Genomic DNA, 72,089 nt, shown 5'->3' with positions numbered 1-72,089 from the left:
TATGAGTGGGAATTCGTCCACTATTTATAAGGATACTAAGTTGATTTGAAGGGTTGGAATGGCCGTTTTACCTCGAGATGATCAATCGACAATTATTCTGGCATTTATGACACAATCGGCGCATGTGTTTTCTAATTATTGCGCTTACGTCATCCTAGGTGGCTATTTAATACGCATGCTAGCATTAATTGTGCAAGTGGATTTACTCAGTATCTGGAGTTCTAAATGTTTGATATTCTGAGTAGCCAGTTTTATGTAGAAGAATTTCGTTATGCTTAGTAGCTCAGCTTATGTTAATCACTCAGTATGTTTGTCTACTCAGCATAGGGTGATATACTTCATATTTTAGCTCAACATGCAATGGTTACTAATTTAGCACAAATCACTCAACATGGTAATCACTCAACATTCAATTTAACCATAGAATTTTAGTAAAGAGGATTGGACATACCGATAGCTTCCCTTAGTATGTTAAATTGCTCACGAGCCAGATGCTTTGTGAAGATATCCGCAAGCTGTTCATCTATAGGAACGTAGGTCAGCTTGATCTCACCCTTGAGTACATGATCCCTTATGAAGTGATGCCTTATGCTGACATGCTTCATCCTGCTGTGTTGGATTGGATTTTTGGATAAGTCAATGGCACTCTTGTTGTCACATTTAACTTCAATTGTTTCTGTTTTTACGCCATAATCCTCAAGTTGTTGCTTTATCCATAGGACTTGAGCCACACAGCTTCCAGCAGCAATGTACTCAGCTTTAGTTGTTGACAGGGCCACTGATGATTGCTTCTTGCTGAACCAAGATACTAGACAACTTCCAAGGAAGTGACACCCTCCTGAAGTACTCTTACGCTCTAGCTTATCTCGTCCATAGTCAGCATCAGTGTATCCAATGAGTGTGAAGTCATTTGTATTTGGATACCATAAACCTGCATTAACTGAGCTCTGCAAATATCTGAAAATTCTTTTTACAGCTATAAGGTGAGATTCCCTGGGGTCACCTTGATATCTTGCGCAATAACATACTGAGTACTGAATGTCAGGTCTACTAGAAGTAAGATAAAGTAGAGAGCAAATCATACCTCGATATAATTTTCTATCTACTGACTTACCTTTCTCGTCAGCACAAAGGACAGTGTCAGTACCCATTGGGGTAGATATGGGTTTACATTCTTCCATATCAAATTTCTTTAGCATTTCTTTGGCATACTTAGACTGACTAATGAAGATGTCGTTCTTCCCTTGCTTGATTTGAAGTCCAAGGAAGAAGTTGAGTTCTCCCATCATTGACATCTCGAACTCAGTTTGCATCTGTTTACTAAATTCTTTGCACATAGATTCATCAGTAGCACCAAAGATTATATCATCTACGTAAATCTGTGCCAGCAGGGTATTTTTACCCTTTTTCTTAATGAATAAGGTTGTGTCAGCTTTGCCTCTGACATAGTTCCTGGTCAGTAGGAAACTGGTCAACCTCTTATACCAAGCACGTGGTGCTTGTTTCAGGCCATATAGGGCCTTCTTGAGTTTATAAACGTGGTTTGGAAATTTTGGATCTTCAAACCCTGGAGGTTGACTAACATATACCTCTTCGTTTATAAATCCATTAAGAAAAGAACTTTTGACATCCATTTGATATAGTTTGAAGTTCATGAAACTAGCATATGCACACAATATACGTATAGCCTCTAACCTAGCAACGGGAGCAAAGGTCTCACCATAGTCAATGCCCTCTTACTGACTATAGCCTTGGGCTACAAGTCGGGCTTTGTTTCTGACTACATTGCCTTGCTCATCTAATTTGTTTCTAAAGACCCACTTAGTTCCTATGGTCTTTTGATTCCTGGGTTTTAGTACTAAATCCCATACCTCATTTCTTTTGAACTGATCAAGCTCCTCTTGCATAGCATTGATCCAATGTTCGTCGTGCTCAGCATCCGAGAAGTTCTTTGGCTCATGAACTGAGACGAATGCAACATTGCTAAGATACTTTCTAAGTTGATCTCTCGTCATCAGCTTGTTTTCAGCCGCATCTAGAATGGACTTCTCCGAGTGTCCTTTTGGAATTTTGACTTTTTTAGGTAATGTTGAGTTGTCTAGAATAGGTGTTTCTACAATATCTGCAGGAGTAGATTGGTCAGCAAAAGGTAATTTCGGGTTCGTGTTTACCTTTGGTCAGCCCTTGTGGTGACGGCTCAGCGGCTCCATTTTGGTCAGCGGAAGCTGAGCTTGGGTCATCTTCGGCAAACTGAGTTATCTTTCCTGCAGGGTCAGTTTCGTTGAACTCAACATGTATAGACTCTTCTACAACCTAAATTCGTTTATTATACACTCTATATGCTTTATTGTTAGTTGAGTACCCAAGAAAGATCGCTTCGTCAGCTTTAGCATCAAATTTAGCAAGGTTTTCTTTTGTGTTGAGTATAAAACATTTACACCCAAAGGCACGAAAGTAGACAAAGTTGGGCTTTCATCCTTTCCAAAGTTCATAAGGGGTTTTCTTGAGTATAGGTCTAACTAAAGCCCTATTTAGTATATAGCATGCTGTGTGGACAGCTTCACCCCAGAAATACTTTGGAAGCATATTTTCGCTCAGCATTGTCCTAGCAATTTCAACTATTGTTTTGTTCTTCCTTTCAACAACCCCATTTTGTTGAGGAGTCCTAGGAGCAGAAAAATTATGGTCAATGCCACTGACTTCGCAGAATTCGTCAAACTGTTGGTTTTTGAATTCTCCACCATTATCACTTCTAATATGAGCTACTTTTAGGTCTTTGTCAGTTTCAAGTCTTTTGACTAATGTGGAAAACATCTCAAATGTTTCATCCTTGCTACTCAGCAAGATGATCCAAGTATACCTAGAGAAATCGTCTACAATGACTAAGGAAAATTTCTTACTGCCCAAGCTGAGTGGCTGGACAGGTCCGAAAAGGTCCAAATGTAGTAATTCCAATGGGCGCTTGGTTGAGACAATATTTTTATTTTGAAAAGACTTTTTCGTTTGTTTACCTTGCTGATAAGCATTACATAATTGATCTTTCTCAAATCTAAGTTTGGGCAATCCCTCAACTAATTGCTTTCTTGCTAGTTTGGCAAGGAGGTCCATGCTTACATGACCAAGTCTCTTATGCCATAGCCAGGAGTTGTCCTCCTTTGACACTAAGCATATATTTTTTGAAAAATTCTTTTCTAAACTCAACATGTACACATTGTCAACACGAGGGGCAGTTAAAATCAAATTGTTTGTTTTCCCCTCGAGTATATGACACTTAGTGGCATTAAATACAACCCTTCTTCCGCTGTCACACAGCTGAGCTATGCTCAATAGGTTATATTTGAGACCTTTGACTAAGGAGACTGACTCAATAGTAGGGTTACCTCCGATAGTACCTGAACCGACTATCTTACCCTTTTTATTGTCTCCGAAGCTTACACTTCCACCTCGTTTACGCTCAAGTGTGATGAATTGAGTTTCATCACCAGTCATGTGCCTCGAGCATGTGCTGTCAATATAACAAAGCTTTGACTTCTCCACGCACCTCAGGCTCACCTGTATTTTGAATCATTCATCTTTAGGTACCCAATTCTTTTTGGGTCCTTGTTGGTTAGCATAAACAGGTGCTACATCATGTTTTAATTTGTGACGACATATATTTATTGTGTGGCCAGCTTTACCACAGAAGTCACAATAAGTTACCCTTTGAGGGTGATGTTGAGTTTGGTCAGCACGATTGTGCTGAGCATGCCAGCATACCTTAGTGGTATGACCTTTCTTTCCGCAGAAGTCACATTGGACATTCCGCCGAGTATACCAACACACATCTATGGTGTGTCCTCTTTTCCCACAACAGCCACACTGACTGCCCTGCTGAGTGTACTATCTATGCTGACCAGTACCTTGAAACTCAGCATTGGGATAGAACCCTTTCTTTGCCAATTTACTCAGCTGGTTCTGTATAGTTGTGATGTCCTTCATAAGCTTCTTTGACTCAGTTTGGACTTCCGAGACAAAGCCATGCATGATTTTCAGATTTTCATCTTGCCTGGTGTTGTCTTGGAGAAGATGTCGGAGATCACTCAGTTTGATCTCCTCGATCTCATCACATCGCCTGCTGAGTGCCTTTATTTTCTTGTTACACTTTTTAGTCAGTGTATATAGATCACTCAAGGCGTTAACCATTTCATTTCTAAGCAAGAGCAGAGATGTTACCTCATTGGAGTGTTCCTCTTGGTCAGTATCATCTGAGAGGTCAGCTTGCTCAGATTGGCATTCGTCAACAGCGTCATCGGCCATGAAGCATATGTTTGTTGTCTCATTTGCATCAACATGTGACAGGTTTTGAGCTGTCCTTTTTGTATCTACTGTCATTGGACTCAGCTCTGTATTTGTCGCTTCTTCTGAATGGCCTCTTGCTGTTCTTGTCACTCTTTCTAAACAGCTTCTTCATCTTTCTCGTGAACATGGCCATTTCCTCATCATCTGATGAGTCAGCTTCGGTCGAGTCAGCTTTCATGACAAGAGATTTTTTCTTCTTGTCTTCTAACTTTTCTTTTGCTTCGAAGTTTTTCATAGAGATCTCATGAGTCAGCAGAGATCCGTTCAGCTCGTCGTATTTGTACGTGGTCAAGTCTTGAGCTTCTTCCACAGCTGTCTTCTTAGCTTGCCAGCTTTTGGGGAGACTCCTCAAAATTTTCTTCACCTGTTACTCCTCGGTGAAATTCTTTTCGAGTCTCTTGAGCTCATTTATGATATTTGTGAACCTTGAGTTCATCTCCGAGATGTCTTTATTTTCATTCATCTCGAACAGCTCGTATAGTCTCATATGCTGGTTTACTTTAGACTCCTTGACCTTGCTTGTGCCTTCATAGGTCACCTCCAGCTTTTTCCAAATCTCCTGTGCTGACTCGCAACCTGAAATTTTATTGTACTCTGCAGCATCTAGAGCACAGTGAAGCATATTGATAGCCGAAGCATTATTTTGTAATTTTTTAAGGTCATCTTCTGACCACTCAGTTTCACTCTTGACAACTTTTTCGTTGTCTACTGTTTTGTAAGGCACATATGGGCCTTGGACTATTGCAAGCCACGCACTCATGTTTGTAGCTTGAATAAAGTTTTTCATCCTGTTTTTCCAAAATGTATAATTTGAACCGAAAAACAAGGGAGGCCGACTAATTGACAATCCCTCAGGGAGTATCTATGTTGTTTGATTTCCTGGAAGGAAACGAGTGCTGTTCTCAGCCATTTATCAGGATCAGCTCAAGATAGTTATATCTTTGAGTAGTGAGCTACTGAGCTCTGATGCCACTTGTTGGTCCCGTGTGATTAGTTCCAGAAGGGGTTAGGAACTAATGTAACTTTTTCTCTTAATTATGCTGACTTAATCAATTCTTTAATTTACTTAGCTTAATTTTGGTCAGCACGGCCGAGAGGTGTAAGACAGCTTTAGTCAGATGCTGACTATAACTGTTTTACTTGTGAATTGGGAATTAACACTTGAGGTCAGCTTCCAACGCAGCACCAAAATTACTCAGTGTCAGCTTTTACAATTTATATCCTGAGCAATTTAATCAAGCAACACATAAATAGATATATTGAGAGAGAGTTAGAAATTACTCAGCACGACTTATCCTGGTTCGGCCTCTCCGCCTACGTCCAGTCCCTAGAGTCCCTCCGGGCTTTTTCAGTCCAATACTGAGCTCTTTAAAGGTAAAGCACAAACCGTTTACAAGTTGAATATGCAAGAGTACCTTCCTCTATTCGTCTACTCAACTCCTACTAAGTGCTATAACCGAACACCTAGATTTCTCTACCACTGAGTACTTAAAACTGAGTACTCAACACAACTCTCTCAATCTTACAATTGATACAAACTTGTTCTTTCTAGATGAAGAACACTTTAGATGATTACAAAATCAATCTAGCATTTACACAGAAATGGAAGTTTGGTGTAAGATCTTTTTCTTGTTTGAATGTGCTTTGTATGTATATGCTCTTTTTCTCTTTTGTATTTCAGCAATCGGCAAAGGATCCAAGAATGAACTTGTCCTTTTATAGTTGAGGTCTGAAGCTCTAATGATTTGAATCTGGAATTATCCGTTGGATTCAAACGGCTCTTTCTTGCATTATTGTTCTGGTCAGCTTCAGATTTGCAGGCCAATCCTATCATCTGAAATTAGTAGGCGTCAGGCTTGTCTTCTTCCTGCAGGTGCGTCTTCTAGTGCCAGTTCATCTTTTAGCTAACGGACAGTTGACTCATGCATCTCGAAATTGACTCTGTGCGTAATTCCAAGGTTTCTATTATTGGTGAAGACAGTTGTCGGATCTTGTCTTCTAGCAAACGGATCATTCGTGCTGTCCTGACGAACACTCAGCTTGACTGTATTGACGTTGCTTTTGTTCTTTATTTCTGAGTCATATTCTTACTCAGCTTCTGTGGTCAGCTTCGTCTGTAAGCATTAGTTTAGAGGACGACTTCTCTTCCTTGATACTGAGTTGCGTTCCACTCGGCTTCTTTGGTCAGCTTCATCTTTAAGTATTTGTTCTGAAGATGACTTTTCTTCTATCATGCTGAGTTCACTTCACTCAGCTTATGTTGTGTCCTCATGCTGACTTCGTCCTGTCTTACTTTTTGATTCTGTTTTCATTTATACTGATACTCAACATTGAACAAACGTATTAGTACAATTAAATCAAAGCACTTAAATTTAATTGCCTCTTAATCATGGATTAACTTAAATAATTTTTTCAAATCAAAATCATGTGGAAAGGTGTTTCAACATGCATGTTCATTGTTTGTGTATGAATGTTCATTGGGCATCTAGCTGATTTGGCATAGTTTACAGTATACCTTCCACTTGGCTTGTTATCTGATTGAAACCATTCAGAATGGTGATGAGTTTTCGATGTTATCAGTATAAGTTATGAACCTGTGGTTAGAGCATCGCAAACTTCATCATTGTGCTCATTTTTCAAAGAGTACAATCCAAGTTAGAGGAACATTGTAAAGCGTTATGTATGTTTGCATTGCTATTAACTGCTTGTCTGAATACCTTAACCATGCATGAAGTGATTGGTATGAATGTGAGTTATATTGCTATGAAATGATTGGTATGTGCATTGCTATACAACTGTTTAGGAAGCTAGAACTCATGGGAATACTCTTATACCTACGAGCTATACTGCTAGAACTGATTGAGTATGTGTATGAAGCACATGTTGGCTTGTTTTATGTTCTGTTTAGGAAGCTAGACTGATTGAGTATGTATATGAATGTTCATTGGGCATGTAGCTCATTAGGCATAGTCTAACAAAATGAATGTTCATTGTGATATGAGAATACTCTTATGATGTTCCTTTTCACTTGGCTTGTTATCGTAAACAAAAGCATTCAGCATGATGATAGGTTTATGATGCATTCAGCACAAAGAGAGTCCCTTGTGGTGACAACATCATAAACCTCATTACCAAGTTCATTGTTCAACGAGTACAATCCAAGTGGGAGGAACATTGTAAAAAGGTCAATATACATATACATACAAACTGATGTCTTTTGATATGACTTGAATATACATATACATACGAACTGAATAGTAAGCTCTATGTTATATTACAAAAGGGGGGATGTGTGTTGCCTTTCGGTTGTAATTGAAGGTCCAAAACTCCTTAACTATCTTGACTAGAGAAAGGAAATTTGGAATTTGAATGAGAACCACATTTGGAGCTCACATTGCCTTTCGATTCTCTTTTCACTTAGTCAAGATAGTTTAAAAGATTTGGACACTCTCATATCCACCTTGCATACTCCTCAGTCCATCTCCAAGCGATCACATCAAAGATTTCCCTGTTGTTGAGGTATTGCTCAGCAACTGCTTATTTCCCAGGAAATGGCGCCTCAATGTGGGGCTTGTTGAGCGATTTCCGCAAGTGCACGGTTTCGCTTGTAGTAATAAAAAGATATTGATCCCACGGAGAACGCTTTTTAACGAAAACTTATATTAATACAGTTTAAATACAACTTAAGGTTCTTTTCAAAAAAAAATACAACTTAATGTTTATTAAATAGATAATCGTTATTTGAAATTGGTTTTGAGATTGATTAAATAAGAATTAGATTAGAGCATATGGAAAAATGTTAGAAATCAATTCTGTTTGAATATGAATTACAAAACAGAAATATTTAGTGCTTAAAATAAGAGATTAATTGTATTCGTTTGCATTAAGCAAAGAAAACAACTTTAAACTTTGTAAAAATTATAAATATGTAATAACGTAAATTCCTTCAATTAAAAGGCCTTGAACCGCAGACAATCCTCCTACGGTCGGGCAAGATTGCTACCTGAACCAAATTGATACTTATTTCCGATAAGCCGACTTAACGATCATATCGTCCTTAAGAATAAATTTGCCTAAGTGTTCAACAAAGTTTCCTTGTAAAGATATTAAATTTAACTACGTTTTAATGAAAACACCAGAACTCACTTCGGATCTTTTACCAAAGTGCTACATAAAATTATATTGAATTGAATGAACTTTATTAGATGAAATGTGAATTTGATATAAGTTTACAGAGAATAAAAAACATGGAAGCATTTAAGAGGACTTAGTGAGTCCGGGTTGTCAATCCTTCCTCAAACCTCGTTAGAGTTTGTCAGGCTCCGGGGTCGAATCCGCTACTTAATCTTCTCGCTGAATCTTCGGAATAGAGATGGTTCTTCTACTACCAAAATGTAAACTAATCTTCGAATAGATCTTAATCTAAATCTAACTGCTACTGTGTTTGTAATTAATTAATAAACAATGTGTGTACATCATATCGTTTTTACAAAATAGAACTTATAACTCTGAATCGCTTTTGACTCGGAATTTTTGCATAAATTATGTACTAAATCTTAATAATCTAACTCTCTCACAACTCTAAAATCAACTCTTTATTTATAGATGTTGAAGAGCCGTGTTTAGGGGTCGTGTCCGCTGCAAAGAGACGTTTCTATCCACCCAAACGGATGTGTTTCTTTGAAATCGAACATGTGTATATTGTGCTGGAAGTCTTGCTGATCCTACCGAGAATGGTGAATCTCTACCGAGATTAGGGGGCAAGTTTTGGTCTTCAAAAACGGAAGAGAGAGGTGTCAGGACGATGCGTGTCGCGACCGAGATTAGGGAATCTCGGTCACGACACGGGTGATTATTCCCAGCGTCGACTTCGTTTCCCGTCTTTGTTTCAGTGCGTTTGATTTTCTTCTTCTTTGACTCTTTTCGTAGGGGGTTTTCCTCCGTTTCTGACATCTTTTCGTTCATATTTGGATTTTACCAAATATTTAGGTACCTTGTATGAAAGAAATATATTCGGACGTAAAAGTACTCTAAATAGATATAAACAGCATAAATTCGTAGTAAAATTGATGTAAATATTGATGATATTTTAGGTATATTTTGGGCTTAACAAATCTCCACACTTAATCTTTTGCTAGTCCCGAGCAAAATTTCACTGAATTTATCCTTTAACTAATCTCTTTATAAAAATAAAACATATATCTTTGTATTCCTTTTTGAATTAGTTAAACCGAAAAGATTAACTTTGCATGGCAAATTTATACGCAAAATATCAAACTAACTAGTATAAAGGCGATATATCATTCGTCTTATATTTTCAATTTTAAATTGAAGTATTCGGGACGATATAAGCACGCATGTTATTGAGTCTTTCGTCTCAAGGCATTTCACAACACTAAATTTCATTTCCCAAACCTAAATTATTATATGAAATATATTAAATGAATAAGTACTTAGGTTAATTTATTTGCTTAGTTATGCCCGAGATAAGGGTGGTCTTGATCGTAACTTCATATGCATTTTATTTGTGTTTGCTTAAGAGGTACCGACCATGCCATGGGTGGACGCAATCGTTACTTTAAACTTAAACACGCTTAATTTTTGCTTTTAACGTTCCTTTCATACCTCGATTGTGATAAGGGTGGTCGCAATCGTGGCCAAAAGTACCGTTTACCTAATTTTTCTTCCCGTTCATACCTCGGTTGTGATAAGGTTGGTCTCAATGCCAAAAGTTAAGAATACGACTAAATGATTTAATTAACACGAGTTATAAAATTAAAATTGTAACTTGGAAAAAAGAAAAATAGCACATTCATCCTATATTGACTTTAAAATTCAACATGTATTATGGCTAAAGTTTCCTTAAAAACTTCAATTGGTGTTAATGTAAGACAAAAATTAAATCGAGCTAAAAATTGTTAGTTCAATTTAATGCCTATAAACCTAATTGAAAATTTAAAATAAGATTTATTGTATCATGAATTGCATGATATAAAATAGAGATTGAAGATAGAATTTTTACTTAGAGCAACTCTAATGGTTGGAGGGTTGCATACCTTCCAACCATTCCACCTCACTCATTTCTAACAATTCTCTCCTCAAAACAACTCCTGTACAAAATCTTTTCTAGTGGTTAGTCACCATCAACACTATTTAATAGGTCCCACACATTATATAATATAATATTTTATTTATTTTAAATTAATAAAATAGTAATATAATTGATAATAAATTAATAAAATTAATAATTTGATTAATTTATTTAATTGAATTAAAAAAAATTAAAAGAGTAATATTTTTTTCCAAATTAAAATAGACGTGTATAAAAAAATAATATAGACGTGTATATATATAGAATTTATAAAAAATTGGATCATTTCTAAATTATATCAGTGTAATATAAATTATGTTAGGTTATGTTTTTATTTAACTTACCATATAAAAAACCCGTAAATCTTCATTTTTTGTGGTTAATTTTGAGGTTATTTAATTAAAATATTTAAAATATCAGTTGGCCACAACACAATCCAGGAATTTAAGATACAAAAAGTAGATGTGGTCCCACTTTGTTTTCCTTTTTCTTTATTTGTGGGAGACTTCACGCGCAGGCTCTCTAGTTTGTAGTGCAATCACTCATCTCCAACATCTAAAGATAGAGAGCGTCTTCTTTATTTTCCCTTGCTGCATGTTGTCTTCTTCCTGACTTGCTTTTTGGCTAGCGAGTCGCTGAATCCAACGACCTGCCTGATTCCAGCCACTTCTTTGTTTTATTTTCTAATGGTTGGTTACTCCCTCATAATTACAAATTGGTCCTTATTTTGTCCACTAGAGCTGCTCTTAAATACATTCACTCGAGACGTGTTTTTACTTAAAATCATATCGAAGATTTATGAAAAATTTGAAAAATATAGCCCGTGTAGAAATATTATTTCTAATGATAATAATAACCTAAAAATAGTCATAAGTTAAAAATATTTTTAAACATATGAAAAATAATGTAAGGATGCATAAAACAAATGTTTATATCAAAAATATCATTGTTTGAAAAATTGTTGCAAAATGTGTTGCATTTGCATAAAACGTGTTGCATTTGGTAAATGTTGCTTAAAAATTTATATTGCAAAAATGGATGTCATTTTATCTTTATTCGTTTCATTCATTCATACTAAAATAAAACGATATGTAATATCTCCTCCCACACTTAATTTGGACCATGTCCTCATTGGTGCAAAAATTGATAAAACACGAAAAATAGTTGACGAAAATAAAGCTTACGAATTAAAGATAGTAAAATTATGAAATAAATTCATCCATCATAAAACAAAAATAAAAACATCCAACATATAATAAAATTGATTGTACCAAACATAATAGGAATTATAAAATTGTACCAAAGTGAAATTGAAAAATAACAAGATAAATGAGGAAAAAAATAATAGATAAAACCTAAGAATGAGATGGTGAATCTGGTGGAGATGGTGAAGTTTCAACATTTTGACGGCGGAAAAAGGATAACATCCGACGCCTAGTGGACTTGTTCTCCCACCGTATAGTGTTGAGATTGGTGTTCATCACATTGTTGCTCTCAACCATTTCATCTAATCGCAAATTTAATTGTCGATTATGGGTATTCATTCGGTTCAAAACCATCCTCAAATCAATAGGATCATCATCATTGGGCACTTGTGCTTGTGGTGGTGCGTGTGGTACATCATGCGCCGCTTCCTCTTCCGCGTCCTCCTCATCGCCCTCTTCGGTACCTACATTTTATGAACTAGAGGCTCCTCCTCCCGTATGACCACTAATATGTGCAATACGTGACTCATATGAAACAAAAACAGGAGGACTAATACTAATAAATAAGTTGGCTCGGTTAAGGGCCGCAATGTCTAAAAGAGGTGTATAGCCATGGTAGGAGGTGATGTCATAATTCGCTAATTCCCCACGCGCACCCATCACTAAGCCGATAATAAAATTTCCTAAGGGCACTTGCTTAGTGTGAGACTTGGAAGCACGATATAAATTATCAAATAGCATCCCAATGCTATCTACCCAAAGACCTTTCAACAAGCAATCGAGAACAAATAAATCCCGAACTTGAACTTTGGAACTTTCAACTCTCCCAAACAACGAAAAACTCAAAAATTTATGAAAATAAAACACACAATTGTCTCTAATCATCTTGCTTGAAGTGTTTTTGGGAGAAAAATAGTCTTGGCCCGAAATTGCATGCCAAATAGTGTTAGAATCAACTTCCCTAGGTTTATTAACAAAACCACTCGTTGGAAACCCGAACATATTCCCCATTGCCTCATAATCAATAGTATAGGTGACACTATTGTTCCTAAAGGTGATGCATTTCCTCCTCTTATCATATGTTAATGTATCCAAAAATTCTATGATAAATTCATCATTGTGAGGAAATTTCATAAAAGCACATGTATTCCAACCTAGAGTATCAAGGAATGCATTAACCCGAGCAGAGAAAGATAACTCTCTTACCGAATCAAAATGTAGAAAAGGCATGTTACATACTCCATTTTGGAATTGGAAAAGTGAGTAAAGCGTTGGCCTTCTTCCTCAAATGCAATATCAAAATAGGAACCATAACGGATACGAAGACGACTGGCTTCGGTGACCTTTGGCTTGTGGCTGGAAACCTTGGTTCTAGGCATGATTTTGGTTAATGGTGGGAAATAAAAGATGAAGAGAAAAACAAAGGGAAAAACAAAAGCTTGAGAGGGTTTGAGTAATGGTAATGGTGAATGAGTGAAAGAGAAGGTAGAGTAGAGGGGTAAGGGATAGTGAATAGGGAAAGAATTAATGGGGAAGAACAAAATGTAGTGTATTGGGAAGAGTTTAGAGTGAGTGATTGGGTAAAATTGGAGGTGATTTGATGTTTGTGTAAGGGGTAGGTATATATAGGGTGAATATAAGTGATTGGAATTTGTGTAGGAATAGGAAAATACCAATTTTTTGTGCAAAAATCCGGAAATCCCCCTACCTACAAGTCGCGTGTCGTGACCGAGATTCCGGAATCTCGGTCGTGACACGATGTTTTCAGAGAGAAAATCTCTCTTGAAAACGCACGGCCTCGCTGAACTTACCGAGATTGTATAATCTCAGTTGAGATTCGGCACCTGGCTGCGAAAAATGCGCCAAAAAAACTCCGTTTGTGCAATTTTCTGGGTAAATATGTCCTGTAATTAAATAAATGTGTACCTGAACTTAAAAACATAAATTTAAAACATTAAATACAAATACAAGGACTTCAAAAAAAAACATTAAATACAAGGAAAACCAAGGGTTAGCCTTATTAAATTGGAAATAATGAAATGCCTTAATTAGAGTTTAATGAACAATTAATGTGTATTAATTCATATAAGTTAAATGAATCTTCTAAAAAGTAATTAATGTAAGTTCATATAAGTTCATGTAGGTATATATGCATGTATTAAACTTAAACATTATCCTCATTCAAATTAATTCAGTATTCAAATAATGAAACATTAATCTTATACATTAACCTTATTCTAATTGATACAGATTCATATGAAAAATTGTATGTTTTATTTTAATAAGTTCATACTGATATATGTAATAATTAACACGATATAAGTTCATAATTTTACAATAAAAAGTAAACTTAATGAGTTCATAAAATGAAAATTCATTATTATGTTCAATAGTTAATAAGGATTATAACTTATTAGCATTTAATTGAAATGTATACAGATTACTTCTATAAGTTTATAAAATGAATCAGATATAAACCATAATACAAAATGAAGGGATGGAATGAAATAAAATTGTATTGCATCAACATATATTTACAAATTTGATAAGAACATAGATACAAAGAAAATGTAAAAAAACAAAACCTAAACACAATCTATTTACAAACAATTCAAAAGTAAACAAAGACACACAAAAAAATCAAAGTAATTCCTCATCCCTTTGAATCAGAATTCTCATGGCCCTGTAACGATCAATCTTCGCCTGCACGAAGATCTGTCGTTCTTCCGCAGAAAGAAATCTTGGGCCAACCCTAAAAATACGCTTCACGAGGCCCTCACTTTCCAAAAATTCATAATCCATGATTGGAAAGGGTTCAACATCAGTCCAAGGAACAGAACTTGCTCCTTTGGCCCCGAGAATAATTCCACAGATGATATTGCTAAAACCAATCTTCTTGTCCTTGGAACGAGAAGCGGCAACAAGACATTCCATCAATATTTTTGAAGAATTGATGGTGTTGCTTTGGAAAATATCACCTAACACGTACAAGTCAGTGTCTTGGACCATACTGCTTCCAGTTCGTCCAAACAAACTGTGACACAGAAACTTGTGCAAGTACAACATAGAATTGGAGTTGATGCACTTGTTGAAGGCGAGACTGGGATTGAAATGCCAGAAACCGGTTAACATCCTCCAAATGTCTCTAGATGTCATATCTCTGTCAGGATGATAATTGGTTGTATCCCTTGGCGGGAAACCAAACCAGGCATGTAATTCAGGGTAACCAAATGTGAAGGTGTCGCCATCCTTACAAAAACTGAGACGAACACGACGCTTGTTCACGAAGCGTACTTGTAACACCCTGATCCAATACCATGTAGATATTGTCCGCTCTGGTCCAATTCCAACACATTGGGCCTCACGGCTTTAAAACGCGTCTGCATGTATTGGATTCCCATCTTACTAATAAGCCCCAATCACTCCCTCTCCATTTCCGATGTGGGATTCAGTTCATTCCTGCCCCCATCGCCATCCCTTAGGGCCGCTCCTTGCTCGGGCCTTCTTACCCCGGCGCCACCCACTCCGGACCGGATCGTTACAGGCCCACCAGCTTCCGCCTGGTTCGTCCCCGAACCACACATCGTACGTGGAGAGTCGGCTCTGATACCACTAAATGTGATGCCCATTTCAAATAAAAATAATAATAATAAAATAGAATAATAAAATAAAACCATAATTAGAAAGTATCATAAATAAATATGTTGTAATCATAATCAGCATATACATATATATATATAAGTAACAATCAAAGACTTATAGAAAAAAAATAGTTATTTAACACTAATATGTATATAAAGGGAAGAGACAAATTTTGTTTACTGATCAAGTATAAAATCGTCATTTTTATAGCATATATACCTGTACATCACCAACAGGAGACCAAAAATGGTCTTAACCAACAAACAAATAAAACTTCAAAATAAACTAGTTAAATTAAATAAATAAAAAGGTCGAAACATTTCGAATAGAGAAGAAATCAGTTAACTAAAACATTCAATCTTCAAAATACTATTTGATATGAGCTAAAAAAAAATATCGCCAAGTTATCATCGCACAAGAATATAGTTTCGATACCGATTGAACTAATAGTATATATACAAAGTCTCAATAATTAATCGAGGTAGCAAAATTAAAATCCTAATGACGACGACTTCACATACTGACCGATCGGAACCAGCGTCCCTAATCTTTTATTCCTGAAAAGTGGTGGTGGCAAGGGGTGAGCTGCCAACTCAATAAGATAGTTAATTAAATACACAGTTCAACCACATGCGCATACAATAGTTTCGTACATTTAGTTTATAGGTTATCAAGCAACATGTACAACGAATTGCAAATAGTAGTCGTGTCATTTAAGGGCCCTGCTTATCCTAGTATAGTAATACTCAATGGTTGCATGGCCATAATATCTATATCATGGGCGTACCCTATCGTAACAAATACCCGGTACCCCAATAATATACCCTTAGGTACCCTATCGTAACAAATACCCGGTACCTGACACCCTATCGTAACAAATACCCGGTGTCAATATTTCACAAGATCATACAATTCAATTTTCTCAATTCAGTCGCAACCATTGAATATACTATCCTAGATAAGCTTTTTCTCATAATTTTCCGGTCTTTCCTATTATGCAAAAATTAATCAATAATAATACACAAACATTGATTAGGTTCATGCATTTATATACTGAAATTTAAAATATATTGTATTGGCATAGTTTGTATAATTATAATCAGTTTTAATTTATTCTCTAGTAATAATTATAGTATTTATTAAATTAATATATTAGGAAGTAGTTATTTACGTGTAGAATACCACCTAAAAGAAAGGAAAAGAAAAAAAAGAAAAAGGAAAGAAAACCTAAATCCTTACGATAGAAACTGACTTGCTTAGAATTGGGTTTCTTCGGCGGAGAAAAGAAAAGAAGGAAAACGATCGGGTATTAATGTTCATAGGAGAGCTTTGATTTTTTTCAATTTCAGAGCTTCTTTATTTCAATCCAAAGCCTTTCTTTTCATGGCTACCAATAGGAATTGATTTTAGTATTTTATTATTAATCCTGATTGATTCCAACTACTTCTTTTTAATTTCTTATACTCCATCAACACTTTTGTCTATTTTCACAATTGAATATATATTTTTGCTAGATTCTTACAATGATGAAATCATATAGGACAAATTTTACCTCTTGAGACTTGAAGAGATTTTGATTTCTTTTTTTAAACTAATTGCTCCAAAAACTTTCTAAACAGTTCCAGGTTACTCTCACTTTACTTAATATAATTTATGTGCCATAGATCACAAGTTTCAAATTCCAGAATATACATAATATTAGTTTTTCCTTATTATTCAGGTATATGAATTAATATATATATATGTGTGTAATTAATTATATATATATATATATATAGGACACGAGGATCCAACGGAAGATAGACCAAAAGAAGTAGCTGATTAATAAGACTTGTTTTGGGTAACAGAGGTAAATGGTTAATTAAATATATAGTATGTGTACTTGTATGTTTGAGTGCTATACTTGACTCGGTGTATTAATTACTTACTGATTCGATTTATATGTTTGACATGTATACTTGATATTTATGGTGACTTCGGTGACGTGAATGAATTGAATTTGACATCGATGGTTGTGAGGATATGAATAGATCTTAGACCGAGACTAGTTAGTGATCGAATGGAAATTGATGATGGTACATTTGATAAATTTTTGCATAATAGGAAAGACCGGAAAATTATGAGAAAAAGCTTATCTAGGATAGTATATTCAATGGTTGCGACTGAATTGAGAAAATTGAATTGTATGATCTTGTGAAATATTGACACCGGGTATTTGTTATGATAGGGTGTCAGGTACCGGGTATTTGTTACGATAGGGTACCTAAAGGTATATTATTGGGGTACCGGGTATTTGTTACGATAGGGTACGCCCATGATATAGATATTATGGCCATGCAACCATTGAGTATTACTATACTAGGATAAGCAGGGCCCTTAAATTACACGACTACTATTTGCAATTCGTTGTACATGTTGCTTGATAACCTATAGACTAAATGTACGAAACTATTATATGCGCATGTGGTTGAACTGTGTATTTAATTAACTATCTTATTGAGTCGGCAGCTCACCTTTTGCCACCACCACTTTTCAGGAATAAAAGATTAGGGACGCTGGTTCCGATCGGTCAGTATGTGAAGTCGTCGTCATTAGGATTTTAATTTTGCTACCTCGATTAATTATTGAGACTTTGTATATATACTATTAGTTCAATCGGTATCGAAACTATATTCTTATGCGATGATAACTTGGCGATATTTTTTTTTAGCTCATATCAAATAGTATTTTGAAGATTGAATGTTTTAGTTAACTGATTTCTTCTCTATTCGAAATGTTTCGACCTTTTTATTTATTTAATTTAACTAGTTTATTTTGAAGTTTTATTTGTTTGTTGGTTAAGACCATTTTTGGTCTCCTGTTGGTGATGTACAGGTATATATGCTATAAAAATGACGATTTTATACTTGATCAGTAAACAAAATTTGTCCCTTCCCTTTATATACATATTAATGTTAAATAACTATTTTTTTTTTCTATAAGTCTTTGATTGTTACTTATATATATATGTATATGCTGATTATGATTACAACATATTTATTTATGATACTTTCTAATTATGGTTTTATTTTATTATTCTTTTTTTTATTATTATTTTTATTTGAAATGGGCGTCACAGTACTGTACATAGGAATTCCAGAATCCAGTCTCCAATTATTGGAAACTTCATATAGGCAAATTTAGACTAGCCTAAATTCCTTAAGTAGCGATCCATATCATCGCTTACTCCGAGTTCATCATTTAAGAACTCATCCATGTACAACATTCCTACAAAAATAGCGTCACGGAATTGATAATAACGTCTGCCTTCATTATGGTTGTAAATTGGAAATGGTGGACCGTAGCGTTCTGATAAGTCAGGACACTTATTGCGTGCAACATCGATCTTCTGGAAGATTTATGCTTGGAAGTCATAGTTTTTGAACTAGGGAAAAGCCTTTGTAACTCTAGAAATGGTTTGAATAATTTGAGACGAATATCAGATTTTGTCTGAAAGAGATGAAAAGAATAATAAGTAAAATAAATCTGGTCGTCTCTTATTATTTATAGTGAAATTAGGTGAATTAATGTGTCTTTTGGTTCCGAAAAGGTGTAAAATGATATCGTTTGGACTTAGAAAAACATAGTTTTTCGAGTTGGAGCAGCAAATGTTGCATGAAGAAGAAGAATCAAGGCTAACAAGTGCAGAAAGCACCCGTGTCGCGACCGAGATTGGGGAATCTCGGTCGCAACACGCCATTTCCCCCTTGGGAAATGTGCGTCGAAACCCAAATTTTGATGATCTCAGCCGAGAATTACCAATCTGGATAAGATCAGAGAATTTGCTTCTCTTCCTTGAATATTTGAAACCCTGAAATCTCAATTGAGATTCCTAAAATCTCAACCGAGATTTCTGAATTTCCTTCAATTCACATTAATTAGCTAAAAACTAATTAAAAACATGACTTAAATATATTTTTTTATGCATTTTAAACTTGATATACACTTATCTAAAAACTAAAAATCATAAAAATAAAATTTGTAAAAATAAATAAAGCAAAATAAAATTAAAAATAAAAGCAAAACTTAAAACTAAATAAAAGCTAAACAAAACAAAAAAACAAAAAAAAAATGTATGAAAATTAACGAATTTAATCTTCATAAAATTCTTCCACAAACTTAATGTCCTGAATTGGAGCGTTTTCATAATAAATTTTGCATCTATTACCATTAACTTTAAAACGAACTCCATTAGGTCCTTCAAGTTCTAAGGATCTATAGTCGAAAGTTTTAACGACTAAAAATGGTTCTGACCACCTAGACTTAAGTTTACCTGGAAATAATCTGAGTCGTGAATTAAATAGCAATACCTTATCTCCAACATTAAAGTTTTTGACTTTAATTTTCACATCATGCCATTTTTTCACTTTCTCTTTATATATCTTTGCATTCTCGTACGATAGATGACGTAATTCATCCAACTCGTTTAAGTCGAATAAACGTTCCTTTCATGCTTTCTGCAAATCATAATTAAGTGTTCTAATAGCCCAATAAGCTTTATGCTCTAATTCTACTAGTAAATGACAAGCTTTTTCGTACACAAGTCGGTATGGTGTCATTCCTATAGGTGTTTTAAATGCAGTACGGTATGCCCATAATGCATTGTTAAGTTTACAAGACCAGTCTCTTCTCGAAGACGAAACTATTTTCTTTAGTATCCACTTGAGTTCTCTATTTGATATCTCTGCTTGACCATTCGATTGGGGATGGTATGGCGTAGATACGCGGTGGTGTACTCCATACTTTTTCATAAGCGATTCAAAACTTCGTTTTATGAAATGGGTACCTCCATCACTTATCATAACTCTGGGGATTCTAAATCTACAAAATATGTCATCAAGAAACTTAACTACAACCTTAGCATCATTCGTCGGGGTCGCAATTGCTTCAACCCACTTTGAAACATAATCAACGGCTACTAATATATAAGTTTTACCAAAAGAAGGGGGAAAAGGAACCATGAAATCAATTCCCCACACGTCGAAGACTTCAACTTCCAACATGTTTGTGAGAGGCATCTCATATTTCCTTCCTAAATTCCCCGTTCTTTGACATTTGTCACACTGAATAACAAACGAACGTACGTCTTTAAATAACGTAGGCCAAAAGAATCTGCATTCTAATATCCTAGCTACTGTTTTACTAACGCCGTTAGACCCTCCATAAGAACTTGAATGACATTCTGACATTATAGACTTGTATTCATCTTCACTAACGCATCTCCTAATTATACCATCACCACATGTTTTGAACAAGAAAGGATCTTCCCAAAAATACATTTTAATATCGAAAAAGAATTTCTTCTTTTGTTGGGAGTTTAATCCTTCTGGGACAATACGAGCTGCGAGATAATTAGCTATATCTACATACCAGGGTGACATGACACTTTTTATTTGATAGAGATATTCATCGGGGAAATCATCTCGTATACCGATTGTTTCACCGAGAGGACCGTTTTCATCTTCAAGTCTTGATAGATGATCGATGTCAAGGTTTTCTACTCCCTTTTTGTCTTTAATTTCTATGTCAAATTCTTGTAATAACAAGACCCATCTAATAAGACGCAGTTTTGCATCTTTCTTAGCAAATAGATACCTTAAAGCTGCGTGGTCGGTATATATAATGACTTTAGATCCTAATAGATACGACCTAAACTTATCACATGCAAAAACTACCGCTAGCATTTCTTTTTCGGTTGTGGTGTAATTTAATTATGCACCAGACAGTGTGTGACTGGCATAATAAATAACATGAAGCTTCTTATCCTTCCTTTAACCTAATACACATCCTACGGCTAAATCACTTGCATCGCACATAATTTCAAAAGGTAGATCCCAATCGGGTTTAGCAATTATAGGTGCACTGACTAAGGTGGTTTTCAATGTTTCGAAAGCTTTAATGCAATCTTCATTAAAATCAAAGGTTGAATCTTTCATGAGCAAATTAGTAAGTGGTTTGGAAATCACAGAAAAGTTTTTAATAAATCTTCTGTAAAAACCGGCATGTCCTAAAATGAACGTACTCCCTTAACAGTAGTTAGAGGGGGTAATTTCTCTATCACTGAAGTTTTTGCTCTATCCACTTCTAATCCTTTTTCAGATATTTTATGACCTAAAACAATTCATTTGTCAACCATGAAATGATTTTTCTCCCAGTTTAAAACTAAATTCGTTTCTTCACATCTAGATAACACTTTATCTAAGTTTTCTAAACATGCATCAAAAGAATCTCCATAAACTGAAAAATCATCCATAAAAACTTCCATGATGTCTTTAATGAAATCATTAAAAATTTCAGTCATACAACGTTGAAATGTTGCTGGTGCATTACATAGACCAAAGGGCATTCTCCTATATGCAAAGGTTCCATAAGGACATGTGAATGTTGTTTTTTCTTGGTCATCCGGGTAAATATATATTTGAAAGAATCCGGAATATCCATCGAGAAAATAATAAAAAGCATGACCGACTATCCTTTCGATCATTTGATCGATGAAAGGTAGAGGAAAATGATCTTTCCTGGTTGCTTTGTTTAGGTTCCTATAATCTATACAAACCCTCCAATCGATGGTGGTTCGCGTAGGTATTAATTCACCTTCCTCATTCCTTACTACAGTTATGCCTCCCTCTTTAGGTACACAATGGATTGGACTAACCCATTCACTATCCGAGATAGGATAAATGATTCCATTGTCTAAAAGCTTAGTAATCTCATTTTTTACTACTTCTTTCATGTTCGGATTTAAGCGTCTTTGCCTATCCGCTATAGGTGGCTTATCTTCTTCTAAGTGAATTCTGTGCATTACAATACTAGGATTAATTCCTTTTAAGTCTGAAATTTGCCATCCCATACTTCCTATTCTATTCTTAACAACTTCTTTCAATTTTTCTTCTTGATCATTGGTTAGCTTGTTAGAGATAATTATAGGAAGAGTATCACTTTTGCCAAGGAAAGCATACCTCAAATCAAATGGCTTGGTAGCTCTTTAAGTTCTAACTTAGGGGGTACTATAATTGAAGGCGGAACTGGTCCATCTTCTCGAATCAAAGGCTCTGGGTCCTTATCTTCTTCTTCTTCTCCCACTATAGGTTCTATTACTTCTCGTTGAACCATGTCATTGACACATTCTTCGACTAAGTCAAGTTTCATACAAGCGAATTCTTCCATAGGATATTTCATCGCTTTGTTCATATTAAACTCGATCTTACCTTCACCTATTCTTAAAACTACTTTCCCTTCCGACACATCGACTAATGCACGTCCCGTGTTCATAAACGGTCTACCAAAAATTAGTGGACAATTAATGTTGAAACACCTTTCCACATGATTTTGATTTGAGAAAATTATTTATGTAATTGACAAAAAATATTCAAACACATTAAATTTAAATGCTTTGATTTATTTACACTAATGTGTTTGTTCAATGTTGAGTTAATTGGTATATAAGACATTAAGATATAAAGCCCATAAGTGGAAGTCAAGCCCAAGTCAACACATCAAGACATCACGGCCTAAGAAACAAAACGCGGTCGTTTTGTACAGAGCACAAGCTCAGCATGAAGAAGGATCGAGAAGCCTTCTCTCAATTGCTTCAAGATGAAACTGATGAGTGTGTCGACAAGAAGTACAAGAAGCGGCAGACAAGAACCAACTTCTAGACAAAGTATTTCTACTTTGGGTAAAGTTCAGAAGGCGCAGGAAGCTGTCTGGAAGACTTTGCCAAAAATGTCGAAACGTTCTATTTACCGGACGAAAAGCTGCCGAGCACTGCCATGGACAGAAGATGCAAGAATCTCATTGGCCAACGACACTGAGCACGTACTGAGTGACAATGACAGGAAGCCATTTCGCTCCAATGGTTATTTCGAAATTCGAAATTACCGGTGCCTCAAGTGTCACTATATAAAGGCCTCTCATTTGCTTCATTCAATGCAGATCTTCAATTAGCCGAAACGCTGACCAAATTCATACACGAAGTTCTGTGAGAAAAGCAAAGCAAAAACCTTACACCAATTTCCATATTATTGTGTAAAAGTCTAGAGTGATTTCAATCATCTAAAGTGTCTTAGCAATTGTTGTTTAGGACAAACACTTTATCATTTCTAGAAGAATAAAAAGGAGAGGCTGAGTACTCGGTTATAGTACTCAGCGGTAGTTATAGGAGTGAGTAGAGGTATAGAGGAAGGTACTCTTGTATACTCAGCTTCTATTGTAAAAGGTTTCGTGCTCTACCTTTAAAGAGCTCAGTAGAGAATTCAAAAAGCTCGGAATGAGTTCTGGGGACTGGACGTAGACGGAGAGGCCGAACCAGGATATGTCTGTTGAGTAACATATTTCTAACCCTTAAACTCCTTTATATATTGCTTGCTATAAAACTGACTAAGTAACAAACTCACGCTGAGTTGAGTGCACTAAGAAGCTGAGTTCAGGAATAGACTCTAAGTGCTATCTCTTGACTCAAGTAAAGAAGCAGACTTAGTCACAAGTTGACTAAGCTTGTGTCTTAGAATTACTTAGCGTCGCTGTGTAAACCTTTTCTTAAGAAAAGAAGTCAGCCTTAACGGACAAAATTTTAATTAGTTCCTATCCCCCCCCCTTGGAACTAACCTTGTCACGTTATAAGGGACCAACAATTAACGTCGTATGCAAAGTCTAATATAACGAAATCGGTAGGAAAAAATAAATTTGTCAACTTTAACTAGAACGTCCTCAATTATACCATATGGTTTCTTAGTGGTTTGATCCGCTAATTGCAAAACCATATTGGTACGATTGATATCTTCTTCTAAACCTAATTTATTAAAAATAGACAACGACATTAAGTTAGTACTTGCTCTTAAATCATAAAGACAACTTGAGAATTCAATATCTCCCAACTTACACAAGATGGTGAAACATCCGGGATCTTTGAGTTTAGTGGGCAAATTGCTTGACACTATTGAACTAGAGTCTTCTGTTAATGATATGGATGAAATTCCTTCCCAACTGATTTTATTTGAAATCAAATCTTTTAAAAACTTACCATAGTTAGGAATTTGCGTTATCGCATCCATAAACGTCAAATTAATATGCAAATTTTTAAGTTTATCCAAAAACGTTAAAAGTTGTTTGTCGTAGTCCTTATTTCGGACTTTGTGTGGAAAAGGTGGTTTAGGTACAAATGTTTTTGTACTTGAGTCAATAGGCGAACTTTTTACATTTAATGTATCTTCTTTGGATTTCGTTGGTAAATCAGTTCCTTGTAAAGTAGAATCTCCGAGCGTTTCCGGACCTAAGTAATTTTTCCCTGAACGAAGAGTGATAAGCTTTACATGCTCTTTCGGATTTTCTTCCGTATGGCTGGGAAGACTTCCCTCTTTACGGGATGGAATTGATTTAGCAATTTGCCCAATTTGAACCTCCAAATTATGGATGTTAGATGAGTGGTTTTTAATAAGCTGATCAAATTTATTTTCGATCCGTTTAAAACCATCGTCGTGATTACTTACTTTTCCACTGATAGCGTCTATAAATTTGTCGATTTTAGAAGATAAAGTGCTAATCGTATCTCTTGATTGATTTTGATAATTATTGGTACGATTTTGATTAGTATTTGCATTGTTATTATTATTATCTTTCCAGTTAAAGTTAGGATGATTCATTGATAGGGGTCAAAAAACCTCTATCTTTGGGTACGGTTTTAGGACGGTTTTTAGTGTTATTTCATGAATAAGCGAGCAATTCTCGCATTTATATGCCTTTGTGTGAGTTAGTTAGGAATTGGAAATGTTTTATTAACTTTTTGTTGTTTAGGCTCGTTTTCTGATCATTTTAGGCAAATAAGGCCAAAATGGCATGTATGTTATAATTCTGTTATCTTTTATAGCTAATTGATCCGCCAAAAGTCGCACCAAACGGAGTGTTTGCTCAAAACGAGCGATTTGCGGGTCAATTTAGCCTCGAGACTAATGTTATTTGGAGTTTTCGTGCATGCGCGGGGATAAATTCGGGCGAAAATTACATCGTGGAATCGAGCAACCGTGCGGAAGCGTGCAGGGCAAAACGGCTCATCGAACTGGCCTTTTTAGGCCAGCTCGCCGAGCTGGCCTCCAGGGGCTTACTCGGGCGATCTGGCCAGGCCAGCTCGCCGAGCAAGCCTCTAGGGGCCAGCTCACCGAGCAGCGCGCCCTGCTCGACGAGCTGACTTGTGGGAATTAGTCAAAATAAGCAGTTTTGACCCCACGACTCCACGACCGGTCCAATGACTTCCCACCTGCACAAGGACACGAAATAGGTCAAAAAGAGGGCCTGAGCTACAACTATAAATAGAACTTTTCCATTGTAAATTAGTCATCTTTCATTATTGTAATTTACTTTAGCTTTCCCCTTGAAGTTCCTCTCCATCTCCTCCATCTTCTTCAACCTCCATTGAAGCTCCTTCAAAGCTGTTCACTGAGGAATATTCAAGGTCCGTCCTTAAGAACTAGGAAGCCGACTGTAGAGTAGACAGGTTCCCTGAAATGGATTTTCGTATCACCTTTTATCTTTCCTTGTTTGTACTCTTTGATACAGTCTATGAATCCTAGGCTAATTGTATCATGTGACATTGTTCTTCGTCTTTAATAATATTTTAGCTCTTATTCTGTTCTATGATTAATTGTTTAATCTTTGTCTTACGCTTTATTCAATTGGTTTAACTCATTCAAAAGCCCCAAAATCTAGTAGGCACATATTGCGAGCTGAATCTAACCTAGTCAGAGCCTAGGAGATTGACGACCTCTTAGTTGATTAAGCCCAAATTGCTGAGCCTTAGACCTAGTTTCGGCCTTACAAGGGAATCACGCACTAGGAACTTCAGGAGGGTAAGTAGGGTTAATCGCCTTGAATACAAGTGACTTAGATTAGGTTTTTAATCAATAGACCTAATAACCTAACTTCATTATTATCGTTCATACCATGTTACTTCGAGTAATTGCATTAGTGAAAGATCACCTAGGAGTAGTATAACTTAATTAGGAGTAGTTTAACTTAATTAGGCGTAGAATAACTTAGCTAGAATTAGTATAACTTAGCTAGGAGTAGCGTAATTCAACCTAGGAGTAGATTAACTTAAACAAACAAACTCAAAACCCACAAAGCCTAGATAACACATGAGACCAAGTAACTCGATACTTGTGGTAAATAAGTCCTATGGATTCGATACCTGGACTTTCCAGATTTATTACTTGATAACGAGGGGGTACACTTATCCCTTAGTGAGTCTCCTTTACGGGAGGCGCATCAAGTTTTTGGCGCCGTTGTTGGGGATTTATTTCTTCTGCAATATCGAACCAAAGGTCGATTTGTTAGTTTAGGCATTCATTGTGAATACCCTTTGTCTATATCATCTATACTTGTTTATATCATACTTACACTTGTTTATATTCATACTTGCATATACAAATACTTGTTTATTCGTTTATACCTAAGTATATATGACCTTTCTATACTTGTTTATATCTACCGTGTTTACTCATAACATGTGCAGTTGTTCATACCTATACTTGTTTATACTTGTTTATACGAACATATATTTATACTTGTTGATATCATCTATACTTGTCTATTTGTGCTTGTTTATACCTTTTATACTTGTTCATTCTTATATTTATACTTGTTCATATCCTGATTCATACTTGTTTATCTCTACTAGTTTGTACCATGTACACCAATCTATATCTGTCAATATAAACTGACAAGAACACTTGTGTAATACTGTATGACCCTGTATGATATAACACTGTATATTGTTCTAAATGTTTATACATTTCTTCCATAGGAAAAATTTCTGCTTTCATTTATTTCGTTTATTTATTTCTTCTCAGCATATGCCTACACGATCAGCAAGAATACCGTGTGTCCCTCTTAACCTTGAACTTGAACGTACTCTTCGCAGGAGCAAACAGATTGGAACGCTGAAGCAAGACGAGATCATCAAGCCTATCAAAATGGCTGAGACTCCTAACAATGACCGGAACACTGAGAACACCGGACCAGAAATCGACACTCGTTTGATGAGTGAGATTCTGGCACCACACCGACACCAGCATCTGTCCGGCATTGTCGCTCCGAATATTCCGGCCAACACATACGAAATCAAGTCAGGTATAATTCACTTGATTCAACAGACTGGATTGTTTGGAGGGGAAGCACATGAGAGCCCGAATGATCATCTGGATCACTTCCTAATGTGCGCAGACACTACAAGAACAAATGGGGTTCCCCAAGATGCTGCTAGGCTGAAGTTGTTCCCATTCTCTCTAACTGGGCAAGCTTTGGAATGGCTAAGAACACTGGAGCCCGGATCAATCACGACTTGGGCAGGATTGGAGAAGGAATTGTTGTCCTACTACTTTCCTCCCTTGAAGACAGCAATGCTCAGGGGTGAGATCACATCATTCCACCAACCCGAGCACGAGGCGCTCCACACATCTTGGACCCGATTTAGAAAAATGCTGCGCATGTGCCCTCATCATGACATACCCAAGCATCAATTGGTGAGCGTCTTCTATCACGGATTGACACCCACTAACAGGGCTATTGTAGACTCCGCAGCGGGTGGAGATTTGTTCAGAAAGACAGCAACAGAGGCGTATGACATGATTAATGAGCTGGCTAGGAAGAGTGTGCAGTGGCAAGAGGAGAAACTCGCTGGCCCCACAAGGCAGCGGGTGTTTTCTATGGAAGAACAAGAACAAAATCCGGGTGTTGCGGATTTGAGTAGGAAGATGGACGTCCTGTTGGCTAAATTCAGCCAACCTCCCACCTGTGTGCACTGTGGCGGCGACCACCATGGAAAGGACTGTCAGGCGGGTAGCCCTTTCGCTGGAGATGGGGTGAAGATGGTCAATTATGTTAGGGGGCAATCGAGATACAACCAGAACTATAACAACTACAACCCCAACAACCACAACTCCTACAACAACAACAACAACTATAGGAGGCCTCAGCACCCGAACCTATCCTACGGAAATTCAAATCAGAATGTGCTTCGACCTCCCAGTGGTTTTGTTCAGGAACATAGAGAGCAGGGGCTTGGCATGCCCCCATATCAACAGCAGAACCAAGGGCCAATGCAACCTCCTAAGGAATCTGACGAGGTGGTTACTCTCTTGAAGGAGATTTCGGCTAGGCTCGCCAATAATGAAGCTTTCTGCAAAGATCTGAGCAATCAGGTAGCCCAGATCAATAGGGACAGGCAGGAAAGGCCACAGGGTTCTCTCCCAAGCACAACAGAGAAGAATCCAAAGATCCTGAGAAAGTATTGAGTAAGGGGGAGAAATCGAGTTCTCCTCGGTTTAAATCCAAAGCTTGAACAATTATTTCTGCAATTTTCTTTTCTTTTTGTTTTTGTTAAAGTTGGTTGTTATTTTCATAATTTTCGTTTTTGTTATTACATTGTCAAGTTTTGCACCCCATACTCCCTTAACCAAAAAAAAAAAAAAATTTGCGCCCAGCACCCCAGCTCGGGCGAGCTGGGCTCGGTCGACACGGGGCTGTTCGGGATTTTTAAATCCCGAACTAAAAAAAAAATATTTTAATAAAAGAAGATAAGGATAGGGGATGACTCATCATCCCCTTCCTTACCTCCTTCTCTCTCTTTCTTTCTTTCTTTCTTTCTTTCTTTCTTTTCTTCTTTCTTTCTTTCTCTCCTTTTCCTTTTCACAACCTAACCCCCCAAATCCACCATACTAACCCGAATTCAACAAACGAGGTATGGATTCTTACCTATTTTTTATTTCTAACATGTTTCTAGGCTTAGATTTTAGTTTAGGGTGTTAATTTTTGAGATTTGAGATAAACCTAGGTTTTGGGGATTTTATCTTTTTTCTCAAATAATCTCTTATTTGCTTTTAATTCTTGACATTCTTGCAATATATATTAACATTATGATCAATATGTGCTTTGGGTATGATTGTAGTTCTTAATTTGTGAATATTTGGAGAAATTGCTCAATTTGGGTAAAATCTCCATTTTAGCTCAAAGTTCAACTATTCAGTTTATAGTTGAAAACTTGCCAATGGAGTTCTATATCACATTCTTAACGCATTTTGGTCACTCGGCGAGCTGACCTGCGGGAATTAGTCAAAATAAGCAGTTTTGACCCCACGACTCCACGACCGGTCCCACGACTTCCCACCTGCACAAGGACACGAAATAGGTCAAAAAGAGGGCCCGAGCTACAACTATAAATAGAACTTTTCCATTGTAAATTAGTCATCTTTCATTATTGTAATTTACTTTAGCTTTCCCCTTGAAGTTCCTCTCCATCTCCTCCATCTTCTTCAACCTCCATTGAAGCTCCTTCAAAGCTGTTCACTGAGGAATATTCAAGGTCCGTCCTTAAGACCTAGGAAGCCGACTGCAGAGTAGACAAGTTCCCTGAAAGGGATTTTCGTATCACCTTTTATCTTTCCTTGTTTGTACTCTTTGATACAGTATATGAATCCTAGGCTAATTGTATCATGTGACATTGTTCTTCGTCTTTAATAATATTTTAGCTCTTATTCTGTTCTATGATTAATTGTTTAATCTTTGTCTTACGCTTTATTCAATTGGTTTAACTCATTCAAAAGCCCCAAAATCTAGTAGGCACATATTGCGAGCTGAATCTGACCTAGTCAGAGCCTAGGAGATTGACGACCTCTTAGTTGATTAAGCCCAAATTGCTGAGCCTTAGACCTAGTTTCGGCCTTACAAGGGAATCACGCACTAGGAACTTCAGGAGGGTAAGTAGGGTTAATCGCCTTGAATACAAGTGACTTAGATTAGGTTTTTAATCAATAGACCTAATAACCTAACTTCATTATTATCGTTCATACCATGTTCCTTCGAGTAATTGCATTAGTGAAAGATCACCTAGGAGTAGTATAACTTAATTAGGAGTAGTTTAACTTAATTAGGCGTAGAATAACTTAGCTAGAATTAGTATAACTTAGCTAGGAGTAGCGTAATTCAACCTAGGAGTAGATTAACTTAAACAAACAAACTCAAACCCCACAAAGCCTAGATAACACTTGAGACCAAGTAACTCGATACTTGTGGTAAATAAGTCCTGTGGATTCGATACCTGGACTTTCCAGATTTATTACTTGATAACGATGGGGTACACTTATCCCTTAGTGAGTCTCCTTTACGGGAGGCGCATCATTCCTCCATCCAGAATTATAAGTACTAGAGTAAGGATTATTAATTTGGTTTTGCCCTTGGACAAAATTTACCTGTTCGATCTCGCTCATACCTTCGTAATCCACATCCGTTGGGATTGGGTTACTATTGGTATCGCACGGTGCCATAAACCTATCAATTTTATGTGACAAGGCAGAAAATTAGGCTTGTAACGTCACGACTGGATCGAGATTCACTATACCTTTAACGGATGATGTGATTGAGGATGATGGTTTTGCCACTGGTATGTGTCCACGTTCAGCGGGCCACATACTTCTATTGATTTCCATTTCCTCCAAAAGTTCTCTTGCTTGGGCGGATGTCTTCTTCATAAATAACCCTCCCGACATAGCATCTAATGAACCTCTAGTTGTAGGATTAATCCCATTATAAAATGTTTGCATTAAAAGTGCATCGGGTAATTGGTGATGTGGGCATAAATGTTGAAGTTCCTTAAAACGTTCCCAAGCCTCATAAAGAGTTTCACTATCATTTTGAGAAAAAGATGTTAACTCTTTTATGACTCTTGCTGTTTTTGCTAACGGGAAATATTTTGATAAAAACGCTTGGGCTAGTTGGTCCCAAGTCGCAAATGTTGCGCCTGGCATAGAAGTTAATCAATCTTTGGCTCTATCCTTTAGAGTGAAAGGAAAGAGTCGAAGTTTGATTGCTTCGGCAGTCACATCAGTTATTTTGAAAGTGTCGCAAATTTCTAGGAAATTTGTCAAATGGGTGTTAGGGTTTTCGTTAGGTAGCCCATAAAATTTTACATTGTTTTGCAACATATTAAGCAAAACTGGCTTAATTTCAAATTGGTTTGCGTTTATTTGGGGTCTAACTATGCTATTTGTTACACCGGCCACTCCTGGCCTAGCGTAATCCATAAGTGTTGCCATATTTTCTGGCTCGGAATTTTGTTTATTTTTGTTTTTCTTGTCTTTCTTTTTCTTTTTAAGTGTCTTTTCAATTTCTCGATCAAGCGGTTTTGGTGGAATGCCCGAACTTCGAGAACTGTGCATGAACTTGAAATTGTGCACGAACCGAAACTACCTTCAAAACAGATTTGAAAAATAAGTAAATTGAAATAAATAAAATATAAAAGTTAAAATAAGTATGTATAAACCTAGATTCGAAATAAAACACGAAAAATCTAAATTTTTATTTAAAATTTTGGCGTTCCCCGGCAACGGCGCCAAAAACTTGTTGAGCGATTTCTGCAAGTGCACGGTTTCACTTGTAGTAATAAAAAGATATCGATCCCACAGAGAACACTTTTTAACGAAAACTTATATTAATACAGTTTAAATACGACTTAAGGTTTATTAAATAGATAATCGTTATCTGAAATTGGTTTTAAGATTGATTAAATAAGAATTAGATTAGAGCATATGGAAACATGTTAGAAATCAATTCTGTTTGAATATGAATTACAAAACAAAAACATTTAGTGCTTAAAATAAGAGATTAATTGTATTCGTTTGCATTAAGCAAAGAAAACAACTTTACACTTTGTAAAAATTATAAATATGTAATAACGTAAATTCCTTCAATTAAAAGGCTTTAAACCACAAACAATCCTCCTACGGTCGGGCAAGCTTTCTACCTTAACCAAATTGATACTTATTTTCGATAAGCCGACTTAACGATCATATCGTCCTTAAGAATAAATTTGCTTAAGTGTTCGACAAAGTTTCGTTGTAAAGATATTAAATTTAACTACGTTTTAATGAAAACACTAGAACTCACTTCGGATCTTTTACCAAAGTGCTATTCCAGAAGAGAGAGGTGTCAGGACGACGCGTGTCGCGACCGAGATTAGGGAATCTCAGTCGCGACACAAGTGATTATTCCCGACGTCGACTTCATTTCCCGTCTTCGTTTCGGTGCGTTTGATTTTCTTCTTCTTTGACTCTTTTTGTAGGGGTTTTCCTTCGTTTCTGGCCTCTTTTCGTTCCTATTTGGATTTTACCAAATATTTAGGTACCTTGTATGAAAGAAACATATTCGGACGTAAAAGTAATCTAAATAGATATAAACAACATAAATTCATAGTAAAATTGATGTAAATATTGATGATATTTTAGGTATATTTTGGGCTTAACAAAGTTGTAGTAGTAGATCATATATGTGCCACAACAGCTACAAAATGCATAGAATAATTAGATCATAAACATGATTAAGTGTTTATTAAATGAAATAGATAAATGGTGGCATATTTAAACCGTGGCAGTGGGAAAAGGAGGGCGAGTAAGGAGACGGGGAAGATGAATCATCCCTTGAAGAGCCACGTTAGGATGATAAATCTTATTCTGGAAGAGAAACTGAGAATAAGAAGAGACATTGATTAGTGTATGTGTATACAATGTCATGTAGGTTCATATATCTTAAGGAGATAAGTTAATATTACTATTGGATAAGTTAATATCCGACAACTGGGTGCCGAAAAGCAACGTTCGATCCCTGATCCAATGTTGAGTAATGGTGAACCTGATAATAATTGTAATGTTGTGATGAATAATATTAATTCAAATGGAGGAGATAAAAATAATGATGAGGATGAGTACATACCATGGATGATGGTCCCACGTAGGCACAAACAAACTAGGCTAAACCAGGGGATGTGAGGAAGTTGAATGTGACTAATGACGGACTGAATTCCAAGGGTAGATTTGTGGAAAAACAAGTTTTTGAAAAGGATAAAAGGAAAGAACCTATGCTGGTCGATCCTATAACTGCGGAAACCCCCCTTTTAGTACGGGTTCAGGATATTTGTCGAGTGCAATTGTCAGGAAAAAATAACTAGTTCGGCTGCATAACTCGTTTGGTGCTTTGAGTCAGGATCATCTTGATATTGGGATAGATTTAGAGGAAAAGGTCGGCCCTCTATTCCGCGTAAAGCACAGTAGAGCAGATATGACCCTCGGTCTCATTTGGAAAAATAATAAAAGCAGTTCGCCTCCTATAATTTTGGTTCGAGTTCAACTCGATCTCCAAGTAATGAAGCGAATTTAGCAGGTCAGAGTAGCCTTGTTGAAAATTTGATAGTTAAAGTCTCAACGAGTGTTTTGGAGCCTGAGCGAGGAGACGTTTTGTCTCATAGGTGTTAGTTTGTTTCTTTCCCTTGCTTTTATTATGCGTATTATATCCTGGAATTGCTTTGGTGTAGGCAACACTACGTTTTTCCGAGCTTGTCGTCGTCTTATCCAAAAAATGATCCAGATATCTTGGTCTTACTTGAAACCAGGCTTTCAGGTATTAGAGCGTCAGATCTTTGTAAAAAAGAAATGAAATTCTCACACGTGGAGGTGATTGAGCCGGAGGATTTCAGTGGGGGAATTTGGATTTTCTGGAAAAACTTGTGTCTCTTTCTAGATGTAATACAAGTGAACAAACAGTTTCTTCATGCTAAAATCACGATGTTAGGGGGAAAACTCAATGGTGTGAGCTACTTAGTGACCTTTTCTTATGTCCGCCCCAAATGCATTGTAAAAAACAATACATGGTTGATCTTCTGGCTCTAAAAGAGAGCATTAACCAACCTTAGTTAATTATAGGTGATTTTAACTACATCAAGGCCGCTGATGAGAAGAAGGGGGGATCGTGAAGAACGTTTAATCGGTGCTCTATTTTTTCAGACTGGATAAACAATATGGAGCTCTTAGATTTGGGGTTTCAGGGTACCCGTTTTATTTGGTTTTGGGGATCAATGCTGCATACTCGGGCGTGCCGTTTGAATAGGGGAATGTGCTCGAGTAGTTGGTGGCTCATTTTCCTTGATGCGATTATACGACATTTATCTAGGCACCAGTTGGACCATTTTCCTATTATGCTCTGTGCGTAGGCTTCTGAAGCTCCTACCGTTTCAAAACAATTCCGCTTTCAGGTCGCATGGCTTCTCCATGATAACTTCCGAGATTTCTTTGATTCAACATGGTCGTCTGAGGAAGAAAATCGAACTGCTCTTACTGATTTTACGCCAAAACTGATGACTGGAATAACTCGGCGTTCGGTCATCTTGGGTCACGGAAGAAGCGGGTTACGATGTTCGGTGATCGACTCCCACATTATGCGCCTCCACACTAGGAAACCCATCAAACAGTGCAACTTACACGTGCAAAATGTTATGGGACTAGATGTTTAGTTACACCAAATCTTTGTGAGGCGTCGATACTTCCCTAATCCTCAACCAGTTAATCAATACATAAATGGTCTAATTTCTAGGGTAAATTTCACCAACCTTTGCCATATTTCACACTTTGGTGTACAACCTTCAATTTGTCTCACTAATATGTAAGAACTTAGGGGTGACCTCCCACTGTGGTGTACAGCCAGTGAAATTGATCGGTCAACACGAAAGTCAACACGCCACGTCAGCGTTTGACCTGTCAAAAAGTCAATATTTGACCACTTTAACATAAAATTACATATATACCCTTCCTTCCTCTTTTCCATCTCCATTACTCGCTCTAACTCCCTTTCTTCCCTCTTTTCCATTTCCATTTACATTGCTCTCTCTCTAATCCAATCGATATGGCTAACCTGAACCCGTAACATCGCTACTTTCTTGTTGGCAATATTGGACGACGACTTTAGCGGCCAAACCCAAGTGCAGATCCATCAATGCATGCTTTTTCTTCTGTCTAATAATGAAAATCAATTCATGGCTTCATCGTTGCGTTTTTATGCAATCCCTTTCTCTCTCTAACTCCTCTCTCTCTCTCTCTCTCTCTTTAATCCTTTATGCAAATCCTTTTCTGCAAAATTCCTACAAGTCTAGGGGAAATTAGAGAAGAAACAAGCAATTTCTTTTCAATTGCTAATAATCGCCAGTGTCCTTTTATACATATATCAAATTAAAATGCGTGTGTTTAAGTCTATACAGTATGTAATCGTAATTTAATCCAGAGCAATCAACTTTTGCGTTCCATCGACTTTCGCTTGTACTGTGTATTTTCCATTTTCTTCAATTTTTAGTGTAAAACTATACATGTTGGTTGAGAGGAGGAAATTTTAGATGTAGCTTGGATTCTGTAGTAGATCATCATTATTTGGTTTCCTTAATAAAAAGTTATGCCGGTAATGGAGCTTCTGTTTCATAATATGGGAGGAGAGAGAAATCTAGTCTATTTTCATCTATATTTCTTTCGTTATTCATATCATGTGAGATTTATATGTATTTTGGATGACTTTTTCTATACGTGGATTTTGATATTTATCAAAACCAACCAACTAGCAATCTCTCTCGTCCTCGCTCTGTTTTTAGATTGAACAGTACATATTAAAAATCTGTGAAATTGGCTTTGGAACAGTACATATTGAAGAAAGTGAGATTTAAAGGTTTGTAAGTATTAATTAAATTTTTTTTTTATGAAAATAATGGTGAAAATGACGGCTAAATTAGAGAGAGAAAGAGTTAGCGAGAGAAAGGAGCCATGAGAAAGAGAGTTACAAAGGAGAGAGTATTTTTTTTGGATAAAGGGTATTTTGGTAATTGTATATAGAATGTGTTTAATTAAAGTTGAAAAATAGTCAGGTGGCGTGTTGACTGACGTTGACCGGTCATTTTCACCGGCTATACACTACAATGGAAGGTCACCCCTAAATTCGTACATATTAGTGAGATAAATTGAAGGTTGTATATCAAAGTGTGAAATAGAGCAAAGGTTGTACACATAGGTGAAATTTACCCCTAATTTCTATATGCAACGTGTCAATGTATCCGTTGGTATTATGTTACGGAAGGTCCTTTATATAGAAAACCATGACCTAAAAGGAAAATGCACTATCAGTTGTCTTGAAGCATAAATATTCATAAGGTTCAACCCTATGGAAACATTAGTTGATCGCTTAAGCTTAGCCAGTCTACGGACTCGAACTTAGTCCTCAAGATTCAAGATTGATATGTTGCATTGGACACTCGAACTTAGCCTCATCTTATCCTTGGCTTTGTCCAAACTCCGGGAATTTATATTAGGCACCCGGCTCTCCAAATCATATAAAGACCTTCCATTTATATTTCGACACCTGTCACTTAAATAAATAATTTTATTTTATTTTGAGCATTTTTCTGTAAAAAAAAACTACCCACAGAGCAGAAACCAAGAACACCATCTCCACCGATCTCCATCACCACCATGCTCCATCACCGTCGGCCTCCATTCATTGTCGTTCCGGTATCCACTGTCTCCGGTGATATCCACCAATAACGATTTGTGTTGCTTTTTTTTAGATTTTTTAATATAAATACATAGATATATTTCATGGGTTGATTGAAGTGTAAAAATTACTTTTTTAATCTACAGAGAAGAAGATGGATACTGTTTTTCTTTTTAATCTATTAATTTCAAAGTTGTCTTTTACCTTCCTTTAGAAATTGAAGATTGTATTTGAAAAAACCCAAAATTGTTATGAATGCGATTTCTGGTTTCCGATTCAACATATAGAAGAAGAAGAACAACAACAACAGAGGCGGCCGAATTTCTGGTTTCCGATTCTTTTTCTTTCACTTCAATTTTGGTGAAGAAAAAAGAGGCGGCCGGAGGTGATAAAGAACAGAAGCGGTGGATATTGGAGCGGAACGGATACCGGCGGTGAAGGAGAACTACTGTGTAGATGGTGTTTTTTATCTCTTTCTTTTCTAGTACTTTGTCGTTTATTTGATGTCAAAATAAAATAAAATTATTTATTTAAGTGACAGGTGTCGAAATATAAATGGAAGGTCTTTATATGATTTGGAGAGCCGGGTGCCTAATATAAATTCCCCCAAACTCCCTCCTTGTTACACGAAGCAGTGCATCTAATAGAGAGCAACGTCTCAACATCGCACATGAGGACAACTCAATCTCTCTCTCTCGTCTTCAGCTTCCAGGCGCTTTAATCCCTCCTCAACTTCCCTCAAAATCATGTGATTCCGAAGATTAGACCAATCTTCTGCTTTTACTCTTTCAATAATCGGGTAAATTTCAACCACAGGCTTCGCTTTTGTAACTATAGATCGTATGTTTCATTGAACCATTTATATATATATACACATAAATTTGGACGGGTGGTTTTGGCTCAGATTATCGAATACGGTAAAATAGTCAGTGTTGGCTGTTGTCGCAAGAGTACAAGAAAACCCTAGCCGGAATCTCGTAGTCATTTATAAATTAGTAAATCACCTTCACGTGCTTTTGTTTTCATTCACCTTGAAAGCCTCTTAAATTCCATCTCCTGCCAGATGCAATGGCAATTATCGGAGACGCGCTGCGTCAAGCTTTCATGCCGAAGCACGAGTACGAGAATCTGCGTGAAGAAGACAGAGCATGGATCAAGATTCAAAGGCCAATATTAATGTCTTCTTTGACCGTCATTAGCCTTGTGATTCTTGTGTGCACAGTTGTGAGCTTGAAGATTGTGTTTCCTGGTGACAGCGTTAGGAGGCCATTTTGCAGTCATCGGAGACTCCAGCCTCTCCCACTAAATGTTAAGGGAAGTGATTCCGATCTGCTTCCCCATGCTTTTTATCTAACGGATCAGGAGACCGTGGATTACTACTGGATGGTTGTGTTTATACCTTCAGCTATCATTTTCTTGGCATCAATTCTCTATCTTGGGGCAGGCAAGTGTTCTTTTCCGTTTTCTTAGCATTTAGTGTGTTTGATATCGTTCTGTTTCGTTGATAGGTTCTATTTTTACTTGAAAGACCATCCAAAGTTGGTATGTCTTTGGAGGTTTTTGACTCCAGTCATAAATAAGTAATATTTTTCTCTTTGATGCATTTTGCAACGTTTCACAAAATTTGTTTATTGAATATGAAAATGTCTTGCCGTGATTCTCACATAAATCATGTATAAGAAAGTGAGTCAAGAAAATTATTGCATCGCACTTAATAATGCCTTGAAAAATTATGGAACATGAATAAGTGTTATTGTTGCGCAAGCAAAAGCTGCGAGGGGCCTTTGCTATCTTGGTTGCTTAGGTTAGTTTTCGGTCTTATTTATGCTAGGCATATCCATGGATGATGTACTAAATCATGGTTGATCTTGTTGGAGCATTAACCAGTTTGAAATAACTAACTAATAATCATATATATAGCATTTTTTTAATAGATAGAAAGAGGGTAAGGTTGTGGGTGGTATGGATATAAAATTACATAGGAATTCCTATATTCAATCAGGTGGGGCTGATGTAATGATGCATGGGTGGATCTCGCTATGCCCTTTTTTTTGGCATATGGGGTGAAGTAATTGACATTCTAGATCGGCTTGTGCTTTCTTGTTTTCCATTATTGGGTATCTGATAAATTTGTTCATGATGCAGGTATAGCTGTTGCTTATTCTGGTCCAACAAGACATGGATGCTTAAAGGTGGTTGAGAATAATTACTGTGCTTCGAGAAGGGGTATGTATTAATTGCTTAACATCTGCACTATTTAACAAAATGTTTCCATTAAATAAACTGCCGAAAAGGTGCTTTTTGTGGAATCAAGTTTGGAAATGAGGTCCTGCCCTAGCTTTAGCAGTTACTAAAACAGAAAATAATTCCAGACGCATTGCTGGTTTTGTTATTTTATGTTACTGCTAGGTATGTATGTGTGAGACATTTGAGTTACACTGGATGGAGATAATTACCTATTCTAATATACCAGCAATACAGGGCTGCTGTCCCTTAAAAATAATTATAGCAGTGTGAGAGAAACTATAAGAAATGTAAGATTTAGAAATGAGGCCCTAACTTTAGTAGTACTGAGCAAGAAAATAATTCCAGGTGTTTTGGTGGTTTTGCTATTTTATATTGTTGCTAGGCATGTTAAAAGTACGAGACATGTGAGTTACACTGGATGTTGATAATAACTTATTGTAATATATCCAGCACTGTATAACAATACAAGGCCGCTGCCCCTAAAAAAAGTTTTTCCAATAGTGAGAGAGAAACTGTTAGAAATATAAGACTTAGCAACTTTTCCTGGATATCACCCACTGGAAATTACAAATTCAGTATTTGCATCTTTTGCATAGCTAGACATGTTTGTTTAAAATGACCTAGACACCGGCTTAATATTTGTCTATGGCTAGACTATGCCTTTCAATGTATGATCTGTGCACAACAACTGCTATCTTATTTCTTTCAAATACCACTTCCCAGCAATTGATGGTTACTGTTAATGCCACTGTTTACAGAGCTGTTTGTTTTAGATTATATAAAAAATGCATGAACACCTGTTAGGAATCGGGATTAAGGAGTTCTTGCAACATTCTTTCAAATGCTTATGGCTGTTGTTTTATTGAGGAGTCCTTGCAACATTCTTTGAAATGCTTATGGCTGTTATTTTTCTATTTAGGTGTCTCTCGGGGCTCTCTAGTTCTTGATATGCTATCTATCATTTCTCCAGTTCATTGCATCTTCTTTACCAAATAATTTGAAAAGAAAGTTCATGCTTGAGGCAAATGAAAATTCCTGGTGTCTGAACAATAGTTTTTTTTTTTTTTTCCTTTTTTAGAGAAAAGGTAATAATTGTTCTTCCTATTTCTTCTTGATTGTTGTGATGATTTGCCTTCAATTCTTCCCACTTCATTTGTGTGGAGATAGGTTAATTAATTTTCAAAACCCATCCCTGTTACAATTTAAACATTAATATATAAGTGTAAGAAACTAGGTAATACGAAGTGATGCGAACAGGAAATCCTTACGAGTTTAGAGAAGGGGGGAGCCCAAAATCTTCATACAATCTTTTGTGCATTTGGGAGTGATTAGATAGCGCTTTCTATAACAAACTCTCTTCAACTTGGCTTTGGCTTCTTGATAAGAAAACAAGTGAATTGCTTTTTCCTCAAAAACAAAAGAATGTCAGAACTCAGAATGGAGTTTAAACATTTTGGCATTCAACCTTTTTTCAACATTGGAAGATTAGCTCTACAACGTTCTTTTGCTGGAAGGTAATCCATGTTTTGCCCATCTCTTTTGCGAGGCAGGAATGAAAAGAAGTTTGATAATTTTGTACATTACTTTACGTATGATTATGGTGTGAATTGCTCTAACTATTGCATGTTACACGGTAGTTGAATTGATTTGAGTACCTTGTCGATTTTGTTTATATTGATTGAAGGTGGAGTACGCTGTCTATCCATCCTGAATGTGGTTTTTGCTGTCATATTTGGTATTCTTGCACTGTTTCTTGGTTCAAGTCTCTTGACACTAGGAAGTAGTTGCTCCTTACCTTTGTTTTGGTGCTATGAGATAGCCACATGGGGGCTAGTCATTTTATATGGGGGAACAGCCTTTTTCTTGAGAAGGAAGGCAGCTATGATTCTTGACGAGAGTGATTTTAGCAGCAGAAACCGTGGCCTGGAAATGTTAGAAGCAAACCCTTTGGAAGTGACGCCAGAGGTGGAAAGGCGTGTTAATGAAGGTTTTAAGGCATGGATGGGTTCATCTCTCCTATCTTCTGATGATGAAGATGAACCCGATAATAGTAACTTGGAAGTATCCGGGCTTTTCCGAACTACTTCTAACAGGCAGATGGTTTGATCACGATCCAAGTAACTCTGGTAGGTAGGCAACATTTTGAAGAGGTAATATCTACAAGGATTTCAATTTTTGGGTTAGCAGAAGCTAAATTTGGGGCACTGCATTTGTTGATGCTATATGAGATGAATAACTGATATAGGGCTGGGATTTGACTGGAAAGCATGTGGTTCCCCATTTGTAGTAATCATCATAGGTATTAGGTTGTTTGTATGTATATATTGACATCAATTTTTTTTTTTTTTTTTTTTTTTTTAATGTTGTAACTCAAAATCACAGGAAAGAAAGCATATGTTACTTACGACTTATTTACAAGCCCTTTAAACCAACACCTAAATTTTTTAAACATATCAATTTCAATTAAAAGTTAAAAACACTTTCAGTCACAAAAACTTCTAATTTAGTGTAAATTTGACCCCGGATTAAAATTGAACCTTTTAAAATTTTTAAAACCTAAAAATCCAGCCCAAAAATACACGGTAAGACCCAATGACCCATGACTTGGTGGCTGTCCATCACGGACAGCTGCCTTGCAATAGCATCCGCCGCCACATGGGTACCTGCTACGACCACGATAGGGGCTGTTAACAGAAATTAGAAATCCCCATTGTTAAGAGAGATGAATTCTAAAAACACTCTCAAAGAGAAATGTATTTTATCTTAATAAAACTTTGATCATTACAAAGAAAGAGATGAATTTATATCATCCTCAAAACCTAAAACAACAAATTACATAAAGCTAAATATATATAACTAGTTAGATAAAACTTAAAGAGGTAAAATGAGATAAGTGTAAAAGGTGGCAAGCTTGTAAATAAGATGAGGGTAGGAGTTGTAAATAAAGAGTGACAAACTTGTATGACCTTTTTAAAAAGTCCACACTCTGTGTGGGTTTGTGCTGAAACTAATTAGCGGCATTTTTAAAGTTCGTGCGACGTGTGGATTACAAATTAAGAAGTAGAAGCTCTTGTTTAGATTCACACGACGTGTGAGATATGTTTTTGACATGAATGATCTTCTTTTTGCTTTAGTATGTTGCCCATTTGACCCGGCTCCTTCCACCACTCGTCTCCTCAGATTTAGTCGATTAGATGCCCTCATTAAATAGATGGATATTTGTCCATACCCCTAAGTTGATCCATTATAATTTGGTTAGAAACAACCAATTTAACTTTCTTTTCCTTAGAGTAATAATGACTGTAAAAAAGCTTCAACTTTCCTTGCTCTTCCAAATATAATTCATGATCATTTTTACCTTTGAACGAAGGAATCTTAAGTTTGATGGAATTGTGATTAGCATCTATGTTTCGTTCTCCTAGAGTTTAAAAGCATTCCCATCATCGAAATCTTCCTTGAAGTCAGTTTTAGGCTGAAGATATTCTCGAGTTCATTCGATTCTTTTTCTATCTAATTCCACTTGATATAAATGGTACATTAAATGGTTAATTGTTTGTTCCTATTGGTGTATGCTCTAGTCCTGAAACATTATAGCATTGACAATACCCTAATCATAATGTAGCAATTTGTAATGATGGTTTACTTGTGCGAATCAATCATATATAGTATCAAGAATTAGTGATCTACTCACGTTTGACGGGTTGAGGACCTAGAGAGTGAAACAGTAAGGCAATAAAGATACCAACGCGAAATGTCTTTGATCTGATGTTACCATGGGAATGGTAATGAATTAAAAATTAGTATGCATCTTGGTTGTGATGGTGTTTCATCGGTCATAAACATTGGATATCAAACTAGGGGCATATATGCTTATGAAATAGTAAGCTCTCGATCGATCCATTATAAGCATCACATGGTATAATGTGTCATAGGTGTAACTCATGTGATACTCTCTATGAGTCTTTAGACCCAGAATATCTACAAGGCGTAGATGAGACACAATATGCTTAGACCATCCGCCTAACGGGCTCGTGATTGAGTGCCAAATATGAGTTTGATTATGTATGATATTAATTATACTTAGAACCATCGACATAGATTGCTAGTCTTCAATAAAAGAGAAGATATCACCAGTTACTTGATTAATAAAGCTGAGAAGCGTGTGACCACATCCGAATGAAGCAAATGCTTATTCGAACGGATCAATTTACTATCTCCATTCGCTTTCTATTATTAAGGAGTTTTTCTCCACTTCTAGTCACATTCTTATTTCATATTTATTAATAATTTATTATTGAAAAGTCTATATCTTTTAAATGTTAGTAAATATAAAAATGCATAATAATTTTAATGATAAAAAATAAATAAAAAAATGAATATAAGAAATTTATATTATTAAGAATCAATTATTTATATTATATTTTTATTCAACGACTAACCATCTTTTTATTAGAGATTAAAATTAGTACTTTTAATATATTTTAAGAATTAAAATTTATAAATTAAAAGTCTACAATATATTTTTTAGGGTTTATAATTTATGACTTGGAGTCTATATTTTTTAAATTATGATGTAAAATTATAATATATAGAGAATAATAACATATTAAGAATTAAGTTTGGTGATATGATTTAGTTATAATTTTGTACTTAATTATGATATTTATGTATTTAACCTTTTTTTTTTGTTTGTATCCACCACTGAGTTCTAATCTGAATCGAATTCATGTTTTTTAAGGGAAAATTACACAGAAATTCATATTCTAAAAACTATGGGTGCACATGATCGGTTAACTAGTCCATTAAGGTTAATTCGGCTGGTTAACCATTTAATCGATTTTTTAAAAATGCTAACCGTACACCAGTCCACTAAATTCGGTTAACCACTAATTGGTTAACCAATTATTTCGGTCGGTTAACCTTTTATTTCGGTTTCTAACCATTAGTAAATAAAAATAAAAATAATAAGAGAATTCTAATTTTTATTGTGAGCGTGGAATGGTGGGTCAATGACGAGTTTAAGAGATTAACAGCAGAGATGGAGATGTGTGTGCATTGTGTCTGTGTGGACTATAGACTATGGATTGGACACACCGAGAGTTTTTTGTTTATTCCATTTTCACCTTATGTTTGTCTTTTCATATTAAAAATGAGAGTTTTAACTGTTTGGTTGAGGAACTATTGTTTGTCTTTTATACATGAAAAATAGCTTTTTCCAAAAGCATAAAATCTCTGCTTTTCCAAAAGCAAAAAATCTATGTTTTTCCAACAACAACAAGAAACAGAAAACTGTAATAACAAACAATAAACAATAAACAGCAGATAAACCAAATGCCTTTAATTTCCCCCTTACAATAACTCTTTACAATATCAAATTACCGTGTTTATTTTTTTGGACTGAAATTATTATTTTTTGTGCTTTACCAACTAAGCCATATTTAGATATATTAATTTCACTAATTATCTAATTTGTGACAAATTGGTAATATGAGTCGAGTCTTTCATCGAAAATAATTAGTGTTTCTTATTAACTTTTTTATTATTGTCCTTGTATTTATTCTAAGTGGGATAATATACAATTATATACAAATAAATATATATTTTAGATGTTTTTAACATTTAATTAATATTCGGTCGGTTTCGGTTAACTGTGGTTTTTGAAATACAAAAACCGTAACCGTAACCATTAACCATTATTTTTAAAATTAAAAAACCGTACACTGGTCCATCGGTTTCGATTAACCTTATTTTCGGTTCGGTCTTAATTTGGTTTTTCGGTTTTTTTTGGATTTTTGTGTGCACCTCTACTAAAAACTATTTACAACTATATCAAGTCATAATTTTGGATTATTTCAAACTAGTAAAATCAGTACTTTTAATATATTTTAAGGATTATAATTTATAAATTAAAAGTCTAGAATATATTTTTTTAGGGTTTATGATTTATGAATTGGAGTCTAGATTTTTTTAAATTATAGTATAAAATCATAATATATAGAAAAAAATGACATATTAAAAATTAAAGTTGGTCATATGACTTAGTTGTAATTTTCTACTTAATTATATTCATGTATTTGACCCTTTTTCTGAACAAGTATCTAGCGATTAGTGGGCCTTGTTATGTGAAGGAGCCCAAATCAACAGATTCCAATAGCTCACCTCTGTAATTCACTAAACCCTAGTCTAACTAAGCTCATCTACCATATCTTCCTCCTTCCACACACCCAAGGGAGCTCCTGAATTCCTTAACCATGGCAACTGGCTATGACTACGATGAGCCCTCCGCCACCGCCGCCAATTACGATGAACAGAGCGGCTCTCATCGCCAAGACCTAGGCTACGATCCAAACTTCGTGCCGGATTCGGTGAAATCCTTCGTCGTCCACCTGTACCGCCACATTAGAGAGAAGAATGTATATGAGATCCACCAGATGTATGAGACCTCTTTCCAGACCTTATCAGAGCGTCTATTCAAGGAAACCCCATGGCCTTCTGTTGATGCCGTTGCTCACTATGTCGACAATGATCACGTTTTTTGCCTCCTTTATCGCGAGATGTGGTTCCGCCACCTCTATGCTCGTCTCTCGCCTACTCTTAAGCAAAGGATTGATAGCTGGGATAACTATTGTAGCCTTTTCCAGGTATTATTGCTTAATTGCGTTGGTGCTGTGCTTGGAATGAGATTCGCATATTCTATGAGTCTTTATATGTGTTCTTGTGGATGAATAGGTGGTGTTGCACGGGGTGGTGAATATGCAACTACCGAACCAGTGGCTGTGGGATATGGTAGATGAATTTGTCTACCAATTTCAGAGCTTTTGTCAGTATAGAGCTAAAATGAAGAGCAAGACTGAACAAGAGATTGCGCTTTTGAGGCAACATGATCAAGTATCTATCATCTTTGATATTTAGTATTTTTTTTTTCTTTATTAATGCAGTTGATTTGCTTATATAACTTAATGTTGTTGGGGAAATAGGGAAAGAGAAAGCAAATGGAGTGTTAAGTTCTCAAGAAACTTTGAGTTTATTTTATTGCATTGATTGTTTGTTATAGGCTTGGAATGTGTATGGAGTTCTCAACTTCTTGCAAGCACTGGTGGAGAAGTCAATGATCATTCAGATTTTGGAGCAGGAGAAAGAAGGTCTTGAACAATTTACTGCCACTGATGGGTATGATTACAGTGGTGGAAGTAATGTGTTGAAGGTATTGGGATATTTCAGCATGGTTGGTTTGCTCCGAGTTCATTGCCTTTTGGGTGACTATCATACTGGACTAAAGTGCCTACTTCCGATTGACATTAGTCAACAAGGTGTTTACACCAGTGTTATAGGAAGCCACATAACAACAATATACCATTATGGTTTTGCCAATCTTATGTTGCGGAGGTATGTCTTGGGAGCTGAATACACATTTCGTATATTGCTTTTGTTCTATTTTTTTGAGTCCTATCCCTTATTATATTGGAGTTACTAGTTAGTCAATCTTTAGATGGTTTCAATTATCTGGGTTTTATCTGAGTTTTGTCTAAATGGAGGATTTATTGTACCTTTGAAATGTTATATAGAGTATAATAAAAATTGTTAACATCTCTAGTCTGAGGTATAACTAAGGGTGGAAAGGATGGAAACTCTGTCATCCACTCATTCCAAATTCTGTATCCTTCATCAATCATTCAATCTCCTAGATGAGGAAAAAGAAATCTATCTTCCTGTTATTTAAAGTAAGACGAAGAGCGCTTGATGCGCCGGTTAGGAGGACTGAAGAGTGGCAAAGGGATGTAGTGGTGAGGGGTAGGGGAAGACCTAAGCAAACTTGGAGGAGGGTGATCGAGAGTGATATGAGTTTATTGGGGATTGAGGAAAATATGGTAGTGGATAGGACAAAGTGAAGGGAGAGAATTTGTGTCGCTGACACGACTTGATTTCACGGTTTTATATGATGGTTCATGTTAGATGACCCCGAATCATTTCGGGACTAAGGCTTTGTTGTTGTTGTTGTTGTATTGCATGTTTCTTTTGCTTTAGCTGTGCTTCTGGGTTATCTGTCTCAAATATCTCTCTCTACATATTATTCATCTTGTTTATGGAGTTTGTCGATTCATCTCAATGTTCTTAAGGTATGTGGATGCCATCCGTGAGTTCAATAAGATTCTGTTGTACATATACAAGACCAAGCAATATCATCAGAAGTCTCCACAGTATGAGCAGATACTCAAGAAGAATGAGCAAATGTATGCATTGCTGGCTATTTGTCTTTCCCTTTGCCCACAAGTAAAGCTTGTTGAGGAGACTGTGAATTCTCAATTGAGGGAGAAGTATGGTGAGAAAATGATTCGGATGCAAAGATATGATGATGAAGCATTTGCAATATATGATGAGCTGTTCTCATATGCATGCCCTAAGTTCATTACTCCCTCAGCCCCAAATTTTGAAGAGCCTCTTGTAAACTACAACCAGGTAATCACCAACCAAGTTAATTGAGCAAAAACCACTTATGCATGGTTGAATAGAATATCACATCTTTCTGTGATATCCCTTGATCTTTGATGTAAATTTAATGTTACAGAAAAGCAATTTGCGGGCTTCAATTAAGCTATGTGGCTTTTAATTTTTTGAGGTGAAGTAGTCTGTGAAGTTAAGATGTGCTTTATGATAATATATATATATATATATTGCTTCTCCTGCATCTTGTTCAACTTCACTATGAAAATTAGAGAATTCGGATATAGCATATGCCTAAAAGGGAAGAGTGGACGGGATGAAAGTCAACAGTGGGTATCAGGTCTAAAAACAATAAATTATAGTTTACCACCACAGCAGATGTGACCCAAGGAGGATTCACAATAGTACTAATTCTTATTGCTATATAGTACAATATATTTGCATGGAAAACAATGTGATTATTCAGATAGTTCATTAACACATGCGCTAGATATTTTTCCTAGGACTCTTTTTGGTGTGTCGGGGATGCTTGTGAGGGGAAGCTCCTTCATATTTTTTTTCCTTTGGCATGATCTTTTGAAATTTGCTACTTTTTCTCCATCCCTTTGAATTCTGCCTGTGTTTCTATTTGTGTGATTTAATGGCACATTCTCTCTTTTGCAGGATGCTTACAGATTGCAACTGAAGCTATTTCTTTATGAAGTAAAGCAACAACAGTTGTTATCAGGAGTCAGGACCTTCCTGAAAGTGTATTCTACCATATCCCTTTCAAAACTTGCTAATTACATGGAGGTTGATGAGCCCACCCTAAGGTGATGATCTTTACTTGTTTTAGAATTATACTTCAGTTTGTTTTGTGAACAAGGTTTTAATTTGTGTTACCTAATGCAGGACGATCTTGATGACATACAAGCACAAGACTCATGCTGTTGATGTAGAGGGAAAGATCATATCTAATGCTGATGTGGATTTCTACATTGACGATGTATATCATTTTCTTTGCAATCAGTAGTACCTTGTTTGCGAAAATTTATTTAGATTATTTAGAGAATTGAACATCAGGTTAAATAGTGGCTATTTATTTCCGGGTTGAAAAGATGGTAAATTTGAATCATGAAGTGTACAATGCATGATCAGATATAAATCATACAATTCTAACAAATATATAGCAATTTCTTAGCATATTGTTTCTGGTGTAGTTTCTCTTAAAAAACTTAGACAGGATGCAGCCATATTGGATGGAAATTATGGCATTCGAGTTTGTGAACTTAATGGAACCTGTTCATGTTTACTTGTTTGAATCTTCCAAGAGATGTGTTAGTTGAACATTTGTATTTGTGGTGCAGGACATGATTCATGTAGTGGAATCAAAGGCGGTGAAGCGATATGGTGATTACTTCTTGCGGCAAATTGTCAAGGTATGAATATTTTTCTTTTATATATATAAGTATGTCCAACTTTGAAGTTCGTAAGATCGTTTGGAGGGTGATGTGTTGGGTCATTTTTGTTGGTGCAGCTGGAAGGGGTAATAAATGATATGGATAGGATAAAGCTGGAATGAGTTGGGAGGCCTGGCCTGTGTTTTCAAGAATCAGACTCGGCACTATTTTAATTTATTTTTACAAGGCAGGAAATGTTTAGTATTTAGAAGGAAGTTTTGTTTTATGGCCCGGAGATATTTTGAATGGATGCAAGTTGAAAAGATTGGGCACGTCTATTGATGATAAATTGAAAACATGCAGTGTTTTTTGTTATTGCGGTTTGATTTAGATTAAATTCACACTTGCATTGCATTATCTAACCGGTGGTTGTGAGGCACATGAAATGATACTTGTTATTTGCAATGTTATCATAGCGGGACTGAATATTAAACCGGATTTATAGAGAGTTCGTGGATCACTTCGTCGGATTGGATGATTTGGATTAGTCGGACAAACGATAAATGAGAAATTGATATTCAAAGTGAAACACTTGAAATGGTTTTTTTAAGAAGATAAAAGGAAATTAATTGTCTGTATCCCACTTGGGAAAGAAATGTGAACTTTAAGGGCTTTTATAAACTTTTGATGCAAATGACACATTGAAATAGGAGGCTTTTGGATCAGTAATGACACATTGAAATAGGAGGCCTTTTGGTTCAGTGTACTTTTGTAGTTTTCAACTTTTTTACTGCAAATTAAAAAAATGCTTATGATTTGTTCAGTAAATAGACATGTGGTATGTTTTTAAGTTCTCATAGTAATTAAGCATATTTTTATTTATTTATTTTAATTATATTTACATATTGATAACACATAGATCTTAAAATTGAATTACAGTTGTTTAAAATAAATTTAATTATTATCAATTCATTTTATAAACTGTCAAAAGAGTAAAAACCATAAAATGTACAACATCTGATTTATAGTTTCGATTTAGGGAGCTGTGTTTTCTTGATAGGTAAGTGTTTGCACCATAATTTATTTTTTGGCACTTAAATATTTTTAATATATTAATTGGTCTAACTTTTTGCTAAGTAGATTTTTTAAGAGTGAACCTTAGGGGAAACTAATTTTCCTATGGTGGACCTCAGAGGAAACCCAATGTAAATTAAAAGGGAAATCCGAAGGTCATTTAATATTTTAACGTGTATTTTGTGAACCAATTAGAATGCTGGAAAGTTAGAAACCGTCATAATCAATTTTATTGTGGAAGTCAAAGTGGAGCGGTTACTCATTGTGGTGGAGAACGTGGATTAGTGGAAAGAAGCAGGAAGTTACCTCCAACATCTATAAAAGGAAGAAATCATGACAACAACTAAACAACTTGAACAAAACAATTCAACAACTGAACACACCCACGCAAAAGCAAATTATCTCTAAACTTCAGCAATTTAGAATTCTCAGATTCAGTTTTTCCATTTTCAAGTTTATTTCTCAGTCTGTAAATATTTAGTTTAATTTCAATTCAAACACTTCATTTCCTTTCAATTTTATTTTGTTTGTTCTTAATCATTTCTGTAAGGTTGGTATCGTTTCGATAATCAAATCCTTTGAAATTTTAGGTCTATTTATTCCTCATAGTCGTTTGATATTTAGAAGTGAAAAAACAACAACAAATCTATCTTAGTTTGCAAATTAGTCAAACTATAAACATTTTTTTTGTAGTTTTTTTTAAAATTCTGTACACAAAATTTACAACAATTTCACAATTTTTTTTTATATTAAATTGGGTCACATTGGTTCTCAGTTCGACCCTGGTTTTGTTGGATTTGTTGGAAACGCAAAAAAAAAAATCAGTTCCACTTGGATCGTAAATATGATCGGTTTTCAATTTGACTAGTCGAATTGATGGATTCAATCTGGTTAGAGTTTTATAATATTAGTTATTTGCTTGTCTTTTTTGCGTTGTGTGCTTGACCAATATAGATAATGTAGGTATTTTTGTTGTGGAAAAGTATAAAAATGTTACACCTGATCGACACCTTTTAATTTTTAATTTTTTTTATTCTTTCTCTCTCGCAGAGGCGTTTTGTTTCTTGCAACTCTTGGCCGGAATTCTCCAAAGCTAAGGCTAACCAGGCACAGTTTTGGAAGCTTTTCCGCAATCCGTAAACGAAGTATAATACTTTCTCTCTATTAGAAAAACACTGAGCCCGACAAACCCAACAGGAGAAGACACCATTTCCAAATCTGTATCATCCACATAAGTTTGTTGTTATGTTATGTGACAATTAATGTCATTATAAAGAGAAGCATTATGAATTCTATTAAAGCTCTTCTGTTGATCTTTCTCTTCCTTTTGTTTCTATGCTGTAAATGTTTCTCATCTTCATCATCTCCTTCATTTCTGAGGATGTTTTGTCGTGTTGGAGGTGTTCTTTTGTAGGAAGAAGAGTGTAATTCATTTGGGCACGAAGCGTTTTGGGTGATTCTGTAGGGGTGTGGATTGGTGGTGGTGGTTCTTGGAATTTAGGACATGTTTGGTCGATGAATCTGACCAGTTGATCTGTGTTAGGTATCTGGTTTTCTTGGTTTATTTGGACATCCATGAAATTAGAGAGAGAGAGAGAGAGATTTTGCCAATAATTGCTTCTTTTCAGCCTCTCTTTTCTCCATTTCGAAAAGGTCCTTCTTCTCTTCAATGTTAGAGCCCTTGCAAACTTCAATTAGACGTCACTCAAATTCTTCATTCCTTTCTCCAAACAATCTCTTTTCGTTTCTTTGCTTTCACATCGTTAACGGTCTCTTCCATTTCTACCTTCTTCTGTTCACTACCAGAGACAAAATCGAGCCCAGACCCTTTAGTTTCTTGCAACTTTTCGCCGGAATTCCAGGTAAATTTGTATGGTGTACAACCTTTACCCTAAATCACACTTTGGTGTACAAACTTCAATTTGTCACACTAATATATACGTACTTAGGGATGACCTCCCACTATGGTGTATAGTAGGTAAAAATGACCGGTCAATGCCCAGTCAACGCGCCACCTCAGCTTTGACCGGTCAAAAAGTAAAAAAAAAATCATGAATTACTTATATACCCTTATAAGAAATACTTTTTTCTTTATTAATTTTCTTTTTCTCCCTTTTACTTTCTCTCTCTTACACTCTCTCTCACCTCTCTTTCTTTCTCTTCCGGCTCTGATCTTCGTCCTCCACACAACACTACTGGCACAATCACCATTGCCAAAACCCCTCGCATCACTTCCAAATTCTGTTGTCTCATCTTCAGAATTCCTCTACTCATCTGAACTTATATTAAACAAAGTAAGTTCATAACCACCAAAGACACCTGTCGATCAGAGCTCGTCTCTCTCATCTCGATTTTTTTCTTTTTCTTCCTATTCCCTTCAAGGAAGGCAGCGATTCCGACTTCAATGGCATGGGAAAGGAGATGATTTCAATTTTAGTGAGGAATTAAGTCCTTATGATGCAGAACAAAGTGGGATATAATATCCTTGTTGAGAACTTCCGAAGCCAATGGATGCTTCATATTAGCTTTCCATAACTCTTTTACCTGATCAGAGACAATCAGTAGTATTCAGTAGCAAAGATCAGAGCCCAAAATCGAGAGAATCACTATAAAATCGGAAAACAAACAATAATTACCAATTTTTCCATTTCATCGGGCTTTCTTCCGCGAGATAATCCATCGGAAATTGCTTTAAGAACTGGAACCCGCAAGTATTAAATTGACATCAAACACTGAAATGAGAAATTGTTGGAAATGAAAGAATAAGAAGGGTGATGAAAACCTCGAAGGCGATCCACGGCGTGGAGTTCGAAATCCTCGAGTCTAACTTCGAGAGATGGGGCAAAGTGGTAGAGAGGCAGAGTTGAAACGACGTCGTTGGTTTGAGGCTTCCATTGTTGTCTGGAGTTGTTTCGATCTCTGTGGATTTTGATTAATTCAATTTGTTAGTTGTATAATATAATTAATTTACAGGTAATCATCCACCTACAAATGAGAATCAAATCACTTTAGAGAGGGTTAGAGAGAGAGGGGTGAGTTAGAGTGAGAAAGAAATTTAAAGAGGGAAATGATTTAGAGAGAGAAATAAATAGAGGGAAGAAGATGAAGGATAAGGTTAAAAGAGAAAAGGAGGATATTTTAGTAATTATACATTTGAAGGGTCAATTTTTGACTTTTTGACCGGTCAAAGCTGAAGTGGCGCGTTGACTGAGCGTTGACCGGTCATTTTTACCTGCTGTACATCACAGTGGGAGGTCACCCCTAAGTACGTATATATTAGTGTGACAAATTGAAGTTTGTACACCAAAATGTGATTTAGGGTAAAGGTTGTATACCATAGATGAAATTTACCCCCGGAATTCCTAATCTTTCTAGAACCAATTGAAAATCAAAGAGAAATGAGAAGATGGTGTAATTAATTTTTATTTTTTATTTTCGGGTTTGTTTGTGATTATCAGATAATAAGAGGGGTTAATTTATAAAATAAATAAATATAAGGACTAAATTAACTCTTTTCCCTTTGACTTTTAACACCGTTAGTCAATTTGGCTTGTGTTTGCTAACAATGAACCTTAAGGTACCAGTTTGTAAACTTTTAAACCACAAGGATGCCGATCGAAAACAGGTGTAACCACAAGGTTTATTTTTGTACTTTTCACAATTTTTTTTATGAGATTGCTATCCATCTCAATCAATTTTGACTTGTCTTCCTTTTTTTAGGCTTAATATATCATTCATCCTCTGAACTTGTTCAAAAAGCTTGATTGGATTTCTGAACTTTCAAAGTGTTTCGATAGCTCTCTTAATTTATATAAAATGCTTAATTAGCCTTCTGAACTTGCACAAAATGTAATTAATTGACCACTCGGTTGCAAAAAAGTAAGTTAAATGTGGAAGATGTATAACATGCATCTTAAAAAAACTAAAACGATCAAGATCGGGATATATGGTTCTAATATTAGAGACGATAAGTTTTATAGTTGAACAAGTAATAACTTCATTTTTAATATGTAATAATATTCTAAGATGTACGGAATAAATTTTTCGCATTTAAATTACTTTTTTTTACAATCGAGTGATTAATTGTTTACATTTTATGCAAGTTCATTAGACTACCTGAATATTTTATGCAAGTTGAATGAACTATCAGAATATTTTGAAAGTTCAGAATACCAATCAAGCTTTTTGGACAAGTTCAAAATGCAAATGATGTATTAAGTTTTTTTCTATATATATACAAACTATATGTAGATTTGCATGGTGTTTTTTGAAATATAAGTTTCATCAATTAATATTTGTATTAAAATTGAAAATAATAATCAATTAATATTTGTATTAAAATCGAAATTGATGCGTTCAATTGTCGTTCACTATATTATTAAAAAATGTTTTAAAACATTTTTTTTGATGAAATACCACATATCATTCCATTAACTTAAAAATACAACTACAACACGAAACAAAGAGGAATAAAACCTCCATCCCATTCAGGCAAAGACCCACAAAGGGAAGAAATAGACTACAAAAAGCAATACATAGACTATAAAAAGCAATAAAAAGACTACCAAGAGCAATAAAGCCAGAAAAGATACAAATACAACAAACATAGAAATCATATCCTTCTCGTAAGTCGAATCCCGTTGAAAAACCGTTATAATCCATACTTCATCATTTAGGCTCTTCCGGACGTTCAGATCTGAGTCCTTTCTGTTTGTGCATCCACGCAGATCTATAGATCTACGGACAAGATAAACCTTTTCCGCTCTTGCTAAGACCGAAAAAAGAATAAAAGAAGGAATACAGACTTCAAACTAACAAGAAAATATAAATATAAAGCTAAAAACGGAAACTAAAATATAAATAGGAGGAGGAAGAAGGAAGACAAGCTTCATTCTTCCTCCCCCGAGTAGATCTGATTAGAAGGGAGTCAATGGAAGATATGAAAAAACAAAGAAAAAGGAAAAGAAGACTAGAGAAGGGAAGGAGAAGTTCCCAGGAAAGAAGAAAATGAAGAGAGAGGTGAGACATTCTCACTCTAGAAAAGGAAGAGAAGAATGTTTTAAAATTACATTTTGAGCGTAATTTATTTTGACTTTTTTTTTTGGAAGCAAAAGAGGTTCTTAAATTAAGGAGGTAATAATATCTTCATGTATATGTGCAAGCCAATCTCGCAAGTAAAAATAAGTGATGCTGTTAGCATAGAAAAAAGTATTTCTAGCTACTAGATGAACTACTCTATTCGCTAGTATGAGGACAAAGTTCACCTTAAATGCTTTATTTAGCATTAGTTCCTTATATCCCCAATCAAATCCCTAAACATTGAAATGTCCAAATTATTGGACTTTACTCCATCAGCAATCACTTTAGCATCAGTTTCAAACACAACTCTCTCCATCCATCTCACTGTTAAGAGCCCACATCAAACTTGCCCTTAATGCAAAAGCTTCAACCATACGTGCATCATGGACTCCATCAATCAACCCCCACCCCGCCATGAATTTACCACTTTCATCTCGAACCACGGCTCCCCAACCGCTATAGTTGTTTGACTGAAAAGTAGCCCCGTCGATATTACATTTCAACCAACCATTCCCCAGTGACACCATTGAGTTCCTCCATGCTGATTAGCGATAACAATCAACCTCCTAGGTCCGTTTCTCTCATTCTGACGAAGCAGCACCTGCTGCTACAAATCTACAAAAATCACCGCCTACGGAACCCGTGTAGCTACTGTCCCTTCTCTACAACGCTGCTGCAACCTCTTCTAGCCTTCACTCCCCTCTCGTGGCACCATCAATCTGATTGCAGCCTATCCCTATCGATCTGATCGGTTTCATACCGCTGCCTAAAAGGAGCTGTAGACATTGATCGACCCGACTGCTGGTGATCTGTCATCCCGTGCTGCTGGTTTTCTGGTGCACCGATCAGCCGTCGTGTACTCTCCTTCCTCACCCGTTGCCATTCCATGATAAAACAATACACAAATCTGTATCCTTTAACTGCATTCATAGGAGCATTTTGCTACAGGGCATCATTGCGGTGCTTCCATATCGTGCATAATACACAAGCTGTTAAAACACATTTCCACAGTAATTTTGATTTGACAAATCTATTTAAATTAGAATTAAAATCCCTAAGATAAATTCCCAACACATTAAATTTAAAAGCCTTGATTTGTTATTACTAATGTGTTTGTTGAGTGTTTTGAATAAATTAAATTCTAAGTGCAAAAGAAATTAAAGATAAAGCCCAAGCCCATAAGCCAAGTCAAGGCCCAAGAAAGCAAAGAAGAAGGTCAAACGGATCAAAGGCTTTTAGATCCACTCAGCCCAGTGGAAAGAAGGATCCAGAAGGAAAGCAATGCCTTCATAATGAAGCTGCTGACTTCGAAGGGCAAAAGAGAAGGCAGACAAGCTTCAAAGTTGACTTCCTAACTTACAGACAAAGGCTATCAAATTGAGGAAAGGTTCAGATACAACAAACGAGCTGTTGTTGTGCTGTCTAGGTATCTTTGCCAAAAATGGAGAGACAATCTGAAGCATACTGAGTAAAGTAACTGAAGCACGGATCAACAAGACAGAGAAGACTTCGTTCTTATTGGTCGTGGCACTGAACGCTGAGGATGAAAGGGACAGCAGAGCCGTTTCCCTCCAATGGGTATTTCGAAATTCAAAATGACTGATGCCTTGAAGTGTCACTATAAAAGGCATGCCATTTGCTTCATTGGAACTTGATCTTCAACAAGCTAAAGCTCTGAGCAAATTCATACTTGAAGTTCCCTCTGAAAAGCAAAGCAAAGACATTTACACAAACTCTTATTCTTCTGTGTAAACAATAGATTAGATCATTCAAGTGTTCTTTGTTATAGAACAAAACTTTATCAATCACTAAATTTAGTTAGGAGACTCTGAGTTGCTCGGTATTTAGCAATCAGAGTTGAATAGTGCTGAGTGTAGGTATATAAAGGACGGTACTTTGTAATTGCTCTCTGACTATTGTAAAGGGTTTGTGCTCTACCCAAAAGAGCTCAGTAGTGGATTAAAGCTCGGAAAAGGAATTCCGGGGACTAGATGTAGTCAGGAGGCCGAACCAGGATAAACTGCTGAGTAACATTTTCTATCCCTTATCTCCCATATCTGCTTGCTTTTATTTCTGGCTAAGAAAACGCGTTAACTTAAGCCTACTGAGTTGCTTGATCTAGTTCTGAGTTCATGAATAGACTTCTAAGTGCTATTTCCTGAATCAACATCAAATTCAACTTTAGTTGCTGATCAACTAAAGCTGTCTCTGAGTGCACTCAGTATCATTGTGCTAAGTATGTGTGAGAAAATATAACTCACAATTTAAACAAGTCAGCCTAAAATCTTAAAATTTTAAATAGTTCCTTTAACCCTCCCCCCTTAGGAGCTTATTTTCATAACACAAGGGACCAACAAGTGGTATCAGAGCCAAATAGCTCAACTTACAAGATAACACTATCTTGAGCTGATCCCTAACATGGCTGTCAATAGCATTCATTTTCTCCCAGGAAATGAAACAACTCAGATCTTACCTGAGGGCTTGTCCATCACCAGGCACTACGCTAAAACCCCCTTCAAATGACTGTTAAAAACCGTCATCCCACAAGATATAAATTTGTCACGGGGCTCGCTGCTATCTGATAGTACTTCACAATGTTTGCATTGTTGATCAAAGCTAAGGTGACTTGCTTGAGCACAAATATATTTTCAACCTGCAACCATTGTGTTTGTTTGAAATGATTGATTCTTGTACATGTTTTGGGTTCCATGGATTGTCTAACAGAGAACTTGTCATGAAGTAAATAGAAATTATCTCTTTTGGAGCTTTTCTCCCCCTTCTTAACCTGATATTATTTAGTCTATTTTGCTACTGATAATTTGATATTTCTTGCTTTTCATTATTTTATCATCAAAATTTATATGCAGCTATTCAAACTTAAAGAAATGTATATCTATGCCTTTTTAGTTTTTACTAATGCATCTCCCTTATAGCATGCTAGCGCACTGTCCAGTGTCTAGGTAGGATAGAAGTGGAATGTCTTTAGAATTTTGAACTTCAATTATAGTTTTTGTCAACAATTATTTTGGGCTTTGCAAGTGGGTTTCCTGAAATTATTCTGAATAAACATTGTCATCCGCTGCAGCTTTTCAATTAGAGATAAAAAGATTAAATCCTAGTTTCATTTGATTAGAGATCATGGACTTGTCTCAAACAAATAAAAATGATCATGCTTTATTCACTAGCAATATCTCCTGCAACAAAACCACAAGTTATGAAGAGGCTCAAAATCTAGTCTAGTCAGTTAAGAAAATCTCAAGTAGAACAATTATTCATAGTCAGAAACATGCTCAGCCTCACCATTTAGGATCTACAGAACTCTCTTATTGTAGCCTCCCAGAATCACTTCCTCTACCCTACTTATTTCATGGGCTTGGACTTCTCTTCCTCTTCCTTCTTCCTTCTTTAATTTGAATTTCTCAAACAACACCTACACATTACATTACATCAAACAATTGATTCGGTTTTATAACCTTGCTGAAAAATATTATTTTAAGTAGCAGCAAAACTATTTACCTTAGTAAATGAAGATCAATAACTCATCAAATAAGGTATCATGCATAGCATTGGGTTCCCATTGCAAGATATTGAAGTAGGATCTCCAGTATGACTGGCTACTTATTTTTGTTAAAGCTGCAAGCACTAGCGTGATCTGCAGTTGATAATAAAAGATTATAGTTTCAGGATTCGATCCTAATGACATGGTCCTACAACAAGGTTAAGAAAGCAAGGGATACATGTGCTTTTCTACACAGACAATCCTATAGCAGGGTTAGATCCTAACGACATGGTCCTAGTGTGTGCATTTTTGAGTCATCAATCACTTGAACATATGGTATGTATTGGATACGTCGATACCCGATGCTCCGATCGATGATGCACCCATTGAAGAGATTGATGTTTATCAGAAGCAACGATCCGATGATGAACATGTAGGGTGCATCATACTTGCATCAATGACACCAGAACTACAGAGGCAACATGAGGAGATGGATGTTTATTCTATTGTCATGCACTTGAAAGAGCTGTTTGGGAAACAGACTCGTTGTGAACATTTTGAGATATCAAAACTGCTGTCTCGCAGCAGGATGTAAGAGGGCACATCTGTTATGACACATTGTGTCAAGATGATTGGCTATATCACCAAACTTTCTAATATTGGTTTCGCGATGGATCATGAACTAAGTGTCGACTTACTTCTAACATCCCTCCCAGAAAGTTATTCCCAGTTCATCATGAACTACTAGATGAATGACTTACAGACCTCTCTTGAAGAGCTCACCAATATACTAATGACTGTTGAGCCCAACATGAAGAAAGATAATGTGATACCCGCTCTTGTGATTGAGGGATCAAAGAAGAGGAAAGAGATTTTTCCCAATCTAAAATATCCCAAGAAGAACAAGGGAGGCAAGCCAGCCCAAGCCAAAGGGAAGCAAGTTAAGAAGCCTAAAGGGGAATGCCACTTCTATGGTAAAGATGGGCATTGGAGGAGAAATTGCAAGGAGTACCTAGTTTCTCTCAAGAAAGGAAAGAACGGTGCTTCAACTTCTGGTATGTTCTATATTGAAATTAACTCAATTTCGCAGTCTGAATCTTGGGTATTGGACACCGGATGTGGATCTCATATTTGTACAAATATGCAGGAACTAAGGCAGACTAAGGACTTGAAGAAAAAGGAGACGTAAATCTGCGAGTTGGAAATGGAGCAAGGGTTGCCGCACTCGCGATTGGAGATTATGTTCTACACCTACTATCAGGACTTGTAATAGAATTGAGGAACTGTTTGTATGTTCCAGAGATGTCTCGTAACATTATTTCTATTATCTGTCTAGTTGATGATGGTTTTCATGTTTCAATTAAGAACAATAATTGCAAATTTTATAGAAACAATATTTTCTATTTTTCAGGAATATCATTAAATGGGATTTATATTTTGAATGATAAGATTTCTGCTTTCACAATTGATACCAACAGACTTAGACTAGATAATTCAACTTACTTGTGGCATTGTTGTTTAGGCCATATAAACCAGAGAAGCATGCTTAAGCTACATCAAGATGGGCTTATAGACTCAATTGATTGTGAATCAATGGGAACATGTGAGTCATGTTTAAAAGAAAAAATGACAAAAACACCCTTTAGCAATAAAGGTCAGCGTGTATCAGACACTCTAGGATTAATACATTCAGATGTATGTGGTCCTATGTCAGTCCAAACAAGAGGAGGATTCAGATACTTCATTAGCTTCATAGATGATCATACTAGATATGGTTATATCTATTTGATGAAGCACAAGTCAGAAGCCTTTGAGAAATTCAAATGCTTTAAGAATGAAGTTGAAAATAAAACTGGAAAGACTATTAAAATACTTCGATCTTATCAAGGTGGGGAATATCTTTCAGAAGAGTTTATGAATTATCTAAATGAATGTGGAATATGCTCACAATAGACACCTCCTTACACACCACAGCACAATGGTGTGTCAGAGAGGAGAAATCGAACCTTATTGGATATGGTACGATCCATGATGACACCGCATCTCTTCCAAAATCGTTCTGGGGCTATGCCTTGGAAACTGCTCTATTTACCTTGAACCGAGTACCCACCAAATCCCCTAGTTATACTCCATTCGAACTGTTCATTGGAAAGAAACCCGTTTTCACCTTCATGAGAATATGGGGATGTTCAACTTACGTTAAAAGAATAGTATCAGATAAGTTGGATTCTAAGTCTGATAAATACTTCTTCATTAGATATCCTAAGGAAACTGTAGGATATTACTTCTATCATCCAGATGATCAGAAAGTAATCGTATCCAAAAATGCAGTGTTTCTAGAAGAAACACAGAATGGAAACATAGTTGAACTTGAGGAAGTTCAAGAGGAAACACATGCTGAGACAGCGGAAGAGGAATTTGAACCCGAACCTATTTCACTAGATGAAACACAAGTGTCATATCCCACTCGTAGGTCTCAGAGAGTTCGTGAACTCCCAGTTAGATATGGTTTTCTAGTGGGAGATAATGAAGTGGTTCCTGTGTTAGATGACAAACCTGAAACCTACGAAGAAGCTCTTTCTAGTCCAGAATCTAAAGCATGGCTTGAAGCCATGAACTCTGAAATGGACTCCATGTATACCAACCAAGTGTGGACTTTGGTTGATCCACCCGAAGGGATAAAACCCATTGGGTGCAAGTGGATCTTCAAGAAGAAGACACACATAGATGGAAAGGTTAGTACCTACAAAGCCAGGTTAGTAGCGAACATGTATCGTCAACAGTAAGGAGTTGACTATGATGGGACTTTCTCTTATGTAGCCATGTTCAAATCCATCAGAATATTGCTTGCAATTGCCGCTCATTTTGATTATGAGATTTGGCAAATGGATGTGAAAACAACTTTCCTAAATGGAAACCTGCTTGAGGAAGTATACATGATGCAACCTGAAGGTTTCACGTAAAAGGATGCAACCAAGGTTTGCAAACTTCAAAGGTCCATTTATGGACTCAAGCAAGCATCTAGAAGCTGGAACAAACGTTTTGATGAAACCATAAAACAATTTGGTTTCGAACAAAACTCTGAAGAGGCTTGTGTTTACAAGAAGATAAGTGGGAGCTCAGTCGTTTTCTTAGTACTATATGTTGACGATATACTACTTATGGGAAACGATGTTGCAAACGGTGAAAGTTTGGTTATCTGGTAATTTCTCCATGAAAGACTTAGGAGAAGCAGCTTACATCTTGGGGATTAAGATCTATAGGGATAGATCGAAAAGACTGATTGGACTATCCTGTTGAAACACCTTTCCACATGATTTTGATTTGACAAAATTATTTAAGTAATTGATAAAAAATAATCTTACACATTAAATTTAAATGCTTTGATTTATTTATACTAATGTGTTTGTTCAATGTTGAGTTTATTTATCTATAAGACATTAAGATTTAAAAGTCTAAAAGCACATGAGTGGAAGTCAAGCCCAAGTCAACATAATCAAGACCTCACGGCCCAAGAAGATGAAACGTAGCCGTTTCAAGCAAAACGACGACTCAGCGTGAAGAAGGATCTAGAAGCCTTCTAGCAAAAGCTTCAAGAGGAAGCTGCTGAGTCAAGCGACAAGCAGTCAGGACAACAGCAGACAAGAATCAACTTCTAGACAAAGTATTTCTACTTTGGGTAAAGTTCAGAAGGCGCAGGAAGCTATCTGGAAGACTTTGCCAAAAATGTCGAAACATTCTGTTTGCCAGACGAAAAGCTGCCGAGCACTGCCGTGGACAGAAGATGCAAGAATCTCATTGGCCAACAACACTGAGCGCGTACTGAGTGACAACGATAGGAAGCCGTTTCCCTCCAACGGTTATTTCGAAATTCGAAATGACCAGGTGCCTCAAGTGTCACTATAAATAGGCCTCTCATTTGCTTCATTCGATGCAGATCTTCAATTAGTTGAAACGCTGTCCAAATTCATACACGAAGTTCTGTGAGAAAAGAAAAGCAAAAACCTTACACCAATTTCCATATTATTGTGTAAAAGTCTAGAGTGATTTTCAATCATCTAAAGTGTCTTAGCAATTGTTGTTTAGGACAAACGCTTTATCATTTCTAGAAGAATAGAAAGGAGAGGCTGAGTACTCGGTTATAGTACTCAGCGGTAGATATAGGAGTGAGTAGAGGTATAGAGGAAGGTACTCTTGTATACTCAGCTTCTATTGTAAAAGGTTTCGTGCTCTACCTTTAAAGAGCTCAGTAGAGAATTCGAAAAGCTCGGAACGAGTTCCGGGGACTGGACGTAGGCGGAGAGGCCGAACCAGGATAAGTCTGCTGAGTAATATCTTTCTAACCCTTAAACTCCTTTACATATTGCTTGCTATAAAACTGACTAAGTAACGAGCTCACGCTGAGTTAAGTATACTAAGAAGCTGAGTTCAGGAATAGACTCTAAGTGCTATTTCCTGACTCAAGGAAAGAAACAGACTTAGTCACAAGTTGACTAAGCTTGTGTCTTCAAAGTGCTTAGTCACGCTGTGTAAACCTTTTCATAAGAAAAGAAGTCAGCCTTAACGGACAAAGTTTTAAATAGTTCCTATCCCCCCATTGGAACTAACTTGTCACGTTATAAGGGACCAACAAGTGGTATCAGAGCCTAATAGCTCACTGTGCAAAATATAACTATCTTGAGCTGATCCCCACTATGGCTGAGAACAGCACTCGGTTCCTCCCAGGAAATCAGACAACTCAGATTTTACCTGAGGGGCTGTTCATTACTCGGCCTCCTCTATTCTTCGGGTCTAACTATACCTTTTGGAAGAATAGAATGCAAAATTTCATTCAGGCAACAAATATGAGTGCATGGCTGTCTATAGTCCAAGGCCCATTTGTTCCTGTTGAAACTGTTGACGGCCAAATGGTTGTTAAAGTTGAGACTAGATGGACAAAAGATGATCTCAAGAAGCTACAAAATCATGCTTTGGCTATAAACATGCTTCACTGTGCGTTAGATGCTGCAGAATACAACAAGATTTCAGGTTGTGAGTTAGTGCAGGAGATCTGGAAGAAGCTGGAGGTCACCTATGAAGGAACCAACAAGGTGAAGGAATCCAAGGTCAACCAGCATATGAGGTTGTACGAGCTGCTTGAAATGAATGATGATGAAGGAATCTCTGACATGAACGCAAGGTTCACAAACATAATCAACGAGCTCAAGAGACTTGGAAAGATCTTCACTGAGGAAGAGCAAGTCAAGAAGATTCTTAGGAGTCTTCCTAAAAGCTGGCAAGCAAAGAAAACTGTTGTTGAGGAAGCTCAAGACTTAACCACCTATAAGTATGATGAACTCATTGGCTCGCTGCTGACCCACGAGTTATCAATGAAGAACTTTGAGGTGAAGGAAAAGTCTGAAGACAAGAAGCAAAAGTCTCTTGTCATGAAAGCTGACTCTACTGATGGGAGCTCAACAGACGATGAAGAAATGACTATGTTCACTAGAAAGATGAAAAGGCTATTCAGAAAGAATGACAAATATTCTAAGAAGCCTTACAAGAAGTTTGATAAGTACAAGGCTGAGTCCAGCGACAGCAAGTACAAGAAGGACAGCTCAAAGCCCATTACATGCTTTGAATGTCATCAAACTGGCCATATCAAGTCAAGCTGTCCCACGCTGAGGAAAGAAAGAAAGAACAGCAAGAAGGCAATGGTGGCAACTTGGAGCGATAGTGATGAGTCTTCATCATCAGAAGCTGATGCCACTGAGTCAGCAAAGATTTGTTTCATGGCTGACGAACTTGCTAAGCCATGTGTTTCTGAGCATGCTGACCCCTCCATCACATCTGACGATGAGATCCACTCAACTGAGGTAATATCACTACCCTTGCTCAGAAATGAAATGGTAAATTCCCTGAGTGACCTCTACACACTTATCAAAAAGTGTAACAAGAAGGTTAGATCACTCAGCAGGCGATGTGAAGAGATTGAGGAGGTCAAACTGAGTGATCTTCGATATCTTCTCCAGGACAACTCAACTTTGCATAGTAATGTAGAAATTATGCAAAAGTTTGTCTCTGAGGTCCAATCAGATTCTAAGAAACTGAAAAAGGATGTCACATCTATTCAGAACCAACTTAAGGTTCCGAATAAAAGAAATATTCCTCTGAACACTCAGTACCGAAGTACTAGTCAGCAGAGATGGAATCCTCAGCGGAATGTCCAGTGTGACTTCTGTGGGAAGAAAGGACACACCACGAAGGTGTGCTGACACGCTCAGCACTGGGGTGCTGACCAGTCAGTGAGACATCCTAAACGGAAGGTCAGCTGTGACTTTTGTGGAAAGAATGGACATACTGTCCAAGTATGTCGTCATAAAATGAAATATGATGCTTTACCTGTTGAACCTAACAAGCAATGACTCAAAAAGAATTGGGTACCTAAAAGCAACTAGCTATATTGCAGGTAAGCCTGAGGTGTGTTGAGAAGTCAAAGATGTGGTACATTGACAGCGCATGCTCGAGGCATATGACTGGTGATGAAACTCAGTTCATCACATTTGTGCGTAAACGAGGAGGAAGTGTGAGTTTTGGAGACAACAAAAAGGGTAAGATAGTAGGGTCAGGAACCGTTGATGGTAATCCTACTATTGAGTCAGTCTCCCTAGTCAGCGGACTCAAATATAACTTACTCAGCGTAGCTTAGCTATGTGACAATGGGAGAAAAGTTATATTTGATGACACTGGATGTAAAATATTCGAGGGTAAAACAAATGAGTTAATTTTAACTGCCCCTCGTATTGATAATGTCTTTATGCTGAACTTAGAAAATAAGTTTTCAAAAACTGTATGCTTAGTGTCAAAGGAAGAAAATTCTTGGCTATGGCACAGGAGACTTGGTCATGTAAGCATGGACCTCCTGGCCAAATTAGCAAGAAAGCAATTGGTTGGGGGACTGCCAGAACTTAAGTTTGAAAAAGATCAATTATGCCACGCTTGTCAAGCTGGAAAACAAACCAAACAATCTTTTCATAGTAAAAACATTGTCTCAACTAAGCGTCCATTAGAGTTACTACACTTGGATCTCTTCGGTCTAGTCCAGCCGCTGAGCTTGGGTGGAAGAAGATTTTCCTTGGTCATTGTAGATGACTTTTCTCGGTACACTTGGATCATCTTGCTGAGTAGCAAGGATGAAACCTTTGAGATGTTTTCAAATTTAGTAAGAAAACTTGAAAATGATAAAGACCTTAAGTTAGCTCACATCCGTAGTGATAATGGTGGAGAATTCAAGAACCAACAGTTTGTTGAATTCTGTGAAGCCAACGGCATTGACCATAATTTTTCTGCTCCTAGAACGCCTCAACAAAATGGGGTTGTTGAAAGGAAGAACAGAACCTTGGTTGAAATAGCCAGGACAATGCTGAGTGAGCATAGGCTTCCAAAGTACTTTTGGGGAGAAGCTTTTAACACATCGTGCTACATTCTTAATAGGGCTCTAGTTAGACCTATATTAAAGAAGACCCCCTACGAACTTTGGAAAGGACGAAAGCCCGACATTGGATACTTTCGTGCCTTTGGTTGTAAATGTTTTATCTTAAATACCAAAGACAGCCTAGCTAAGTTTGACTCAAAAGCTGATGAAGCTATCTTTTTAGGCTACTCAACAAACAGCAAAGCATACAGAGTTTTCAATAAACGAACTCAGGTCTTAGAAGAGTCAGTACACGTTGAGTTCGATGAAACTAACCCTGTAGGAAGAGACATGCAGCTGACTGAGGATGATCCACACTCAGCTCCTGCTGACAAAGAAACAGTCGCTGAGTCATTGCCTCAAGGGCTGACCAAAGGTAAAAGTGAAACTCAAATTACTTTCACTGACCAATCTACACCTGCAGAGATTGTTGAAACACAACCAGCACAAGACATCAATCTACCAAAAGAGATCAGAATACCAAGAGGTCACTCAGAGAGTGCCATTCTTGATGCTGCTGAGAACACCCTGATGACGAGAAATCAACTCAGGAGATACCTCAGCAACGTAGCATTCGTCTCAATCCAGGAACCAAAGAATTTCGCTGAAGCTGAGTATGATGAATTCTGGATGAATGCAATGCAAGAAGAACTTGATCAGTTCAGAAGAAATGAAGTATGGGACTTAGTGCCAAAACCAAGAAGCCAGAAGACCATAGGAACGAGATGGGTCTTCCACAACAAGCTGGATGAACAAGGTAACATGGTCAGAAACAAAGCAAGACTTGTAGCTCAGGGCTACAGTCAGCAAGAAGGTATTGACTACGGTGAGACCTTTGTCCCAGTGGCAAGGCTAGAGGCTATTAGAATTTTATGTGCATATGCAAGTTATATGAACTTTAAATTGTTTCAAATGGATGTTATGAGTGCATTCCTTAATGGAGTTATAAACGAGGAAGTTTATGTTAATTAGCCTCCAGGGTTTGAGGATCCTAAATTCCCAAACCACGTTTATAAGCTCAAAAAGGCTCTGTATGGCCTCAAGCAAGCACCACGTGCTTGGTATGAGAGGCTGACCAGTTTCCTGCTGACTAGAAATTATGTCAGAGGTAAAGCTGATACAACCTTATTCATTAAGAGGAAGGGTAAAGATACCCTGCTGGCTCAAATATATGTTGATGACATTATTTTTGGTGCCACTAACGAGTTAATATGCAAGGAATTTAGTAAGCAGATGCAGACTGAGTTTGAAATGTCAATGATGGGAGAACTCAATTTCTTCCTTGGACTTCAAATCAAACAAGGGAAAAATGGCATCTTCATCAGTCAAACTAAGTATGCTAAGGAGATATTGAAGAAGTATGAACTTGAGAATTGTAAGTCAATATCTACCCCAATGTGCACTGACACTGTCCTCTGCGCTGATGAAAATGGTAAGTCAGTAGACAGCAGATTGTACCGAAGTATGATTGGTTCTCTACTTTACTTAACTGCTAGTAGGCCGGACATTCAGTTCTCGGTATGTTATCGTGCTAGATATCAATCTAACCCTAAGGAATCTCATTACATAGCTGTAAAAAGAATCCTTAGATATTTGCAAGGCTCAGTGAATGCAGGTTTATGGTATCCCAATACTCATGATTTCACACTCATTGGATACACTGACGCTGACTACGGACGAGACAAGCTTGAACGAAAAAGTACCTCAGGAGGATGCCACTTCCTTGGGAGCTGTCTTGTGTCCTGGTTCAGCAAGAAGCAGGCGTCAGTAGCCCTGTCAACCACTGAAGCTGAGTACGTTGCTATTGGAAGCTGCGTTGCTCAAGTCCTATGGATTAAGCAACAGCTTGAAGATTATGGCGTTCGGACTAAAACAATTGAAGTCAAATGTGACAACAAGAGTGCCATTGACTTATCAAAGAACCCAATCCAGCACAGCAGGATGAAGCATGTCAGCATAAGACATCACTTCATTAGAGATCATGTACTCAAGGGATAGATCAAGCTGACCTATGCCCCAACGGATGAGCAGCTTGCTGATATCTTCACAAAGCCACTGGCTCATGAGCAATTCAACATACTTAGAGAAGCCATTGGTATGTTTAAACCTCTTCAATAAATTCCAAGTATAGAATGTATGCATGCTGAGTGAATTACCATGCTGAACGATTTATGCTAAATCAATTACTGTCACATGCTGAGTAGATTTACATGCTGAGTGTTTATCTTAAGCTGAGCAACTAAGCATAAGAATTACTCATTTGCGTAACAATTGACTACTCAGAATCTTAAACGTTTGAGATCCTTAACACTGAGTAAAGATCCGTTGCAAACTTTAATGCATAACACGCGAATTAAATAGTCACCTAGGATGATGTAGGCGCGATGATTAGAAAACACATGCGCCGAATGTGTCATAAATGCCAGAATATTTGTCGATTGAGTATCTGAGGTCAAACCGCCACCTCAAAGCTTAGGATCAATTCGACACCTCTATAAATAGTGGATGATTTCCCACTTTTATCTCTTTACGCTTAGAAAATTCTGGTATTCTCATATTCTCTCTAAAATCTCCCAAACTTCTCAAACTTCTCTAAGAATCATGACGAAAGATTCTCAGAATGTCTCCGGTACCGTTAATCTCTCTGATGAAAATCCTTCATCTACTGCCCAGCGTGACCACTCTAGGGTCACTACGCCGAGCAAGCAAACCAAAGCTGACCAAGCTGGCTCCTCAAAGGGAAAACATCAGAAGGATAAGGCTAAGAAGCCTGTGGAACGCACCTACACTCAAGTCTACGAGAGTGTGAGGGGGTATAAGGTAGACCATTCCAGATGGTTCTCAAAGGATTTTTTGGAAGCTGAGCAACCTTTTTGCGACTGGATCAAGAACAATGGCTGGACCGAGCTATTCTCAGTTCGCGAAGATACCTACCTAGAGCTAGTTAAGGAATTTTATGCTAACCTAAAGGTCACGGATGATGACCGGGACTATATGGCTACCAAGGTTAAAGGGAAGGACATCTTCATCTATTTATCTTGCCTCACTACTTCAACTGAAAAACGAAGGAGCAATTCTTCCTAAATCTGGTGACCAAGACAAAACCAAATACAAAGTTGAGTTCTGCAAACCTCCTGGTCATGTAGGGGAAATTCCAAGTACCTTCATGGGTCGAAATCAGAAGATGGCCCACTACATACTGACCAATTTCCTCTTCCCCAAAATCAGCTGCACCAACTCAGCGACAAACTTCGAGCAGTGTTTCATATGGCACATGCTGACCTATACGCCGATAAACATGCCTGTATTCATAATCGGTGCATTTCAAAGGAGTACTGGAACTCTAAGGCTAGGCTCCATAATCACTAAAATCCTTAAGGATCACAGGGTGAGCTTAGTTGAGGAAATCCACACAATAGGGACAGAGATCACAGCTGCGGCACTGTTTGGTCTATTCTGCGATCAACCAATAGTGCCCAAGAAAGGGAAAGAAGCCGCTGACTAGGAAACTGAGGGGACGGTGACTCGAAAGGGAAGGACGTAAAGAAAGAGGAAAGCTGTCCAGAGCACCTCTAAAGCTGTTGTTTCTCCACCAAAGAAGCTTAAATTTATATGCGGAGGAACTAAGCCTCAAATTCAACAAGGTCAGGGTGGATCTAGGTCAGCTGAGAAAAGACCAAGGCAAGCTGAGCCTGAGGAGAGAGTGGACGCTGATGAGCAACCACTAAGGAAGAAAAAGAAACTCTCTTTTGAGTTAAGACCCATCGATGCCCTTCCAACTGACGTCGTCGTTCCTCCTAACTCACATTATGTACAAAGTCAAGACATTGACGCTGAACAACAGTCAGAAGAAGAGGAAGAACAAGACCAATTGGGTGGTCAGTTTGAAAAAGAGGAAGAAGAAGACCAATTGGGTGGTCAGTTTGAAGAAGAAGAAGAAATGGGTGGTCAGTTCAATGATTTGGTAACAGTGGAGGATGAGGATGATGAGCCATCAGACGATGACCAATATGGCACAATCTACACTGAGGAGATTGTAGAAGAAGATGCTGAGCCAACGGCAAATCATCCCGCTGTTCAAAGGGAAGCTTCACCCACTGACTCTATTGAGTCTATTCCTGCTGACCCTACTCCTCCAAAGTTGAAAAGATTGAGAAAGAAAAAGGCATATCGAGCACCCGTTATTGACCTCATGGGTGACTCACCGCTGAGGGATGAGATCTCTGACTTTACAGATGTACACCTTAAGTTCTTCTCTAACCCTCCTGAGTCTCAACCAGAGCAACAAGAAAATCAAGCCTCTGTTTCTCAGCCGAAGGAACATGCCGACTTAACTGCTTCCCCCAGCCAAAATGATGCCGAGCAAGTGCTCGAAGATTCCGCTCCTCAACACGTTGAGCAAGCTAAGGAATTACCTGCTCAAGTGAACTCTGAACTTCCTCAACTTCCAACACCTAGTCAGCTTCAGCCTGACCCTGAGCAAGTAACACATTCTGCTGATCCTCCTCTTCCATAAATCCAAGTGCAGAATCCAATCTAGTCAGCTTCTACTGGAAACCTTAGTTCAAGACCAGCCGCTGATAATGCTGGCATTTCTAATGTTGAGCAGAACCAAACACCGCCTTCATTCGGTTCTACTCCTCCTCTGGCATCTGGGCCAACAAATGAGGGATCCTTTACCTATCTCAATGCCTCTGAGTCTGGTCGAAGAATCATTGACTCAGCTCAAGCTCTTATCCAGGACATCCATCAAACAAGTACCAATGCCGCTGGGTCAGTTACTGTTGAGCCAACTCAGCTTTCATCTGTCACTCAGCTTCTTACTGAGATCAAAGGTCTGAAGGATCTTCTGAGTGTCATGACTTCATTACAATCTCAACAGCCCAGGCAGGACTCTATAACGAAGCTGGCCAAACTCCAGCTGACCATGGTAAACCACATAAACTCTCTACAGAGTGAAATTCATCAATTGTCAGCTGCGAACTCAATGTATGCAACTTCTGCCGAAGTTCATCATCTATTCAACCAGCTTCATACTGAGCAAGAGAAAACCAATCACCAACTCTCTTCCTCCTCCCAATGCTCCATTGAGCAAATTAGCGAGGTTGTACGCCTGCTAAACTTAAGCAAGGAAGAGATGGAAACTGACCAGCTCAAAACAAACGAGATCCTGAAGTACTCTCGCGTTACTTTCAACCACGTGCGACACACCAACGCTCAGCGTGAGTATTTTGATTCGTCTTTGCTAAAGATGTTTCATCAAGCTTTTGCAATGCTCACTGATAGCATACACTGAGTTGGAAAGTCTCAAGCATATGTTCTGGGTATGTCGAGTGCTGCAGATGTCAGGATTCCACAGGATATTTTGGATGATGGTGTTCCCATCTTTGACGACATAAATACCAGCACACGAAAGTTAAAGGCATTCTCAAAACTCCTAACTCAAGCTGCCATTGAAGACACTTTCATTCCTCCTCCTGCTGATGGGGGCAAAACGGAGGAGAAAGTTCAAGCTCAAAGAACCCAACATTCAGAAGAAGCTTCGGGTAGTCAGCAAAGACAAAAGGGAAAGGGGAAAGCTAAAGAGCATGAAGCCCAAATCAACTACAAGAAGAAATAGCTTTAGCTTGACTAGGATTGACTAGATGTCATTTTGTTAAAACTTGTAGTCTTTCCCTTGTGTACTTTTGTTGTGCTGACCCTGAATACAAAACTTTGATGCATCTATCGTTTTAAATTAACCAATCTTATGTGATGCTTACTTATGTTTTGTATTGAATAATTAAACGCATCTTCACTAAATCAACTGTGCTATTTGTCTACATTGCTTTATGATTGCATGCTGTGTTGATCAATATGTTGACCGCTTTTACATGTCTTCTTAAACACATTGAACAAAGAAATACTCAGCGCTCTCTGATATCTAAATCTTCCGCATAAACTGAGTTAAATAGAATATGTTCTATGAGCTGACCTAACTCTGAAAAATGACCTTAGACTTACTTGATTAAACCTTGAAATGTTTAAAGAAAATCTAAGTCAGCCGCTCAACCCTTACGGGGGAGTATACTGAGTAAGATAAGGTCAACAATCATGGGGGAGCTCAACACTGAGTTCTTGACTGAATATTTTTGCCAACATCAAAATGGGGGAGTTTGTTGAAACACCTTTCCACATAATTTTGATTTGACAAAATTATTTAAGTAATTGATAAAAAATATTCTAACACATTAAATTTAAATGCTTTGATTTATTTATA

At 36.9% G+C, this 72,089-nt stretch overlaps 2 protein-coding genes and 1 non-coding gene across 4 annotated transcripts; all 3 read left to right on the top strand.

Moving 5' to 3' along the window:
* Window positions 1-30,921: 30,921 nt before the first annotated feature.
* Window positions 30,922-31,028, top strand: LOC136204923 (small nucleolar RNA R71). The gene has a single exon (XR_010675735.1). It is a non-coding gene; the product is annotated as a small nucleolar RNA R71 (small nucleolar RNA).
* A 6,263-nt stretch (window positions 31,029-37,291) lies between these two features.
* LOC136202743 (uncharacterized) lies at window positions 37,292-41,355 on the top strand. 2 transcript variants are annotated; one of them, XM_065993585.1, is made up of 4 exons: window positions 37,292-37,456; window positions 37,721-38,101; window positions 38,803-38,883; window positions 40,589-41,355. In XM_065993585.1, the coding sequence occupies exons 2-4, from the start codon at window positions 37,726-37,728 to the stop codon at window positions 41,008-41,010; spliced, it is 879 nt and encodes a 292-aa protein (XP_065849657.1). In that variant the 5' UTR covers window positions 37,292-37,456; window positions 37,721-37,725; the 3' UTR covers window positions 41,011-41,355. The 2 variants fall into 2 exon arrangements, with proteins under 2 accessions (XP_065849657.1, XP_065849656.1); XM_065993584.1 differs by having other exon boundaries at window positions 37,292-38,101.
* Window positions 41,356-45,073: 3,718 nt separating this feature from the next.
* LOC136202780 (uncharacterized) lies at window positions 45,074-49,100 on the top strand. The gene is made up of 8 exons (XM_065993652.1): window positions 45,074-45,545; window positions 45,634-45,792; window positions 45,959-46,290; window positions 47,022-47,361; window positions 48,010-48,158; window positions 48,238-48,331; window positions 48,693-48,764; window positions 48,863-49,100. Exons 1-8 carry the CDS (start codon window positions 45,156-45,158, stop codon window positions 48,905-48,907), a joined length of 1,581 nt encoding a protein of 526 aa, XP_065849724.1. The 5' UTR covers window positions 45,074-45,155; the 3' UTR covers window positions 48,908-49,100.
* The last annotated feature ends 22,989 nt before the right edge of the window (window positions 49,101-72,089 follow it).

This window comes from Euphorbia lathyris, chromosome 8 (assembly GCF_963576675.1).
Source record: "Euphorbia lathyris chromosome 8, ddEupLath1.1, whole genome shotgun sequence".
Classification (NCBI taxonomy): domain Eukaryota; kingdom Viridiplantae; phylum Streptophyta; class Magnoliopsida; order Malpighiales; family Euphorbiaceae; genus Euphorbia; species Euphorbia lathyris.
Note: the sequence above shows the minus strand (reverse complement) of the source record. Positions and strands in the feature narration are given on the sequence as shown.

What these genes read in the sequence shown, in the direction of transcription:
- LOC136202743 (XM_065993585.1), top strand. Translation starts at nt 37,726, where the DNA reads ATGGCAATTATCGGAGACGCGCTGCGTCAAGCTTTCATGCCGAAGCAC. An exon ending in AATTCTCTATCTTGGGGCAG is followed by an intron (nt 38,102 to 38,802) that starts GCAAGTGTTCTT and finishes TTCATGATGCAG; the next exon opens with GTATAGCTGTTGCTTATTCT. An exon ending in TTACTGTGCTTCGAGAAGGG is followed by an intron (nt 38,884 to 40,588) that starts GTATGTATTAAT and finishes TATTGATTGAAG; the next exon opens with GTGGAGTACGCTGTCTATCC.
- LOC136202780 (XM_065993652.1), top strand. Translation starts at nt 45,156, where the DNA reads ATGGCAACTGGCTATGACTACGATGAGCCCTCCGCCACCGCCGCCAAT. An exon ending in GCCAATCTTATGTTGCGGAG is followed by an intron (nt 46,291 to 47,021) that starts GTATGTCTTGGG and finishes AATGTTCTTAAG; the next exon opens with GTATGTGGATGCCATCCGTG. An exon ending in GTTGATGAGCCCACCCTAAG is followed by an intron (nt 48,159 to 48,237) that starts GTGATGATCTTT and finishes TACCTAATGCAG; the next exon opens with GACGATCTTGATGACATACA.